The sequence below is a fragment of the Nyctereutes procyonoides genome, unplaced genomic scaffold (assembly GCF_905146905.1).
Source record: "Nyctereutes procyonoides isolate TBG_1078 unplaced genomic scaffold, NYPRO_anot_genome, whole genome shotgun sequence".
NCBI lineage: Eukaryota > Metazoa > Chordata > Mammalia > Carnivora > Canidae > Nyctereutes > Nyctereutes procyonoides.
This window is the reverse complement of record NW_026575141.1, coordinates 8,343,401-8,415,489: the sequence shown is the minus strand read 5'-3', so window position 1 is coordinate 8,415,489 and position 72,089 is coordinate 8,343,401.

The following is a 72,089-nucleotide window of genomic DNA, read 5'->3' as shown; positions in this document are numbered from 1 at the left end:
TTTACATAAAAATAAATGAAGTACACAGATACCCCCTTACCTCTACCCAGTTTTCTTTATTATTATCTTGCATTGACATGGTGCATTTGCTACCACATGGTGATCCAGTATTAGTATACTATTGTTAATGAAGTCCTAGTTTACATCAGGATTCACTTCTTTTATTTATGTGGTTGGCAAATATATAATGACATGATATTTATCCATTAGAGTACCGTGAAGAGTATTTTCACTGCCATAACAATTCCCTGTGTTGAACTTATCGATCTTTCCCTCCCAACCTAGAAACTCTGGTAGTAACTGATTTTTTACTGTCTCCATGGTTTCGCTTTTCCAGAATTGACAGCATTGTCCTAACATAGTTGGAATCATGTATTATGAAGCTTTTTAAGATTGGCTTCTTTCTCTTCTCAATATATATTTACATTTTCTCCATGTATTTTTGTAACTTGATAGCTCATTTCTCTTTATCACTGAACAATATTTCATTATCTGGATGTACTACCATTTATCCATTCATCTATTGAAGGACATTCTGGTTGCTTTCAATTTTTGGCAATTATGAATAAAGCTGCTGTTGACATTTGTGTACAGAGTGTTGTGTGAACATAAATTTTCAACTCATTCATTCAGGTAAATACCAACAAGTGCAATTGCTGGATCACATGGTAAGAGTATGTTTAGTTTTATAAACTGTCTTCCACAGTGGCTGTGATGTTTTGCATTCCCATCAACAATGAAAGAGCATTTCTGTTCCTCCAATCCTCACCAACATTTGGCTGTTGTCAATATTTTTATTTAGGCATTCTAGTAGGTATAATGTAGTATCTTGTTTTAATTTGCCATTCCTGAATGATCTATGATACTGAGCATCTCTTTATATATTTACTTGCCATCTGGTTCTCTTTGGTGAGATATTCAGATCTTTTGACAATTTTTAAAATTGGGCTTTTCTTTATTATTGAATTTTAGGAGTTCTTTGTATATTTTGGAAGGTGGTCTGTTTTTGCTTTTTATAAGATAATAGCTTTGCAAAACTTATTTCGCAATATGTGGTTTGTCTTTTCATTCTTTTAACTGTGTCATTTGCAGAGCAGTGTTTTTAAGAAGTCCAATTTATCAATCATTTCTTTCATGGATTGTGCCTTTGCTTAAAAATGTCACCACCAATCAAGGTTTTCTCCTATTTTATTTCCTAGGAATTTATAATTTTGCATTTTTAAAAAAAATTTTATTCATTTATTCATGAGAGACACAGAGCATGAGAGAGAGGCAGAGACACAGGCAGAGGGAGAAGCAGGCTCCATGCAGGGAGCCTGATGTGGGACTCGATCCTGGGTCTCCAGGATCACAACCCAGGCTGAAGGTGGTGCTAAACCGCTGAGCCACCCAGGCTGCCCTATAATTTTGCATTTTAAATTTTGGTTTATAATTCTTTTTGAGTTCACTTTTGTGAAGGGTATAAGGTCTGTGTCTAAACACTGTTTGTTTTGTCATGTGAATGTCTAGTTGTTCCTGTACCATTTGTTAAAAAAGACCTATCTTTGCTTCATTGAATTGCCTTTGCTCACTTGTCAAAGATCGATTGATTCTATTTACATGGGCCTATTTCTGGCTTCTCTATTCCATTCCATTGATCTTTGTCTATTCTTTCATCAATACCACATTGTGTCTGTTGTGGCTTGCTAGTAAGTCTTAAAGTCGTGTAGTATTAATCTGACTTTTTTTCTCCAATATTGTGTAGGGAACTCTGGATGTTTTGCCTTCCACATTTACTTAGAATCAGTTTGTCAATATCCACAAAATCACTAAATCTTTTAGCTTATTTTCTTTGATACCATTCTACCACCTTTTTACTACCTAGTGTATATAGAAAGTTAGGCTTGTCACTAGGGCTTTATTGACATCTGCAGTTTGGTTTCTTTGTTACTGCTGTGGATGAGAACTTTGTTCTTCATTTGGTCTCCACTGACATCATTGTGGTGTGTGGCCTGGCTTTCAACTTAACGTCCTTTGACCTCATTCTGGCAGGAGTGCTAAGGTATCTTATTACAGTCCATGAATTTGGAAGTATAAGCTCTCCATTCACCCTTTCCTGGCATGGAAGAGGGTGAATCCACAACTTTTTTCTGCAATTTTTTTGTGGGATAGTACAGCTATTGCCTGAACGTTTCTGCCATGCTAGGTTGACCTTCTCAACCAGGCTTTTCTTGGAGATTTTTCTCTCTTATGACTGTAGGTGTTTTCAGGTTTCTGGTTTATTTAGCTATAAGTCTAGGCTTCAAGAGGCAAAATAAATCAAGGGATCTCACCACCATGTTGTTCCTTGAGCCCTGAGGTCCTTAGGTTTCCACCTTTAAAGATTCTCTTCTGTTTGTTTTATATGTCCTATCCAGGGATTTTATTCATACTTAGTGGGACTTACAAGGCAATGTATATCTACTCCATCTACTCCTATAAATAGAATTCTCTCCCCCTATATGTTACAAATAGAATTGTCTCCCCCTATCATGATAATTGATTGGCTAGACAAAGATGAGCTAGGCAAGGGCGGAGACTTTGTATGTCAGGAAGTTTCAAATACATTTGAAAAATAAAAGAATCCACTGTAGAATTTAGAAAAGAGAACTGATGTGACCAAGTAGTATTTTGTAATTTTCTTTTTCTTGGCTGCCATATTTAGTCTGTAGGACTAATTATAAGGAGCCCTAATAGGAGACTAATTAAAGAGCTGTTAAAGTAACCAGTTCATGAAGCCTTAGATTAGGATAATGCAGGTGGTGAAGTGGGGAGGGGGCATGAACTCAAGTAATATTTTATCATTAATGGCATCAACAAACATATATCATACAGCAATTATGATCAAGGTAATGATAGAGATAATGAACTTGAAAAGAAGTCAGGGAGTCCTTATTTCAAAGAGTTTTAAACTAGTAGAGAAAATATGTATGTAAGAATAAATGGACAACTTGGTGATAGCATACTAGATTGAATTGTGAGCTGAAAGGGGGGGAAAAAAAAGGAAAAGTGGTGCCATGGGGGAGAAAAGAAGAATTATGGTAAAAGAGTAGATTTTGAGAGAGAAATCAAGTTTTGGACATGTTGAATTTGATGTCTTATGAGATATCCAAGTTGAGATACTCTGAAAGCAGCTACTTGAACAAAGATTAAAATTTAAGTTATGTGTAATTATTAGAATTACAGTATCATTCTAATAAAAGATTTTGTTTTCCTAAGAGGCAATTTTTGTAGAAGCTCTTGATCTAAGAATTTTAAAATAGAATAGATCAACAACACAATGATTGCTGGAACGTGAACAGAACTCATCGTGGGGTGGAAAGAACATGGATTTTGGAGTGAGAATCAACTTTTATTTAGACCCCAAGCAGGACTCTTACCAGCCTAAATTCATCTTAGAGACTAAATTTCACCTGTCAAATGGGAGTCTAATACTAAGTAATTAATGTTATATAGTTAACAATGTATTAAAAAGCCTGAAACACAGAACTTATAAATATTGATTCTCTTTCCATTTATTAACCTTAAATTTGTACTGAAAGTAAATGCCTTACTCAAAATTTGTGCTATGCTTTTATGTTCTCTTTGATGCAGCTCCAGTTTTTTTGGCTATTAGTTATAGTTTCAGACAAAGGCACAGGTTGAAAATTTATCGACCCTTCTTGGCCTATGAATGCTCACTATGTGAAAATCCCAAACTATCTAATTTAACAGTATCAATATTAAATTAACACTTCATTTTAAAACTTCATTGAAAGTGATCTACATGGTATGCAGATATTTTTGCCAGTTTTGTTCAAATATTATGATACAGCAAACTTTTTATCAAGGTTGATGTTGGCTGGTAACTCAAATTTTGTACAAAGGAGAAAGAGAAATGAACTGGTAGCCTGGATCTAGGATCAAGGGCCTAGGATCAAGGAGGGCTTTTATGAGAAGAAGGGTATTTTTATTGCCTTATTTATTCTAACTTGTCACCTCTCATCCTTTTTATTATTATTTTTAAAGATTTTATTCATTATCTATTCATGATAGACATAGAGAGAGAGAGAGAGAAAGGCAGAGACACAGGCAGAGGGAGAAGCAGGCTCCATGCCAGGAGCCCGACACGGGACTTGATTCCGAGACTCCAGGATCGGGCCCTGGGCCAAAGACAGGCGCCAAACCGCTGAGCCACCCAGGGATCCCCTCTCATCCTTTTTAGTCCAATAAATGAGGTTTTTATCCTGTGGTAGACACTCTTTGTATTCACCAAATGGTCATGTTCTCCTATATTTTTCAACTTCCTTGGCTGCAACTGGATTATGCTAATGCGTATCAAAGTTATGAAAAAAAAAAATCCAGGCCATGTCCTCAAAAATACTACCCCGTCATCTTTTACTCTCTTCCTCTGATGTGACAACCTTGCAAGCCATTTATTTAAAATGGCATATGTAGGATGAATGAGGGCTGCCAAACTGGGAAAGGGTTCAGTTGATGATCAACCTCTGGACACTGTATGTTTAACAAATAAGCCTTTACTGGGCTAAACCACTGACATTTGAGGGTTTATTTGTTACTGTACCATATCCTAACTGTCCTTCACTAATACATATCCTCATGAACCCGCTAATACAGCTCTTGCCACAATCAGCATTGCCTTTCATTATGCTTCTGTCTTCTCTCTTGACTTCCGAGGATTCAACCCAGTTACCTATGCCTTCCTAGAACGATTTTTTCTCTTGATGTTAATGACACCATACTTCTCTATTGTTTCTCCTCTCTCATTGGTATTCTTTCTCAGCTTCCTTTGCCATCTCCTCCTTTTGTGATGACCTGTTAATGATGGAGCATCCCTGGGCTTGGTCCTTTGTTATCTCTCCTTGCATCATTATCCAGTCCCATGGCTCTAAAAAGCAGCTATATATCTAGGACATTTACGTTTATATCTTTTGTATCCCTAATTTATACCTTTTTTTGAGCTCTAGACTTGTATAGTCAACTTCTTACTTGAGATCTCTACTTGGACGTCTAATAGATATCAAAAAATTAATAATGCAGAGAAAATCTCTGATTCCTATCTTCACAATCTGTTTCTTCTTAATTTTTCCCATGTCAAGCAATGGCTCCACTACCCACTCATTTACTCAAACCAGAAACTTAGAGGTCATTAAGTTTTTTCCTTCCCCACATTTCACAGTCCAACTGTGCAAGAATCTCGCATTTCTGATCACATCTGTTACTCTCACTCTATTATAGCCACCATCATTTCTCACCTGGGTTGGTATGGTTCCTTCAAACAGCTCTCCTTGTTCCTTTTACTGGCTTATAATCAATCCATTTTTTATTTTGTAGCCAGACTATTCTTGTTTAAAATATAAATCAAATCATGCCAATCACTTATGATTCTACAATTTTGTTCTACTGGATTTAAAATGTAATTTCCTTATGATTTTCATAAATCATGTTTGCTTCCTACTTACCTCTTCAACTTCATCTCCAATATAATCCCTTTACCCTCTGTAATCCAGCCACCCAGACTGTCTTTTTTTTCAAACACACTCAGCCACTGTTCCCTGTACCTAAATTTCTTTCACTCACCATCTCAGTGTGAGGCTCCTTGTGAGTACTCATGTTTCATGTTTCAGGTCAAGTTTCACCTTCTTAGAATCTACTTTCAAACTCTTTCTCTTATGTTTTATAGACTTTACAAGGCTTATAGCTATGTGAAATTATCTTGTTCACTTAGTTATCAATAAATTTATATTACCTATTGTGTCTCCCTTCCCCTCCAAGAATATATAAGATACATTGAGGGCAAGAAGTTTGCCTGTTTTTTTTTTGTTTGTTTGTTTGTTTTTTGTTTGTTTGTTTGTTTTTGTTTTTGTTTTTTTTACTTATGTACCTTTAGTTCCGGAATAGTGCTGAGCACATACCTGGTACTCAATAAATAAATGAATTGATAAATAAATGAATGAAAGCTTGAATGAACAAACAGATGTCATTATCCTTTGCAGAAAAGGATTATTTTAACTTATATGGTTCTGTAGGCTCTATTTGAAGGTTTCAAGTTTCTGAGGCTTCTTTAAAATAATTTTCTCACTTATACATGCAATATTAATTGTTGTGGCAGGAACATTTCATCAGGTTCTCAATAGCCTGCAAAAATATGAGCAAAAGAAGTATTTTCCTTCTTTGTGCCTTCTTTAATTTTAGGGCTGGGATATCACAGGTTTTTTGACGTTAGAAATGTCAGGGAGGGATCCCTGGGTGGCGCAGCGGTTTGGCGCCTGCCTTTGGCCCAGGGCGCGATCCTGGAGACTCGGGATCGAATCCCACGTCGGGCTCCCGGTGCATGGAGCCTGCTTCTCCCTCTGCCTGTGTCTCTGCCTCTCTCTCTCTCTCTCTCTCTCTGTGACTATCATAAATAAAGAAAATTTAAAAAAAAATGAAGCCTAGAAATCTCAGGGAATCTTATATCTTAGGTCCTTATATCTTAGGTCCTTACCAGCAGGGACCATTTGTCAATACAACGCAAAGAGAGATACTCTGTAACTAGGATAAGAGCCTTGGTTCTCCTCAGGGTACTAATTCCTGAATTGTACATTGAAAGCCTATTAAATCACTCCAAACAGAGGAACACTGTTTACCTAAAAATCTGTGGCCCCACAATTAAAACTTCTCTTTTGAAGGCTTCTCCCTCTATGTGATTTTTATCCAGTATTTACTAAAGCAGTGCTTGGAAAATGAAAACAAGAAATCTGAATGGTTTTTCCCTTTTTCATAAAAAAATAGATCTTTATCATTTTGCCATTTCTTTGCAGAGCCTTTTTTGCTTTGAGCATGAAATACTCAGAGATGAAAAAGTTTAATAGAAATTGGGAAAAGGAAGTAAAACATTTTCTGGGATGAGTGACTTTATTGCTTTTATATACAATCGTTTTTAGAATAATTTATATATTCTACTCCTTCTGGACAGAGTGCAATGCTATGACTCATACATATATATTTTTTAATCTTCTTCTTTCTAACAAATGGCTTTGTTTGTTTGATGACCTTTGCTGTGAGAACCTTTGATAATAAGGTTGAGAATTAAGACATCGCCAGATAGTGGCACACAGATGGGCTTCAACTGATACTTTAGAAAAATAATATCTTCATCCTCCAGCTATTTTCCCATTAATCTAGCCACCTTACTGTTTCACAAAAAAACCCTCTGCTTTTTAATGCTACTGCTACTTTTTGTTATGATTAAAAATTGTCTTATTATTTCTGTTCTTCGAGTAATTGTATAAATAAAAAGCATAAAGTGGAAGTAACTAAAATCTCATAAGAAGGGCAATATTTTGTCCAGATCAAATATGCTGACATTGTTGAGGGTCACTTTAAGTTTCTGCAGAGCTTCTTTACATTGTACTTCCACAGGTCTGAAAATGAATTAGCAGCCACATTGGGTCTTCTCAGGAAATTTAGTTTCTATGTTTGTGCTATCTCTGGGATTTGAGCAATAGGTTTCATTTTAGTTAGAAGGAAACTATGCTACCGGAAATAAGGTTCTCCTTACCATTTTTTTCCCAGAGCTATTTCAGGTGATCAAAAATAACTAACAAACTAGGAAAAAAAATAAAACTACCTCAATTGCTCAAGGCTCTAAAGAAATTAGGGGAAATCTTGGAAAATCAGTCAGTGGGATTGAAAACAAATGTTTGAACCCAGTCCACTCTCAATTTTGTGTATGTCAGGTTATATGTGTATTATTAAGCAGGCAATATGAATACCTTTATCATATCCGTAAATCTGGTCTCCCCAAATGGCAAGATAAACAGTGATCTCTGTGATTGTATTTAGAAGTTCTAGGTAAGACCCTCCTGTCCTTTACCCAAATCTCCTTTACCTATCTACACCCTGAGTTCTGATACCTTTAAAACATGTGACAAGGTTTTTAATTCTGCTTTTAGACTTCAGAATTAAAATGTAAAACATATGGTTTTGACTTAGGTTTACATTTACATTTTGATTTAGATTTGAGTAAGTACATAAAATAGTCTTTATTGATATCAAAAGAGATCTAGAGGGTAATGGATTTCACATATGTTTAGTGGCAACTGTATGATGGACATGTCAACATTCCTTATCTCCCTTAAGATATAAAATAACTCTGTGAATTAGTTAGTATTGACTTATTTTCTCTGAGGATATTAAGATGAGAAGTTGAGTAACTTTTCTAAGATCATAGAGAGACAGAATTGATCAAACAAGAAATCAGAGCTGGATCCATCTGACTATAATGGTCCTAGGTCCTAGGCCTATTGTCCTGTGGAGCATAGTTAGAAAATCAGGAATAGCTATTGAAAGGGAAAGAGGAAAAGTTGCTGAATTAAAGGTATAATTAGTGTGCTTCATAATTTTAAATTATTTAAATTTGGGCACTTGGGTGGCTCAGTTGGTTGAGCATCTGCCTTTGTCCCAGGATCCCAGGATCCCAGGATAGAGCGCTGCATTGGGCTCCTTGCTCAGCTCTCTCTCTCTCTCTCTCTCTCTCTCTCTCCTTCAAGTAAACAGAATCTTTAAAGAGAAGTTTATATTCACTGGAGCTACATTTATATATTATAGGCAAAAGTGGGAGTATTTTAGAGTCTCAGAAGCTGTGGATTCGTGTTCCATTAATGAATTACAGTTTGTAAACTTTATCTCTCATATTTTAGTGCAATTTGTTTCACAAAAGTTGGTTGTAAACACATTTTGACTTTTGTTTCTAGAAGGATCTAGTTCGTGGCGTTAAATATTGTAAGTGCCTGATTTTTTTGAGGGGTGATGGCACCAACTGCCACTTTCACACATATTTGCATATGTTATTTGAATAATTCAATGTGTTTATATACATATATATGTAAGTGTGTGTGTGTATTTCTACCCTATAAGTAATCAAAACAGAATGTTGTGATAGGTTTTTCCACAGCTATGTATATATGTGTATCTCTGATCACATACACCAAGTTATACCCTTTTGCTCTATGCTTCCATATTTTCTTCTGTGTTCCCTTTGTGACCTCATCACACATGTCTGTAGTACTTTAACACCTGTTCTCTGCAAAAATGTCATTTCCATGAAAGCAAGGCTATCTTGCTCACAGTCCTATCAGTCCCCAGCAAAATGACTAAGTATATAGTAAGAGCTTAAGAAGTATTTAATGAATTGAATTGAAATTGAAATTCAGTATGTTTTTTTTTTTTTGTAAAAGGCAACTGTCCTTGAAATAAGCAACACACTAAGCCATGTTACACCAAAATTATATATTTTCAGGCAATATCCTAGAAGACAATGTAGGAGAAGAAATCTATGTATAAATGGTATAAATATGCTTCAAAAGGTAATTTGCCAAAATTCTAGCTTTGCTTAGAACTAGCTCATATTTATAATGTTATCCATTTCTTAGAAAATACTTTTGTTAAGCATTCTATTAGATACTACAGATTGAAAGAGAAATAGAATAGATTAACTAAAGGAATTAATTCTTAGGAAGGTCAGAAGGCTTTTATGAAAATGCATGTTACGTAGGCCAGAGGTCTTCAAATTTTTGATGGTATACTCCCAATGAATATTTTGAAAAAAGTGTGGGTCCCTTTACACATTTTAAAATCACTATAAAAAATTTAATTATATGTTTAAAAAGAAGGAGAGTGTTATTTCTGGCTTATTTTAAATATCATAATTAAAAAAAAAGTACACAGATCTTTTACATTTTAGATTTAAGTTGAATTTAAATATCATAGCACTTTAATATCCACAACCAGCCATTTAATAATTACATTAGCAAACTTTTCTTTCATCCTTGTAAATTTGATATATCTTTTATCCTTTAATCTTGTTTATATTTCATTTTCCCTAGAGAATTTTATCCTAAAGTAATATATGTATAGACTTGTATCTTTTACTAATTAAGTACTAATATATTTCATGCTTCTCTGTAAGAAAAGTGTTTATAAATTAAACATATATTTTTATTTTCCATGACTCTAAGATTTAAAATAGTAAAATTTTTCTCCTGTAATGAGTATATTTATTTATTGATTGATTAGTATATTTATAATTACCATTAGTACACAGTTGATCAAAGCAACAAAAATATATAATACATTTAACTAAATTACTAAAGTAATTACTAAATGTACAAAGAAAAATTTTATTGTAAATGCTCCTATTAATAAAAAAGGACTATGTTTTTCACATAGTTCATATGTCCAAAAATGATTTTTTCTTATTGTTGTAATAATCTAATGTTCAAAGAATCAATTTTATTTCTATTTTTGTTGATGTTAACATTGAGAAATATTTTCTACATATTAGGAATTTTGTTACAGATATGTCACATATTTTCTTGAACTTCTAAATTTTAAGCGAAAGATTATTGTGCTTTATCAGCATTTTTGATGCTATATCAGCTGATGATTCAATTAGGTCTTACATATTTGATGAAAGCAATGGCTAGCCATTTGACTTTCAAATGACATCTTATAAATAGAATCATCCACTTCCTCAATTTCTGGAAAGTATATCAAATGACTTCACCAAAAATTATCAGCACCTTAATATGCATTTTACTTCTTAACCTAGGAGTACCTTGTTTAATCTATCATACTGAGGAAAGGTTTGGAAAATTCCAATATTGTTAATTTCAGCATAATTTTACTAATGTAATATTTTGGTAAAACTATCTTACAATTTTTGAAAAAGTTGTTTTCAAAACCTTGGAATTGCTGACTTAGTTCATTCAATTTATGGAAAACAACTGTAATAAATCCTATTGGTGAAAGACAGTTCTCATTGTCAAATTAACCAAATTAGAAATATTTCTATGTTATAGAAAAAGTCTGACTTCATTTTTCAATTCAAATAAATATGTTAATATGTTTCTTTGTGACAAACATCTTGCTTCTGAATTCTAACTCTGAGATAAACATATAGATAAGGCCCAAATTTTGTCTTGTGTAGATTGTACCCCAGATGATATAAGGCCTTGTTGCTCTTAATATGTTTTTTTTTTCTCTTAATATGTTTTACTAGCCGTCCTTTTGTTTTCATAGACTTAATTCTCCCTTAGGAGAAATGCATGTAAAAGATTAGAAAGGGGAACTTTAAATGATAACGTGATTTTAGTGCTTTTCCACGTAGATCAATTTTTTTTTTTAAAGAGACTATGAACTTGGAAACCGGAAGATTATTTATCCTAAAACTCGTTACCCTTTACTCCTTGGAGAGTTTTTATGTAATCTTGTTTGAGTACTCCTAGGTTAAATGATTTGCATAATTTGTAAGAAGAAGAAAATTAGTTGCAATTAGAACCCAGGTCTGATCTCGATTTCAAGAATTTAACTATTCTGCTGTATGTTATGTTTTATGATCTCACAGAAGGAAATGAATGGCATCTGTAAAATTTGTTATGTAAGATTAGGAGATAATTTTCTCTCTCTTCTCCCCTCACCCTCCACCCTCACCTTTTTATAAAGTGGAGGAAAGACCATTGTAAAAGAGGAGTTTAAAAAGTAGACAAGGCATGAAGACTAACCCCAAGGTCTTTTTCAAATATACTAGTTTTAGGAAATGGCATTTGACTTTGAATCAGTTAAAAAATGCCCATGCCTAGGTACAAGTCTTCATTTTTCCAGGACTGTACATGACATAGATTGAACATCATTGACCTAAGAGAAGAAATAATGCCTGAGACAAAGTAAGATGTCAGCCATAGTCTTTTTTTCTTGCTTTTAAGGCAAAACTGGTTCTGAGAGTAGGCTGTCATTACTTTGGAGAGACCAATTCTGAGGGATAACGGGTGAATTTTTGATAGAAGGAGCAGAGGCGGTAGTTGGGAGGGAGGTGACTCATGATTATTATATGATCATGCATTGATAATAGGGCACAGTCTGGAAAAGGAAGATTAAATGGAATCCACAGTGAGACCTTGGAAACCAGTACAACTGTACAGAACTAGAAACTTTTATGTCCTAACCCACTATATACTGTACATGTAACACCAGATCCCAAGTTTTCTAGGCATGCCAAACTCAGTGAAGTCTCTTAGTTACATTTTAATTGTGATATAGATGTGTTCACAAAAAAAGTGAAAAAAAATACAACTAAGGAAATATGTTAATGTAAAACATCACTGTATTAATTTTAAAATTTTATTTTGATCAACTTTCTGCTCTTAAAATGGGCTAATTCACCCCTTCCCCACCCCACACTCCTAGTTTATTTCCAGGGCTGATCAGTCTGCTATAGTTAAAAAGTGTTTCCCCTGTTTTGTGTGCAGGCTGTTATACTTAGTACTATTTGACTTCTAAATTCAAGCATTGAGGGATCCCTGGGTGGCACAGTGGTTTAGCGCCTGCCTTTGGCCCAGGGCGTGATCCTGGAGACTCGGGATCGAATCCCACGTCAGGCTCCCGGTGCATGAGCCTGCTTCTCCCTCTGCCTATGTCTCTGCCTCTCTCTCTCTCTGTGACTATCATAAATAAATAAAAATTTAAAAAAAAGTTAAAAAAAAACTTTAAATTCAAGCATTGAAAAAAATGAGTATCTTCATGTTTTTCATTTATTTTTAAAGATTTCATTTATTTATTCATGAGAGACAGAGAGACAGAGAGAGAGAGGCAGAGACACAGGCAGAGGGAGAAGCAGGCTCAATGCAGGGAGCTTGATATGGGACACGATCCCAGGATTGTGGGATCACGCCCTGAGCCAAAAGCAGATGCTCAACTGCTGAGCCATCCATGCATCCCAACTTTTTATTTTTTTAAAAAAGATTTTATTTATTTATTAGAGAGAGAGAGAACATGAACAGGGGGTAGGAGCAGAGGAAGAGGGAGAAGCAGACTCCCTGCTGAGCAGAGAGTCTGATGTGGGGCCTGATCCCAGGACTCTGGGATCATGACCTGAGCCAAAGGTAGACCCTTAACTGACTGAGCCACCCATGTGCCCCAAACCTTAACATTTTAAAACAAAATAAAAACCAAACCCCTAACTTCTCCAGAAGCAGCAGAGATGGTATTCATATGTCATTTATTGGTCATATCACATAACCTTCCTTCCAAATCTTTTTCCAAAGCTCTTTTCTGGGGCACTTGGGTGGCTCAGTGGTTGAGTGTCTGCCTTCGGCTCAGGTCATGATCCTGGAGTCCTGGAATTGAGTCCCACATCAGGCTCCCCACAGGGAGCCTACTTCTCTCTCTGCCAATGTTTCTGCCTCTCTCTCTGTCTCTCATGAATAAATAAATAAAATCTTAAAAAAAACAATAAAACAAAGCTGTTTTCTGAATCCCATGCAAATGGAAAAAGCAAAGTAACAAGTGTTACTTTCATTTATGGGCTTTGACATAGGTTTTGTTTTGATAAACATCTAAATGAAAAGAGGAGTGGTGATCTCATGAGAAGTCTATGCTTATGCGCTTTGAATATGACTTGGCTTAGTACTCTTGTCTTCTTACAGATTTCTGAGCAGAGTATTTACAAGAATGTCTTCTATTTCAGGGCTTACAAGTTGGGCAGCTGGAAAGGAAGCTAACAAAAGAATCCATCAGAACATGATTCTCAGTTTCACTTACTCAGAATTAAAAGTAAGTTGGGCAGTGGATTAGGAAAACAGCCTATAATCACATCAGTGACCCCCGTGAGGCCCTGTCATTAAAACTTTAGTGTTGAGCCTGCAAGCCTCTGTTTCTCTGATTACGCAATTTACTCTATTTCCACTCTTCTGTCTGCCAAAACATTTAGTTGCAAAATGCTTTCTAATTCTCTAGACTCATAAAATGGTGTTCTGAGGAAAAGGAAAGGAGAATGGATTATCTTATTTAGCTATCCATCATGATGAAATCAGAAAACAGGGGGGATTTATAGGTAATATTATAAAGAGACAAAATCATCAGATTTCATTTAGATGGCCAGAAGGCCACAGAACTCTGCTGAGTTCTAAAAGCTCAACATTCATGCCTTTGCTCTTCAGTGTGCGTGGATCACAGTGATTACTTCTATCAGCAACACGGTGGAGGAGACAAATTGTGGCTGCATTTTTGTTAAGTTGATTATTGCTGAAAATCACAACTTGACTGTGCAGGGACTCAGTTTCCACATCTGTGTGGTATGAATAATAATTCTTTCCATTGCCTTACAAGTTTATTTTGATGCAGCAATTGCTGGGGAAGTGTTTTTATATGAATAAAAGATTATTATCTAACTCATAAATTCTGACTTTGATTTTTAATTCAGATCTAGCTGTGTTATTAAATATGGTCATTATGTATTTATTGTACTTCTTATTTAAGGATGATACTGATTTAAAAAACTGCAAGGCAACATCTCATGGAGTCATTGAGGTATTTCTATTTATATATTTTGTGAAAATTCCAAGAGACTACATTCTACTTTCATTAGGGATGATTGGAGACACCAGAAAAGACTTTAAATTGTGCAACTCATTTTATTTCTAAACCAGTGTGGGAAGCCACAAATAGAAACATCAAAGTAGTATGGGCTATGGAATTTCTCAGATGTGTTTCCTTCTCATCTGCTTTAGATGAACTATAACTAGGGTTCTGACCCCAGCTTGCTCATAGTTTGATCCCTAAGTATAATAGATTTCCCAATCATTTATCTTAATAAGGCAAGTAGAACTCACTAACATCATACTTGTTAATCTGATTAGATGCCAAGCCTTACTTTTTCAGAGATGTCTCACTACCTGTGAAGAGTGAATAGAGTAAAGGAGATGAGGTCAGCTTTGTAGAACATATAGAACATAAATAACAAGCAGGGGAGAAACACAGTTGAGAGAGATGACAAATGTATCACTGTGTAAAACACGTTTTCCCTTCCTCAGACTAAGGGCATTCTAAATTGTTTTATATAAGCCTTAACCTTTCCCACAAAGGTGTCTGTAAAAATAGTGTTTTTGCAACCTCATTCGTGATGATTCTGTAAATCAAGAAAATATCTTCAACAGTGAAAATGTCACATCTGCTTATGAGCCATGTTTAATGGAGTTTGTTTTCCATGCTTTTTAAATCAAAGAATTTGCTTCTCTCTCACTTGACTTTGGAGACTGTGAATAAAACATTCCATTGTGAAATGTTAGGGAGGTTATTAGTAGCAACTGGATTATTTTTTAAAGTACCCTGAAATATTTAATGTTTTGTGGCTGGTTCTATCAGGTGAAGTTTCAACATTAAATAAAATGCATATACTGTATTTTAAAATGAATACTACATTATAATGGACATTTTAAGAGTGTAATTTGTTTTGGTTTTAACGGAGCCACAGGGATCCCTGGGTGGCGCAGTGGTTTAGTGCCTGCCTTTGGCCCAGGGCGCAATCCTGGAGACTTGGTATCGAATCCCACGTCAGGCTCCTGGTGCATGGAGCCTGCTTCTCCCTCTGCCTATGTCTCTGCCTCTCTCTCTCTCTCTCTCTCTCTCTCTCTCTCTCTCTGTGACTACCATAAAAAAAATTAATCAAGCCACAAATTGGCTTGCCTGCCAGTTACTTCAAAAAAAAGCAATGAGTGACAGTGGGGATCACAAGACAAGTGTGTATCCTTAATAGTTTGTCTGATGTGCTTTTGGATGTTGAATAAAAATAGCATATCCATCCAAGTACCATATTTTCTGTCTTTAAGGAGGAAAGTACATATGTATACTTTCTCTTTGTATATAGTATATATATTGTAGAAGAAATGTTTAAGATATAAGTATAGATACCAAAGTGATAACTTCCTTTATTAATCCTGCTTACCTTTCTCCAATACTAATAAGCCTCCCCCTTAACATACACTCAGATATTGTGAGAAGAAAATTATGAAAGAAAGAAAAAGAGTAGTATAAAATAGGCAATGTTGAAGTGGTGGCATTAAAATATATACAAATGCACAGACAAAAGGAAAAAAAAACAGCATTTTGGGTAAGATACATCACCATGGTATAGATTGGGACCCCCACCCTCACTGCCCATTACAAATAAAACAGAAAAAAGTTAACAATTTTAAAAGAATATATTATCTACCAAAAACCCATGTTCTCAATCCCAAGAATCTGAAATATCTGTCAGCCAACTCACTGAGAGCAATAGATCACATTTGGAATTAGCAGCTGTGTAGAGCTGTGTAGAAGGAAGAGAGGAAATAAAAGTAACTTCTGATGACCTCTATAGCAGGAATACCTATGCATCTAATCAATAACATGAAATGCAGCCCAGAATTGCAGTTAGCATGGAAAGCTCAGTGGGCCAAATTCAGGAAAGTAGCCTAAACTAATTGGGCAGGCTTCCCAGACTTCAGTTCAGGAATGGATATAGGACTACAGAAGTGTTCATTGTTATGGATCAGACTGGACAAGTAAAGTCTCACACTAGCCAGATGCTACTGTTTCCCAAAACCAAGACCTACAATATAGAAATGCTGCTGAAACTGGATTATGACCTAAGAAGGATAGGAACAAAAGAAAGAAAATGTTCAGAAAAGATGGGATAAGGAAGTAAAGGAGGTAGATCTCAAAAAAGCTCAAGACCATATTTTTGAATAATTTATTATACTAATAGAGTACAAAATAGTAAATATTGGAAAGCTGTTCTTGTCTACCTTCATCTACTATTAGTTAAGAAATCTATTTTGGTAAAATATAAGCAACATAAGAGGATTATAATAAAATACCCACCCCAAATTTAAAGATAATAATGACCAGAATAAGGTTCATACAAGTATTGAAATAATCTTGCAATAGCTAAAATAATTTAGGAAGACCATGAAAGCTGTAAAAGAGTAAATCAACCAGGTAGAGTTAAACACAAAAGGTAAGAGATGTTTGAAAAAATGAAGGCTTCTAAAGTAATTTGACATAACTCATGAAAGAATTAAAAAATATGAAATCATTTAGGAAATAAGTTTGAACTACAGTTCAAAAAGGAGCAAATACTTTGGATAATACCATAAGATAAATACAAAATGGAATATTCAAAAGTTTTAAAAGAATTGGAGAAAAGGTACTGACAAGTAAATGATAGATATAGAATATTGGTAAGAACATAAAAGAACCCAAGTACTGAACAAAACTAACTAAAACTTACAATTCAATGAAAGATATTAAGCCTATATATTGAAAAGATGCACAGTACTTAGAGAAAGCAATAACATATTTTGAGATATAATCTAAAAAATTGTATTGGCAGTCAAGCAAAATGTTCACATACTTTATAAGCAGAAGATAAGCACTTAAGAGATTTTTGAGTTGTGATGGAAGTAAATGGCAAACCGTTTTTAAAATAATCAAAGAAAGGAAAATGGTAGCTAAGAATTTTATATCTGGCTAAACTGACTTTCTATATAAAAACAACAAACTAATAAAATAATTCAGTAAATAAATGTTGATTCCATAAAATCTAGATGGTGAACTTCAGACCACCAAAGTGACTGGAAAGCATCTACATCAATTGTGGTAGTGAGAATTGAGTATATGTTAACTTGTGAAACTAAGTTATGGATCTAAGGAAGACAGTATAGAATATAAAGGGTACATGCAGTATAAAAAAAGTCAACTATTAAAATTGAGAATAGAAACAGAAAGTATATGGAAAGTAGAATATGCTCATTTATTACCTTATAGAAATTAACAGTGAAAGGATGTTGATACAGATTAAATGCCTGAAAAAAAGGTTACTAGTTAATTGTATTGCTTAGAGTAGGGAACCAATACAGAATATCTAAAATAGAAGGGACTAAAGATAATATATAAAGCCACCACTACATAACAATTGGAAGAAAAATAGATACATTTCTAAATAAGAAAAAACATCTCTTCCCTACTCCTCCTCCAAAAAAAAAAAAAAGCAAATAAATCACAAATACAACAAGACCAAATAAGACAAACATATCAACAAATATAAAAGGGTCAAAGAGATATACCAATGTAAACACTAAACATTAAAAAAATGATATTCTGATTTCAGAGAAAGAATGCTACAAAACAGGTGTACTACCAAACATAAAGGAGAATGTTGCATAATGATAAAGGATTTAACTTATCAAAGAGACATAGTAATCTAAAATTCTTGTGCAGTAACAATAGTTGCAGAATACATGGTGGAAGAACACCAAATATCACTTAGAAGTAGACAAATACATGATTTTCAGAACTGTCATAGAACATTTCAATATTCTAGTAATTGATAAAACAAGCAGGTAGAAGTTTAAAAGACTAGAGAAGGCTTCAACATACGAGTGACCAAATTGACCCAGTGTTCCAATAGTGGAGATAAAATGGGATACTAAAGTGGTCTATCCAAAAGACAAGAGAAAGGAATAAAGGACAGATGTGAGAAAACAGGACAATCTGGTTGAGTCAAAACTGACTATATCAATAATATATTAAATGAAAGTTGAAACAGATTTAAATGTTCAAGATTTGAAGACTGGGTATAAAGCAAACCTCAACTTTACAATGTCTATAGGAAGAACACTATACAGATATGATATGTTTTAAATTGTGAGAAATATATATATAATGCAAACTCTAACCATAAGAAAGTGGGAGTGGCTATATTAATATTGGATAAAATAGATTTCAAAACCAATAATATTATAGAAGATATAGTGGGCCATTACAAATCAATACTACTGTCAAGTCATTTTTTAGATCCTCAATATTCTCTGAACACACATATGTATATGTGCGTATATATATATACACACATATATACGCACATATACATGTATAAATGACTTACAATTCAATACAAAGATACTAAAAAATGTTCAAGAGTAGACAATGCACAAAAATAGATACAAAATGACCGCTAATCCTGTGAAAAGATGCTCAATTACTCATCAGAATAATGCAAATTAAAATCATGAATTAGCATTTCTCACTTTGGAAAATAGCTAAAATGTAAAGATTGATAGTGTTGTGTGCAGGCGAAAAACTTCACATTGTTGTTGGTAGTATAAAAAAGGCAAAACCACTTTGGAAAAAAAAGATTGTTTGCTCTTGGCAAGTAACAGATGCTCAGACCAGAATCATCAATTGCATTATTGAACTGGAGCCATCAAAGTGTCCATCAACAACTGATTGAATGTAAACTTACATTCATACAATGAAGTAATGAAGTAAACCTCTACAATGAAAACAAAGTCAACTATGGATGTACTCAAAAATTTGATGCACATCATGGTGAGTAGAAACATCCAGACATAAAGATTACTTTATGATTTCATTTAAATGAAATTCTTTTTAAAAAAAATATTAATCTCAGAGAGTGTGCATGAGCAGGCGGAGGGGCAGAGGGAGAAGGAGAAGCAGACTTCTTGGTGGGCATAGAGTCCTACATGGGGCTAGATTGTGACCTGAGCCAAAATCAGACATTTAACCAACTGAGCCTCCCAGGCACTCACAAATGAAATTCTTAAGGTAGCAAAATAAAACTCTAGTGTGTCATGTCACAAGAACTCAAGTGCCAGTATGATAGAGGCTTCCTATTAGGCAAAAATGGGCATTGAGAATAATAACTGCAGTGACCTGGAAACACATCAAGCATGTTAATAAGAGTTTATAACACCAAAATTTACCTAGTTAATGATTTGGAGAATGCTAAGGGATAAACTTGTGAATGTTTATGAACAAAAGAAAATCAAGCATTTGCTCTGCGTTTTCCATACCATTTGCACCAAATAGTTGATAAGAGAAGGCTCCTTTTTATAGAAATATTCTGGAAAAAAACTGAAAACAAAGTTATAGAATTAGAAAAACAATCAGCATGTTACAGCCCTTGCATAAATAACAGATATTGGCATGGAGCATCAATGACTGCCCATATTGCATACAAGCAAACAGAAGACAGCCAGACACTATGTGCCTTGTGGTGGATGTGCAGACTGCTCCATAGGAAGTATCCTTGACAAAAAATAATAAACCTAGGTCCATGTCACTTCTATATCTAACTATAATTTTTTGAAAATACAGATGACAGAGGAACATGTTAGATGGCACTACCGGAATGCTATCACCAAAATTCAGTTTCTTGAAAAAAAATTCCATTTCTTTTACATATAAATTGTAAGGATTAATTAGAGGCTGGAAGAATCTATAAATTAAAATAGACTTAACAGCCACCCCTATTAATTGCAATGTATGGACTTTATTTGGATTCTGATTTGAATAAATATTTGTTAAAATTTTGTGAGATCATCAGGACAATCAAGAAATATTAACACTATTTTTGTTCATATTAAAGAATCTGGTCAAATTTAATTACTCTAGAGGTATTGTGGTTATGTTTTTGAAAGAGTTCTTATATTTTACAGAGTAAATCCTGGAATAATTTTAGATACAATGTTTGGAATTTGCTCCAGAATAACCTGGTCAGTATGACATTGCATCTAGATGACACTAGATTGGCCATTAGCTGCTAATTATTGAAGCATAGTTAGTGGATAATTTGGGGTACTTTATACAACTTCTCGATGTGGTTCAAGTGTCCCACAGTAAATACATTAAAAAAAAGAAAAGGACAATCACTCTATTCCCAAAATAAGGTATGAATTTTAGTCAGTGAATCACTGAGCACCATCAAAGCAAAATGGTAGCTGGTAATGGATTACATTAATATATGTTGCTATCTAAGTGAACTGTCCAACAGGTATTTGACTTTATTCACTGCATTTTCTTGACTTTTAGCACAGGCACATTTTGCATTCTGTAGTTCTTATCCCTGGTTTATCATCCAAAGAGACCTGATCTTAATTTTTGAAATTGTCTTTGCCCTTGCTGCTATTTCAACGATCACAAAGGGCAACACATATGCAAAACTTAATTACTTCTTCACAGTAATCAATCTAGTAAATTCTGAAAATCCTTTTATTCTTGGAAAAATCTGCATTTTAGTAAGAAACTGTTCATTTTAACTTAATAGCTTCTCTTCTTTATTGAACCTTGAAATATAAAGCATTATCTGAGTTTAAATTTTTTTTTATTTATGATAGTCACACACACACAGAGAGAGAGAGAGAGAGAGAGAGAGAGAGAGGCAGAGACATAGGCAAATGGAGAAGCAGGCTCCATGCACCGGGAGCCCGATGTGGGATTCGATCCCGGGCCTCCAGGATCGCGCGCCAGGCCAAAGGCAGGCGCTAAACCGCTGCGCCACCCAGGGATCCCGTTACCTGCATTTACACAGGCAGTCCCACTGACTAAGCACTGCAAGACAATGGAAGCCAACTGAAGAAATAGTTTCAATAAGTTCCAAAAGTGTAGTTGTAAAAATTCAAGATGACAGAAATGCTGTATTTGGTCACTTATTTTGGGGCAAGGAAGAAGGTGGTTTTGAGGAGTGCCATGGGTTCTCATCACTGAGACCCAACAATTATCAGACATTTAATGAATGTAGAATGAAAGGATAAAAATACAAAATAATTAACAGTACCATAGGTTGAAAAGAGAGTGTATAGAAATATCCATTGGACTTTTTATTTAGATGAGCCTCAAATGGCTGAATAAGTAACTGAACTGAACCTACCAAGATCATAATGAACAGGATTATGAGAGTGGAGAACTGATCAGATTAGATTGAGGAATGATCAGGGAGTTAAGAAGAGACATTCAAAATAGTCTAAAATCAGGGTGCCTGGCTGGTTCAGTTGGTAAAGCATGTGACTTTTGATCTCAGGATTTTGAATTTAAGTGCCCTGTTAGATGTGGAGCCTACTTTAAAAAAAAAATAGGCTAAAATAATTTAATGGGTCAACTTCTCAACCAAGAAAATTATCTACAGATTATATTAAACTTTTTCTATAAATTTATTAACTTATGTATGAATATCCAGCTCCAAGCTCATTTTCATTGTGAAACTTTTTTTTATCGCCCTCAAGTAGAACAGATATCTTCCCTTTGATCTATCAAATTGGCCCTGTTCCTTTTTGCCTCATACATATGCTATTTACTATCTTACCAAGTAGGGATTAATACTTTTGTATATGTGATGTATTCATTTAGCACTTTACCAGATGTCTGAGGAAATAAATTATAGGAACTTTATGTCTACTAAGAGTTCTAATTTCAAGGTCTCTGGTAAGGAAATTTTTACAGATTCCCTTAAAGTAAGTGGAATATCTAATGCTTCTGATTATCTATTTCTCTTGTTCACAAGGAATCTTGATGACAGCTGGTGACTGTTGAGTAAGAGCCTTTGAAAAGAGGCTGCTAGTTGCATACTAACCATTTACTAACCCCTTCCTGAGTAATATCAGCTCTATATTGTTTGGAATGGTGAGGTACACAATACATAACAACAATTTTCAGTTTCTCTTCTATCAATAAGGTTTACATGAAACGTAAGTAAAAATCTGCTGGCTTCTAGTTAGAAGATGAATTGAGGGATTCAACATTCAGCACAGTGACTATAGTTAATAGTGTATTGTGTATTTGAAAGTTGCTGAGAGAGTAAGTTTTGAATGATCTCATCACAAGAAATTTGTAGCTATGTGAGGTGATGGGTATGTTAACTAGACGCTGTGGTAATCATTTCATGATATGTACATATATCAAATCATTAGGTTGTACACTTGAATCTAATAGATTGTTTATCAATTATATAATTTTATATGAATAACGCTGAAAAAAACTTTAATGGAGCATCTAAGAAATACCACCCTGTTCATCCCACTGCTTGGGCTATGGGTATGATGGGTGGGACTTTAAAACCATTTTTTAACTGTGAGGTAAATGTGTGGATAGAAGCCAACCACAAAGCCTGGAGAATTATTTTATGTAAGAGAAAAAGAAACACTATCATGTGTAAGCCACTGTGTTGAGAAGTCTCTCACTATCAGTTGAATGTCCTTTCTGGCTAATACACCTACCATATTTCAAAAATATTCTAAATCAATTGTACTTTCCTTAGAATGACTTATTTCAGTTATTTAAACCTTTATGACTAATTTCCTGGCAACCAGCATTTTGAAGACTGTTCTCAGAACACATTTGAATTTGTTTTGACTATCCAGTAACATTAAAAATATCAGAAGTCTCTAATATAGGGAAATTGAGTAAAACTATATGATGAGAGTTTCTTTAATTACTGTTGTATGGATAGTTATGTTATTTGTTACTCAGGAATACAAGATAAACTGTGCAACCTTTAAAGATTAAGAGAAAAACTTACACAACTTTTGATGTAATGGCATCAAAGTGTGCAATTTCAGTAAACATATATTGAGTCTTAGAGACTGAATGGAAGCAACGTGGGTTTGGCTCATGGTCACAAATCTCTTATTATTTCCTTTTAATTGAGGAGACCAGAATTGGAGGCAGATGTTCCTAAATATCTCTCTTCACTGAGCATTCAGAAAGACTTTTGCATGTGTAGATTTTGTTGTTGTGCTTTGAAGTTAATTACTTTTTTTCTGTACTGAAAAGTAATAAAACTACATTCTGAAAATACATAATTCAGATTTTTTGTTCATTAACTCAGACTAGCCAGCTCATGGATTAGTTGGCATTGAAGATGTTTTGTAAAATAAACTATTAGATTTTACACACAAAGCGTGACAGAAAATAAAATGTAGAGGCAGGAAAGAGAGAAAGCAAAAAATCTCTTTGCTTTTGAGATAATACATATACATTTAGGAAAGAGTCTGTTTTATCAGTCATAATGTCTATTCAAAATTAGATTTGCTCCTTTAGGTTCAAACTACTTTTACAGGGTCATTGAGGAGTCAATGAAATCTGCTAATGATTTTCATGTTTTTAACAAGGATGACATGGTTCTATTAGTGGTCATGCTTTCAGATTTGTAGATTAAACATATTTTAATATCCCACTTGATGTAGGTCACTTGGGCTTCATTCTTTCAATTTGCAAGACAGTTCTCAAATATTCCTTCTGAATCTGCCCCAGTAAGCAATTTTCAGAGAACATTTTTTGTTCTCTGGTGGGGAGCATTGATGATTTCAGCAGCCCACCGAGGTACCTTTTATTTTCCTGAAATTGTAAGCTTAAGATCTTTGGAAGGAAATAAAATGTATGAAATAAGATTTGAGTTGATAGCTGGGAAAATTGGGTATGGGGGTGGGTTTCAAATCTGCCTGAAATCCACAGGGAAGTGTCCTCCTAGAGAGCTAATCTAGATAGGCTATTTTTTTTCTTGCAGCTGGTTTTTTGTTTCCACTTTTCAAAGTGGGAAGTTTGTGTTTTTTAGTTGCGAAGAATTGGCCTACAAAACCAAAGACTTATAGGTTAAAGCACATAATTGTAGTGTTTAGGTTTATTCTTAATGGTTTGCATTTTGCAACATAGATGATATACTCCAAGCTTATTTACTCAAGTTTTCTCAGGTATTGTGACCTGACTTGAACATTGACCACAAGGAAAGGCATGAAGCTTAAGCTTCCTTTCCCTAGCTTTTGCGTAGCAATTTTTCAACAGCTGTTACTGGCAATGCAGCTTGTCAGATGTACATCTGAGTTTACAATTTGGGGACAAATCAGAAAGAGTTCTGGGGTATTTATCCTTAAGATGATGTGTTAGTTATGCTTCCATAGAGTCAAATGAAGCCTGAAAATAATCACTAAGCATAAAATAGTCCCTTAAATCTGATATATTCCATTAAATAAACCCAAGTTGCTTTTGTTCATCTTTGTTATCAAGTAGTGGGAGAGCAGCGAGAAACTCTAGATTTCGAATTTGTATCCTGGATTCAAGTTCCAGCTCTGCAACTCACCACTTCTATAACCATTGGAAAACTGCTTAAGTCCTGTGTTCAAATTTCTTCATGTAATAAGGGTGAATAATTATAATTACATATATTGGGTATTTTTTATGTGCCAGGCATTGTGTAGATTACATGGATTAGTCAATTCTCTTAGCTGCCCTTTGAAGTAGAAGTAGACACTGTACTAATTTCCATTGCAAGTGAAGAAGGCTGCAACCAGCAAGAGTTTAGGTAACTTCCCCCAAATCACAAAGATTGCAAGTGCTGGAGATGGAATTTATCCAATGTTTCCAGAACTCACACTTTTAACTTCTATCTCATGATATAGTTTGTAAAGATTTAAAGTCTATAGAAATGTAAACTGGTAGCACTTTTATTATAAAACCTTGAACCATGTAAGTGTAAATTGGTTAGTAATGGAGACTGCTTGTTATTGGCAGGAAGACCATCTACTGGGAGGCCTTTTGGCTGTTTAGCCAGTTTTTATTCTTCACTCAGGAAGCCTGAGGCAAAAAGATTGGATTAATGCCTGTTCTACCTACAGATGACTTCACCCTGAAATCTGCTCTTATTCTTGAGACTATCCAGTGGAATGTACAAAATACTTTGATCAGTATGTTTCATCAAAGCATGTGAAGCACTGTTTTTCTCAGCTTAATTCCTATCTTAAAGGGAAAGATAGAATAATTAGATAAATAGCATACTTTCTATATTCTTATTGTTCAAAAGACCATGAATATTTTGTTTGTATATTGCTATTAAGGATATTGAACTTTGTGTAACATTAACCCTAAAATTTAAAACTGCTGAGTTACATCTTGAGACTTGACTATATATGCATTACGGTGATCTAATATCTATATGCTAATTTTCTCATTAATTAGTATGCCCTTGGCATCTGGCACCATATGCTGCAATGTTCTAAAAAAGTTACCATAGCATAACTTTATTACTGCAAATCATAACATTGGTGATGCATGCTATAATAAGCACAATGATATTTGACAGAACCTTCATGCAATTATTATGGCATATTTAGTATGCATTTCATCAAAGCCTTTTGTATAGTGTTAGGTATGGTAATCAATAGAGATGTACCAAGAAAACCATTAAAACCACAACAAATATGATCAATAATTTCAGTGAATAAGTATTCTCTATGTGATTTTTTAAATGTTTGTACCTATATTTTCACATAGTCTCATTAAAATGATGCTCTCAGAAAGATAAGGTCACTCTCACAGAAATAAATGAAATATACATTTCTAAAAAAAACATTTAATTCAAATTTTATACTTATCCTTCAGTTACTTAAATGTATTGAACATATTTAGATATTAATTTCTTTTCCTCAAATACTCTTTAGGTTTTTTTTCTTTTTACGTATATGTGTTTCCATGTACCTTTAGGAAATTGCAATCTTGTATCCTTGGTTTTCAGACACGGATGTCTTCAGTTGAGATTAATTGGATATGGTTTCTAATTAGCAAGTTAAAAAGTTGCGAAGAGGCGAGAGTAAATGATGTCATTATATTACTAACCACCATCCCCCATCTTTTAGACTGGTAAGTCTTTTTGGTATCTTTTTTCAGTGACTTGAGCCTATTCCTCAAGAGGTAAAAAAACCTATTGAATTTCTATATGTTACAATTTATCTAATTTTTAAAATTTTCTGTTAGAATGAGAACATTGGCTTTTTTGTGTGTTTCTATATTCTAAGAAGAAATAGAACACCTATTCAATAACTTAAACATAGCATATTTAAAATAAAGTTAAAAATTATTTTAAAAGAATAGAGGTTTTTGTTTTGTTTTGTTTTTTGTTTTAGAAAAGTAAATGGTATTAGGAAATATGGAATTGATGTTGGTAATTTTAAAATTGAAAGAAATGAAATCCAATGAGTCAATGAAGTCAAGTTATACACCTCAGAATGACAAATTTGGGACCAGAATCTGGATCTGCTCCATTTAATAGTGCTCTTTGGACTATGCTGAAGTTTTATTATTCACTAAAGGGGGTTGGGGATCAGATAAAGATAATGGGAATGTTTTTTTGGTTTGTTTTTTTCCTCAGACACTAAGGGAACCAAGAGGTCTGAGGTGATATTTCTTCACTTACTGTGAGTCATTGGAACTCACTCCTTGAATATAATGAATGGGAATAAGTTTTCTCCGGCTCTTTTTCAGTAAATTCACCTGCCTTTCCTACTACACACTGGCTCATATATTCAGTGTAATATCAACCAAAATTCTATTAGGTATGTTTATGAAAATTTAGAAATTGACAACATTTATGAAAAACTTAAAATAATAGTTAGGCTCATCCTAAAATAGACCAAACTCAGATACCAATATTTATTCTCAAGCTAAACATAAAATTGGCACAATGATAGACAAATAAAATAGAATAGAGTCCAGGAATAGAATAGTCACATACAGTGACTCTTGATTTATGATAAAGATGTAATTGCAAAATAATAAGAGTAGTTTATATTAGGGAATAGTATTGGGCCAACTGTATATGCAAAAAAGGCAGAGGAGGGTTTGGAATCCTCAATCCTCTACTTGACATAATAGATGCAATTCAATTCCAGGTGGATTATAAGTCTAAATATTAATGGTAAACAATAAAACTTCTTGAACATAAAAATAGAGAATTTTAATGAATGTTTATAAAATAGTATATGAACATCATTAAAAATAAGCTTTTAGTAATATTATTTCATTAAAAATTAAAAATTCTACTTATTAAAAGACACTTTTAAGAGAGAGAAAAGTCAAGCCATTGAGTAGGAGAATATATTTGCAACAGATATAGCAGTTGGGAGTTTCATGTCAAATATATATAAAGATCTTCTATGAATAAATAAAACTGGGACAGATGGTCCAACATAAAATATATGAGATGACTGGGTTACCTCATCACAAATGAAGATATTAAAATGGCCAAGAAATATATTAAAAGATACTCAACCTTATTATTAAGCAGGGAAATGTGACTACAATATAATAGCCACACATTAACCATAATAGCTAAACTTAAAAATATTGGTAATACAAATATTTCAAAGGTTGTGACACAATCCCATTTCTGATAGGACTCTAAATTATTTAATAATTTTGGAAATTACTTAGTAATCTAAGAATTCTATTCCCAATAGAAATGTGTGCATAGGCACACCACAAAGCATGCATAAAAATATTGAGAGCTCCAAAATGGAAACCTCCCAAATGCCCATCAGTAGTAGAATGGATAAAGTCTGACATATTAATATTTTAGGGTATTATATAACAATAAATATGAAATAATCACTGGTAAGTAAATAGTATAGATGAATCCAACAAACATTTTCTGAGGGAAAGAAACAGCCAAAAAACACATTTTCTGTGCTTCAATTTATTTGAGGTTCAAAAATAGGAAAAATTAATCAAGACTATTAGAATTCAGAAAGGGAGAGAAGAAGGGTAGCAATTGTAAAGTGTCATAAGGGGAGCTTCTGGTGTAGTATTAATGGTATTTTTCTTGACTTTCATGGTAATTATATTTGTTTATTTTGTGATAACTCCTTGAACGCTGCACATATGATTTAGATATAATTCTACATTTTACTCCTTATTGTAAATAATTATTTTTACTTTTTTAAGTTTTTATTTAAACTCCAGTTAGTTAATATACAGGGTAACAGTTTCAGGTGTATTGAAATAGTGATTCAACATTTCATACAATACCTGGTGCTCATCACAGCAAGTGCTCTCCTTAATCTCCATAACTTCTTTTACTATCCCTCCACCCACGTCTCTGGTAACCATCAGCTTGTTCTCTATAGTTAAAAGTCTGTTTCTTGATTTGCCTTTTGTTTCCCTTTACTTGTCCGTTTTGTTTCTTAAATTGCACATATGGGTGAAATCATATGGTATTTGCCTTTCTCTGACTATTTTGCTTAGCATAACACTGTCTAGCTCCATCCATGTCATTGCTAACAACAAGATACATACAACATCTTCTTTACCATTCATCAGTCAATGGACATGTGGGCTGTTTCCATAATTTGGCTATTGTAGATAACACTGCAATATTATGTGGGGTGTGTGTGTCTTCAAAGTCATATTTTTGTATTCTTTGGGTAAGTACCTAGCAGTGCAATTGCTGAATCATAAGGTAGTTCTGCTTTTAACTTTCTGAGGAAACTCTATACTCTTTTCCAGAGTGGTTGTACCAGTTTGCATCCTCATCAACAGGGCAAGAGGGGTTGCCTTTCTCAATATATTCACCAATACCTGTTATTTCTCTTTGGTTGATTTTAGCCATTCTGATAGGTGTGCGGTGACATCTCATTGTAGTTTTGATGTGCATTTCCCTGATGATGAGTGATATTGAGCATCTTTTCATGTATCTGTTGGCCATTTGTATGTCTTCTTTGGAAAAATGTCTATTCAGGTCTTCTGCCCATTTTTTAAATTGGATTATTCAAAAGACTTATCAAGAGAAGAGGATTTGGGTACTATTTTCATTGACTACTCAAAGTCTTAAGCTTGCAGCCTTTTCTTGTTTTATATAATTTTCAACTCAGTCAAACTTTGATTTCTGTTTACATTTTTTATAGTCATACCTTATAAAATTAATCCTGTTGCTAATATCTACTACCGTCAGCCAATTCATGGTGTCTCTGATATTTATAGCACAGAGAAGGGAGTAGATTTTCAAGCATTCTTAGGAGGATTTTCGTTTACCTGTATTTAAGTTTCTTGAAGAAGAATATCATTTCTCTACTCAATCATCTACAGACTATAATTGAGGTCCTAAATGCAATTAACCAGCTTACTAGATTTTTTAGTCCCAGGAATCCAACATACTTGGGGATTTGAGAGTGAGTTGAGAGTCTTATTTCTAAAAGCTTTATTAATTATGAGACTCATTCTTGTGGGCTTGGCGGACTAGTGTTATTAGGAAAGTGGCTGAAGGAAATGGCTTTTATTTACTTTTAATCCATCTATCCCTGAAATGGAATTAAGATATTTTATATCTCCAGGCATCTGGAAATGATTTCTCTGAAGTAGCACCCAGGCAAAAAATAAAATAAATGTTCTTTAACTTTTCCCTCTCGAGTCCAAATGCATACAGTTTATTGAAGGAGCTCTAAGCTACTATTTAAGTCATCAATTAATATAGGGGGAAATTTTTAATACCTGAAGCAATTATTTCTAGGCAAAATAAGATATCATGGTATACATTCTTAATGATATCAGTAGAGATTTCTAATTTTACTTTGATGAGTTCAGGGTAAGTGATACTTTTTCAGTTTTTTTTTTAATACTTCACAATTGCTTCTAAGACTGAGTACAATTTTATATTTGCTGTATTTGTGTTAGAAGTAATTATTAACTTAATAATTATTAATTATTAACTTAATATGATATCCTACTTTATATTTCATCCTTCAATTCATTCCACCTGCTAATCCATACTTCATATTTTTCTTTATTTTCAATGTTCTTTATCACAAAAAGTGATGTTTTTGAACAGACAGATATAATGGCACTGAATCAACCTGACATATAATAATCTATGTTTTGGTGCTCTATTGGAAACACATTTTTGTAGAAGTAGGGGGCATACTATTCTTAATTAAAAAGTGAAAACTGTCTCAATATATACTTGTAAATATCTATTCAAGGTCATGGATTTAGCAAATTTTTGAATACTGCATTTGGAGTTTTTATTAAATAACAAGTTGGTATTGGTATGTGATACACATAGAAATAAAATATACATAAATTATTATGGAAATAATATTTAATGAGGTCTTAGGAATATTTGAAGTTATATCACATTCCTGAAATAATTTTTTATTCATTCATCTGACATATCACCAACTGTAAAGCACATAAGGAACAATGACTAAAGAAGAATAAGATGTATATTATATACAAATTTAAGCAGGCTCTTTCCACTGTTATAGTAATAATATAGCCTTAGTCCAGTGTTTGAATTTTTTAGCAAGAATCTGGATAGGTTCTGTATCTTTAACCTATTACTCATATTACTTGAAGAGATTTTAATCATTGCATAAATAAAAGCATAACTTAAGGTAAAAAGGCAAACTCATGACTCTAGATAAATATAAAATAAACATGTCAAAGATTTTATTTAACTCATTAATTAGTGAGGGGACTGGCAAGATGTTATGACTTGTTCAAAGAGCACTTCAGATGTTAGAGTATTTGAAAATAAAAGAAGAGAATTTGTAGGCACTTTATCAAAGAAAATTTAGGATAAAATTGCTGAGTTGGGTAAAATACTCTCTGATGTCTAATAAGTCACAAATCTTTGGAGTTATATGCTCTAACAAATATAAATTATTTTCGTTCTCATTTGATAGAAAATCTACCAATTAACAAGTAACTTTACTACATCTGTGATCTTTAATTAATAATAAACAATGCAATGAACTAAGCACATTCTAGGAGAATCCTTGGGTGGCTTTTGCTCCTCTATAATATTGAAAGAATGTGTGTTTTAGCTTATTTGCTTTATATACATGTTTTGGACAATTTTTCTGATACAAAATAGATATGCAACTTGTCTTGATATAAAATGCAATTTAAAATTGACAAATAGTTTTCTCTACTTAAAACCATATTTCCAGAAGGGGTAAAATTATCCCCTAATTCAAGTGCTAGGCCACAGGTTATTAAATACCAAGGAAGAAATGTGCTTACAAGAGGTGCAAAGAACTATGGGTGTTTATACTTCAAGTAATGCAATGAAATTGACTGTAACTAATAGAGTGTGAAATAGTCTCTCAAGGAACATAATGAAGTCCTAAAGAAAATAGCTTAAAACAGGAATGGACGGAGGTCTTGAAAATACAAGCAAGGAAAATCACTGCTGCATTGGAAGGTGATTTTTAAGTTGTTACAAAATGTTGGTGTCTTTAATTTTGTTATTTTTATCCATGATTGGCCATGTGTCATTTTAGCGTTGATTTACTTAATTTATACATACTCCAGAAAACAAAATAGAATCAGAGAATCCAGTGCTTTTAAATACCAATAAGGCACAGCAAATATTTGCTCCTTAGACAGTTAGTGCTGTCTGGAGACTCACATTGTGGGGAAAGTTGCTAAACTGGTTTCCCTAACAGATCTCAACACTGATTTTGTGCATCATTGATATTCTAGTCAAATTTTTTGTTAAACATATTAGATGGCATGATAGTTTTGTGGTCTGGACAATTACTCCTGAGAGTCTTCACTAAGAGCCTAAACTACCTCAGTAACCAACAAAGTTAGATATAACTTTACAAACTTAATATTATATTAATGAAATTAGATAAACAATAATACATCCAATAAATATAGGAATTATATATTCCCAGGGATTTAAATAAAAATGGCAACTTTTACATTTAGAGGTAGACTTCTATATGTTTTTTATCAGCACTTCATCAATATTTTCTAAAAGGATGATTTCTGTTATGAATCAGTGTTTTGTTTTGTTTTTATTTTTCAACATATTTTACTTAAATTCAATTATATAACATATTAGTTCCAAATGTAGAGTTCAGTTATTCTTCTGTTGCATATAACACTGTGCTCATTACATCACGTGCCCTCCTTAATGCCCATCTCTCAGTTATCTCATCTCCCCACCCCCACCCCTCCAGCAACCCTCAATTGGTGTCCTATAGTTAAGAGTCTCTTGTGGTTTGTCTCCCTCTCTGATTTCATCTTATTTTTCCCCCTCCCTTTCCCTATGATCCTGCTTTGTTTCTTAAATTCCACATATGAGTGAAACCATATGATAATTGTCTTTCTCTGATTGACTTATTCCGCTTAACATAGTACTCTCCAGTTCCATCCACCTGTTGTGAATGGTAAGATTTCATACTTTTTAATTGCTGAGTAATATTCCATTTTATATATTACATATACCATATAATTTATGATTATGTTATATATCTTCCTTATCTATTCATCTGTTGATGGACATCAGTATTTTTTTTAAATATATATGATCACTAGACCATTTCTTCATCCTAAAATTTAAGGATTCTTTCATTTATACTAGTTTAGCTCCTAAACATGGGTTTGATGGATATTAGCTATAATTTCTCTTACTTAGAACTATTAAAATGTAAAGAGTTTAATACAAACATCAGTAGTATCAATATTTTATAGTCAGTGAATTTCCTGAGATTGTCTACATTTAATTCTATTTGACCACTGACACTGCAATTGTATAGTAATTTTAAGAAAGTCGGTTTTTATTATTTGTTTTGGTTTCCATGTTTGATTTAGGATGCTATTAAATAAAAGTGTCACTCAACTTTAAATGATATTTAAACTCATTTTTAAGGGAATTAAAAAAAAAGATTTTATTTATGTATTTATGAGAGACACACAAAGAGAGAGAGGCAGAGACACAGGCAGAGGGAGAAGCAGGTTCCACGCAGGGTGCCTGACGTGGGACTTGATCCCGGTTTCCAGGATTACGCCCTGGGCTGAAGGCGGCACTATACTGCTTAGCCACCGGGGTTGCCCTGGAATTTTTTATTGTATAAAGAAACTATTTTTGCTAGCACCTCTATTCCACATATTTCACTAATATTAACTAATCAAGGCATGTGAAAATATTGTTTAGAATTTTTTATACTATAGGAAGAAGGATCCACCATAAAATACTTTTTGTTCCTAAAAACAATTGTCATTTTGTATTCAACAGAGATAAGTAGATGCAGATCCTTACATTTTATTTGCATACACAAACATTTACATTCTATGTGTTTATTTTTATTTGTTAAAATATGAAATGCAATGTTTTAAATTATGAAAAACAGGTGTTTTATTCGCATTTAATATTTTTTATATTTTCAATATGCTTATAAGTTACTCTAGTTAATCACAAAAATATAGCTAAGCAATTTCCAAAATTTCTAATTATCACTAGATGAAATATGACTAATTTGAGATGACTCACCAAAGAGATGAATAAATTTAGCCTGTCATGATGTTCTATAACTATTTAAAATATTCTAAACTTGGCTGTATATATTCTTTGACCAATTTTCAGGAAAATTTTATGATGAATGTTTGTGCACGTGTGTGCATGTGTCTGTGTATGGATACTGGTTTTTTTTTTATCCAGAGAGCTGTTTGTTAAATATTTATTTTTACTGGCATAGGACCTTATTCTTGTCCATGAGAGGAAAAGCGGATTCTTATTGATCCTTCTCTCCCCAGCTTTTGCTTGAGCAAGGAGCACTTACCTTTGGCTTTTTTCCTAAGACCACTCTTGTTCTCTGGTTACTCCAATAGGTTCCTCATTCATCTCTCTTCTGCTTACCTCGGTTTCCATGCTCCACACGAGTGAACTTTATAAAACAAAGCCTGCCATGTTACTTCTCTAATTAGTTCTTTAAGGGTAGGGCTCTTGGGTGGCTCAATAAGTGAAGCCTTCAACTCTCGATTTTAGCTCAGATCAAGATTTCTAGGTCATAAGATCCAGCCCCATGTGAAATTGGGCTCCATGCTTGGTGGGGAGTCTGCTGGAGATTTCTCTCCCTCTGCCTCTCCCCCTGCTCTCTCTCTCTCTCTGTCTCTCTGTCTCTCTCTCTCAAATAAATAAATATTTTTAAAAAATCTTTAAGAGCTTCTTACTCTGCCAAGAATAGGACCATAAATATTGACCATGGCCTTCCAAACTCTGCACATTTTCCCCACTCTCTGCTTTCTCTTACTTTCTGCCTCTTGTTCACTATGCTCCAGACACACTGGCTGCCTGGTGTTTGTGGAATACACGTGTCATTTCCCATCTCAGGGTCTTTTTTGCTCCTTCTGCCCTGGATTCTATTTCTGGCTTTCCAGAGTGAACCAATATCCTTCAAAGAGGGTTCAAAGAGGTTCTCCTTTATCATCCTAACCAAGGCTCTACCACTTACTCTCTATCACCTCATTTTATCTTCTTTGTTTCTTTTGTAGAATTTTCACAGCTCGTGATTACATCACTTACATCTATATCTGTTTACTTATTATCTATATCCCACAGTAGGATATGAGTTTCATGAGTACAGATATGCTGTGTCTTTTTTATATTCCTATAATCTCATTCCACTAATTCTGGAAGGGTGGATGCTATTTGTTGTTAAGAAAGGAAGGGTAAGAAAGGAAGGAAAAAAAAGCAGGGAGGAAGGAAGAAAGGGAGGGAGGAAGGAAGAGAAGGCAGACGAAAGTTACTGCTGTTACTATTAGCTTTACTCTTAATTTACAGACCAAGTTCAAAAAATCAGATCATTTCTTTTATTGGGTCAGGCTGAGCATTGTAAAAATATGTTTTATTTAGTGGTACATTTGGAGTCAAAATCTTCCTCCATTCTAAATGTTAATATTCTGAACATTAATAAGTAAATTTGCCTTTATTTAGAGGCAAAGAAGTATCTGTAGAGGGAAAAAAAGTCTCAGAATGGAGATTGAAATCTGCTTCATTTTTAAAGTGTGAATCTACAAATTTAAATAATCACAAATACAGCTTTAATAAATACCTTTTACAGACTTAGAATATGTGTGGCTGTTAAATATTAGAAGGTTAATAGAAGTGGAAGTTAACATTCTCAGAAAGAGTTAGGGTGTGCCTTGAGGAGAAAGTAGGGAGGACCTACTTGGATTCCTTGGCAGTGGTAACTAGATTCCTTGGCAGTGGTAACTAGATGAGTAATGAACCCTAGAAACCAAGTAATCATCATTCTCCATAAAAGAGATTTAATCATAAATTGTTTTTTCACTCTCTACTCTGCTAATATATTTTAAAAATATATATAGTGTTGACAACCTTTTGGCAAGAGAAATAAATGTTCACTCTCTGCCCAGTAGCACTTTTCCAATCAGGACCTTTTGCTCTACATACGGATTCATGCCCAGGGTTGAATGCAGGTATTTATATCATCATCCACTTATTTGTTATCTGGGTCCTCCTATGGATGGGTGGGAAAGTCCCTCCAATTTTGTTGTAACTATTAATTCCAGGAAGGAGGAACTAGTATCTTGGTCACATCATTTTTTCATATAGAGTGCCTTGCATATGTGAGGGGGATCATGGCTGGGCTACTCTTTCCTTAGATGTCTATGAATAATTTAAAAATAAAAAAACCTCTTAGAAAGCCTGCAGTTATGCTCATGCATAGAGAATCAAACACACTTAGTATTTCAAATCTTCCTCCAGTCATAATGGAGCTTATGTCCCTATATAAACTCATCCTAAATTGAAAGTTTCACAAGTTAAGAATGCACTTATACCAAACATCACAGCTTAGTCTGGTCTACCTCAAACAAATGTAGAACATTTACATTAGCCTACAGTTGGGCAAAATCACCTAACACAAAGTCTAATTTATAATAAAATCTTGAATATCTCATATAATTTAATACTGTATTGAAAGTGAAAACAGAATGGTTGAATGTGTAAAGAATGGTTGTTAAGTGTAGCATTTGTTTACTTTCATGATGGTGTGGCTGACTGGAAACTATGGTTTGCTGTCACTGTCTAGCATCATGGGTGAGTACTGTACTACCCCAGAAAAAGATAAAAATTCAAAGTACAGTTTCTACTGAATTTGTATTGCTTTTGTACCATAAAGTTGAAAAATTCCAAGTCAAACCATCTTAAGTTGGGGACTTTCTGTACTTGGATAGCAAGTAATTTCTGAATATTTTATCCAAATACCATAAGAATGCTGGATTTGGGGGAATCTAGTTTAGCTGATCAAAATTGTAATTATCATCTCTTCCTGGGCTTGTAGAGAGGTCACTATTTAAAGTAAGTCAGTAAAAACCAAAAGTACATTTCATTTTTATTATATTAATTATTGAAATGCTTAATACCTCTTTCTCCAATACAATAAGCTTCTTAGAAAAATATTCAACATATGGAAAACACAGAAGAGCAGTAAATCTCTACTTTTTAAGAACTTTTATGCTTTTTAAACTTTTGTCTAGAATGAAGCTTTTTAGTGTTATCTGAAGAACTTCAATACAGTATTAAATTATATGAGATATTCAAGATTTTATTATAAAATAGACTTTGTGTTAGGTGATTTAGGTTTATACACACCTTATAAACTTTGAAGCAAAGCCATTCATGGGAAGAATAGTCGAAGCAATGTGATTACATATTTGGAATACTTTCAATATATCTAAATTCTAGAGTCCTGTTCTAATTGCAAGAAATAGTAAATTATTTGCTATAATTTGGCAGCTAGCTGCCTAAGAGTTTATCACTAAGAAGGTAGCAGGATGTTACAATGTATTAATCAGTAGCATATTTCAGTTTGTTGATATCCAAGGAGTTCATTGATACTATTTTTAAATTTGATTTATAGTTAGTCATAATTAGGTGAAGTTATCAGAGCACTATTCAGGAATCAAAAGATCCAACTCTGACATAAAATGTGCAACCTTAAACAAAGCAAATCACCTTTCTGTGCCTTAGTTTTTTAATATGCAAAATTAAAGAGTTGGATTTAATGAGCACTTGAGATTTAGTTTCAGCCTTAAAAATATATTTCATTTGTCTCTTACTATTCTCATGCAAACACAAGCAATAGTCTTTACCTCATGAAATAAATGCTGAATTATTTAGGATAAATTATTATGATATTAGCAACCAACTCTAGAACAATTCAGAAGTGTGTATGTGTGTGTGTGTGTCTATCTATCCATCCATCGATTCATCCATCCATCTAGAGACAAACAGAAACTAGCAAAAGCAAATGAGTCAACATATTAACAATCCATGAACATAAGTGGAGGGTGTACAATGTATTACATTCTCAGAACTTTTTTAAAAGTTTGAAAATTTCAAGACAAAAAGTATGAGACAGAATAAATAATCTTGTTACAAACACAAGAAGCAATAGCAAAATGGCATAAAAATGAAAATGTTTTGTTTGGAGATTAGTGCCAGAAACCCCACAATGCATGATTCTGCTAAACCCTGGAAGGATGTGCATCTTTCTGCCTATGATATCAAATCCATATGGTGAGTCTTACTACCCTATGGCTATTTAGATGTGTGGTAGGGAAGAAATAGAGCCAAGCATGAGGACAGGGCCTGCTGGTGGCATGTCCTGCCTTGTGCACTGGCTATATGTCGGCCAAAGAATAGAGGGGCCCAAGGCATGTGCACTTTGCTTTCAAATAAAACACAGTTTCATTTGTAAACACAGCCCAATTAATGTTCTATAATCACATTAACGTTATCACCTCTTGAGGAGGTGTGAGGAAGTAGTTAGGAATAAGAGAGCAAAGAACAGCTTCTCAGTGAATAGACTCAGGATGAATAATCTATTATGTTAGTGCAAATAGCAAGTATAATAATCTGATGGATTACGCAGTGTATGTGAATATAACTGGAACAATTGCTTAACTTAAAAACTTTGGGAAATGTCTGCTTTCTACTCCAGCCTATTAGTTTCTCCTTTTGTATAAAGTCAACTTTAAGTTTATATTTTTGACTCAAGCTATGTAATAAGTTCAATTTCCATACAAGATGTCTTTTGTTTTTATAATCCTCTCTAGCTTCTTAACATATCGAATTAAATTTGTTTCTAATATACATTTCTCAGAGGTTCTGAAGATTTCTGTTTTTCTGCCTTTGTGAAAATTTGAGGAAAGACTTATTTTTTTCCCTCTGGTTTAATTCTATTTGAAAAAAGTCATTAGAAACAACTTTAATGGCACATTTTTAAATGAAGTCTCTTTGAGAGTATGTTGTTACTGAGACAGTTACAGATTATAAATGCTTGATTGCAAAAGTTTTATATTTCTAAAACTAAATAATTTACGGATCAAATATATAGTTTAAACTACCTAAAACAAAATTTCAGAGCCTGTTTCTTATACCTTATTATAATGAAATCATTAGTATTTTAACTTCTCAAAGGAATCCTTCCAGAAGTATTTAGGTTGACCCTATGGAAAGATATCCAAGGTTCACGGTACAGCAAAGGGTGTTATCCTGGGGATCCCTGGGTGGCCCAGCAGTTTAACGCCTGCCTTTGGCCCAGAGCGTGATCCTGGAGTCCCAGGATCGAGTCTCACATCGGGCTCCCTGCATGGAGCCCACTTCTCCCTCTGCCTGTGTCTCTGCCTCTCTCTCTCCTCTCTCTCTCTATGTCTATCATGAATAAATAAAAATAAAAAATCTTAAAAAAAAGTGTGTTATGCTCTGGCTATAGTTAGCTGAGAGGTACTTAGCATGTTGATGTTTCTGCAGTGAGGTTTTGTTTTGGTTTGTTTTTTTTTTAATCTAAATACTCTGCCCTTAATTTAATATTTCAAGAACTGAAAGAGAGGAAATAAATTATAACCAATTATAAACAAATTTTGATACTGGTTCAAAAATCTGATTTTCTCATGTGTAGTATGTTTAGAGGATTATTGTTAGCCAAAGTCTAAAAAGAATACTACAGTAAAAATGATGACTGGAACTCCAAGAGAGATTCTGCATCAGGAAAGAAGAATATGAATAAATATGAATAAACATAACCATCTGAAAGTATATGTTAAAAACAAACTATGTTGAGGGGCATAATTACAAAATCAAACTAAGCTGTTATGAGTGTAGCTTGGGAATGATCACCATGGATGCAACATTTCACAAGTATGGGAGGACTGCTGAGGTTGCCAATAGGCTCTTCCAAGGTGGTGAGATAAAGAAGGGCTGGCACTGGTTCGATAGTCTTAAACTAAGGACCAATCTGAGATGGTCTCTGAAATCTCTCAACCATGGGAGGTCATAATGACCAAGGTAAATAATGGTCCAGGTGGACAATATCTTTTTAACACATCATCTTGTTTATACATTCAACCAGTAACATTTGGAAGCAAGTTTTTATTAGCTCAGTTTTACGTATAAGGACATTCATACCCAAAGATGTGAGACATTTGTCCAAATTTATACATTAAGAAGGTATCAGGCCTGAAGTTCAGACCTAGAGCTCCTAAGTCCAATTTTGGGCTCTTCCTACTATAGTGGGAGGGAGAATGAGCATATTCCATGGTTTTTCATAGTGTTCATTTAATTAACTAGAACACTAAATTATCCAGAATGCTTCGTTCCTTAATAATGTTTTTTGGTAATGATAATTTTTTCTTTATGACTCTTCAACTTTTATTTGAAGGACACCATTTTAAGATATTATCTTTGAATATACTAAATATTTAACAGTGGTATGTATCTGCTCTCCCAAGGCCAGCCACCAGAGACACTGTCTACTACCTGTGGAGGGAAAAAAACCTCCAGAGCTGGTGACAAACTAATTCAGTTGTATTTAGGAAACCGTTCTATAACCTCTCTTTATCTCTTTCCCTCTCATTCCTACTCATTGTACTTTAATTCTGGTTTAGTTTTTAGTTTAAACCAATGTGTGAAAACTTCTTATACATCAATGCAAATTCTTTTGGATGCACATCTTACTATAGGCACTGCTGGAGCGTGCAGTTCCTTAAGATGTCCTTTAGCCTCACACAGGTGAAATTTGACAGTGTTTCCCCTTGGGCAAGAGCTTACTCTAGCTTCCTGCTCCAAGGCTTTTTTGAGGACCCAGCTTAGAACTCTTGGAAGGATTTTAGGGACACTCATGGATGGACAGCTAGGGGTGGGGTGTCAGTGTCTCTGGGCTACACTTGATCAGGAGGGGCAAAAGTTAGTGGAAAAATAATCTCTCCTATTCCCCTCTGGGCTGCAAGTTTTGACATGCATTTTGTAAACCTTCTCAGAATGTCCTGCAAGATCAAATACTGGCATCCCAGCCTGATCAGTAATGAAATAACATCTTTTGATTTGGTGTCCTTGTTTTCCTGTTAAACTCTCCTCACCTCCAACTTCCTGGGATCATATTATCATATTAGTTGCTTTGCAAGTCTTTGTCTGCAGCTCTGCCTTTCAGGAAACTCAGGCTAATGATGCAAGCATATAGAAAAGTAGCCCAGTTTTCTCCAAATCTAGGGCACTATTTCAATTGTGCTGAATAGGAACCCAAAGAATCTGGATACTGGGACTGGTAATGAACCTTAAATGAGCCCTGGCAGTCATTAGACATGGAATCCCAAGAAAAACTGGCTGAAGTTCCTGCCCAATTGGATCACAAGTTGGCAAGTTTCTTGGCCCAGCATTAAGTATCTAGAGGGGAATAGAATGTGGATCAGAACTCTGTATTCCCTTTCGGCCCCCAGGCACCTGCTCCCTCCTTTGCCCCAAGCCTCCTAAGATTGAATTGTTTGACTCTGAATTTAATGGAAAACTCTGCTCTTGGAACTGCATATCAGAGCCAAAAGCAAAGCTAGTAATGAGCCCCTGGTGGTATGTCCATTTGCTATTCTGCTTCACAAGTTAACAATGGCCAAAGAATTTTATCTTGTGTTTTCATAAGATACATTTTTTAAATACACATTTACTTTACAACTAAACTCCATTATTCTTCTAATTTTTCCTATGGTGTATTTAGATGTAAAATTACTTATTGTTTCTATAAAGAATCTTAGCACAGTTCCAAGCTTCTACTGTAATGACCAAAATAATGTTCAATTTCATTAAAAGTAGCAATTACAATACATACACTAAGGGATTATGCTCAATTCATTTTACGGATTTGCTTTAATTTTTACTGAAAAGTATAATTCCCTTTATCAGAGATGATAATGATTGTTTCCAGTGTTCGGATTGCTAGTAAAATATCAAGTAGCAAATACTTAAAATAGTACTTTTTTTAAAGTTTCATTTTTTAAAACCTAGATATTTACTGGTAATGAGTGTAAAATCTGGGCCATTAAGAAAAAAGATTTTATGCACTTAGCTGCAAATAGAGAAGCGCATTATCAAACTAGTGTCGTTTTAATGGACCAGGTGATATATCTTTAAAAATATTTTAACATTAAAGTCTTTCCTTCCCTTCAGAGAGACCTATGTAAGATAGTTACGGTTTACTGTAGAGTAAAAATTGCTGATGAATCTATTTTTCATTTTTTTCTGAGTACTAAAGCACCCAGAAGGTAAATTCTTTGATATACATGCCATATCTAGTTGCAAACTGTGTTTTATATATGCTGGCTTTCAAAACAAAGAATAAAAATCTGCTAATTAATTTATTGGTAGCTTAATTGCATTTTCAATGTCATAGGTCTTAAAATGTATTTCTTTGATAATGTATGCATACTTAAATTGCATATGGATTTGTTTATTGTCAGTAAGGAAAAACAGCAAATTGAAATATTTTAATATCTAAGATTATATTGTAAGTTTTTTTGCATGGTACATTTTTGTGGTCTGTCTGTAGGCTAAGTCAACCCTTTATGATCTTATCACTTATTGATCTATAGTCATACTTAACCTAAATATTTTTTATTTTCAGAACAGAAATATTCTTTGAATTTTCTTCATAGATTGTCTTATAGTGCTTCTTCCATGTTCATGTCAGCTAGCCTTTGATCACTTTCTGTTAAGATCCATTTACATAAAATAGAGTTTAACCTAACAGGCTGTATAATGTTAAACAATAAAACATTTAAACTCTTATGGAAATTACTGTCAACTTCTTTCTCTCATTTTTATTGAACACAACACAGCTAGTTCTAGATTCCATACTTATTACCCTAATATTTTCAATGACAGTTAAGCATAGTACTTATGACACTAATGTCACACATTCAGGTGCTAGAGTGGTCTCTTCACACAGAGAAAGGCACTAAGTCTCAGCTACCAACTGTACCTGCAGGTGTGGAAAACATACTATCACTTATAAAGGATATTGCTGAGTAGGCAAAAATTGTGTTATATAATCTAATTAATAGAGAAATCATAAAAGTAATACTATCAGAGGTAGTATGCTCATCAACTATTTAATTAGTCCATTTAAATTTTTCAGCCCTTGAAATTAGGTGAAACACTGTTAGTAGTGATAGTCAGTGGGCTATGAACAGAAGTGAAGCAAGTCATACATAATCACATAGCACAACTTGGATGGTGGAAACTGCTAACCTGAGTAGACTTCAGAGAGACAGTTTTCCTGTATAGTTGCTTGGAGGCACATGACATCTTGTGTAAGAAGGAAATAAACATTTGTTATAAGCCCCTAGGTTTGGGGTTGTTCGTTCAGAATAATCAAGCCTGTCCTGACAGATGCTGATATTGCAACCAAAGTTGGTGATATTTCTTAACAAAAACCTAAAATATGGGGTAGCATGAAACTGATGTCAAAGCCTAAAAAAAGATGGTGATCTTTACAATAGTAAAATAGTTGGCAAAAAGCACACCTTCAGGGTTTGAAGAAGCAGATCATATACCTAAAAACAAAGCAAATGAAACACCACCACCACCACCACCACCACCAACAACAACAACAACAACAATGTGTGGTTTTAGAGAAAGAGAGGTTGAAAAATTAGAACTTTGAATAGTTGTACGTGATTGTATTTGACAAGATATTACAAGGAGGTGATGAGTTCATGTAATGACTGATCTTTAAGCAAAAATGGAGAATAGATATAATGCTCAAAATCAGGGTCTCTCAGGATTAAGAAAGTCTACTGTTTCTGGGTTCCCACCATTAAAAAAAATAAGATGAAGAAACTTGCAAGGAGTAAATTACAGTAAAATCTTTAAATTAATTTGTTTTGGGAGGGATGGATGCCTGGGTGGCTCAGCGATTGAGCATCTGTCTTTGGCTCAGGGCATGATCCTAAGCAGGATTGAGTCCCACATGGGGCTCCCTGCATGGAGTCTGCTTCTCCCTCTGCCTGTGTCTCTGCCTATCTCTCTCTCTCTCTCTCTCTCTCTCTCTCTCCCCCCCCTCTGTCTCTCATGAATAAATAAAATCATTAAAAAATAATTGTTTCAGGGAAAGAAATCAAGCCAAGGGTATGGAGCCAGCAAATACTTTCAACTGAATGAAATGATTTAGGGCAAAAATCTGATTGAGGTCCAGATAAGTACTGGCCTCAAAATAGCCTTATTTAAATTCACAGAAATATATTTTGGGCAAGAAAACAAAAATTGTAGTGAATCAAAAACTTATATTAGAAAGACGAAGATTAGTTTTGGGGGAGATATCACATCTTAGTACAAAAATATTGAAGCTAAGACTCAAAATCACTCTTGGTTTCTTAACATTTTAAATTAAGGAAATGGATTGATCTACCAACCTCTTCAGCCACTAAAGGGGCATAGTCTCCCAATGACCACTTTAAACATGGATAAGGATGATAAAGATAGACACAAAGTGCACAGAGAACACAGGATCATAGTCACTCCTTCTATAGATCATGGTCAAAGACTAATTCTGGAGCATTTTCTACTCTCATGACTTGGGGTCCCTTACAGTGCCATCCCAATGGGGTTGCAGAATGGATATGTGACAGACAATCCTGTATATATGGAAAATGTAAAGGAGCGAATGGAATGGTTGGTGAGCATTACTGCTTTTCATGATATTACATTCTCAATTTATCCATAAATCAAATAGACTCTATTACTGTTTGTCTCCCATTCTTCCTTCTTCTAGAAGGTAGTGATTTGCAGTTATTCTGTACAAGCTTTATTATTATACTGGAATATGTAAGAGAATTAACTTGTATTTTTAGTTCTGAGAGCTCCAAACCAAACAAAGCCATACCTTGACCTGATATATTCATTAGTGAGTATCATTCAGAGATAAGTCTTTGAACTAGATGCATCGGTAGGATAGAACTTGGGGCTATCTCTCTTGAGGAGGGGTTGCTTGTGAAAAGGATATTTGAAGGACAAAAGGGCAGACTAAGGCAGAAATAGAATAGCCACTAAATAAACCATTTCTTTCTCTCATACCCACCCCCCTTGCTGTGAGGCAGAGCCATTGAAATAATGTCAATACAATGAGCTGAGAAAAGTGACCTGTATCACTGAGAAACTGATCTCATAGACAGGTATGATCCTTTATTTTCTCTTTCCCTGACCATAGAGCCCTAAATTCAGAATCTCCATCAGACAACATTACTAAGAGCCCATGTGGGAGGTGATTACTCTCCAGATGCACAGAGGAATTTAGGGGACAAGAAATAGGAGGGAACTATTTGTTACTGAAGCATTTTCAGTCCTTTCTTGATTGAACCATGGATTTTTGATCAGTCACCCCAAACTAATATAAGAATGGCTAGAAGAAGGCAGCCCAGGTGGCTCAGTGGTTTAGCACAGCCTTCAGCCCAGGGCCTGATCCTGGAGACCCAGGATCGAGTCCCATGTCGGGCTCCCTGCATGGAGCCTGCTTCTCCCTCTGCCTGTGTCTCTGCCTCTCTCTCTCTCTGAAAACACATATAAGGTGTTTGGAAGTACATTTAAAAGGTATGGAGTGACTTTTAGAGATACATTCATCCATACATTTAGTTTATTCTAAATAACCTAGTTCACATAAGCATTTTAAATGTTCATAGTATGAAAAAGAATTGTTTTTCAATGAACAAAAACTTCCTTCAATGGTAAAAACTAGAAGCATTTGTATAACATTTAGAGCATCACAGGCATTTTCAAAACACACTTATATATAAGTATTTAGTCTTCAAAACAGTATGAGTAGTTACTGATGTATCATCATTTTGCAGGTGAGAAATTAAATATACAGAGTCTTGCCCAAATTTACACAGCTAGGCTTGAAACATGAACCCAGTCAGTTGTAGCCCATAATCCATTTTAACCACTTTTTACCACTGCCTCAAATCAATATAGAACCTCAGCTAATTGGAACAGATTCATAAAGCTTTTAAACTATTGATATGTAGGTTAGTGTCTCTTTAAAACCAATTACTTAAAAATATAATTTAACAGAATGGTGATTCGTTTATGTTACAAAACATGTTTTTAAAGAGAAAGATTCTCTTGCATCAATTAAATGTGATTTTATTTATAGAAAATTCATACTTGAGATCAGAAAGCTAGGTCTACCTGCAGACCTGTGTGGAACATAGAAATAGGGAGGCCTGGGTGGCTCAGTGGTTAAGCGCCTGCCTTTGGCTCAGGGTGTGATCCGGGGTTCCTACATGGAGCCTGCTACTCCTTCTGCCAGTGTCTCTGCCTCTCTCTATGTGTCTCTCATGAATAAATAAATAAATAAATAAATAAATAAATAAATAAATAAAATCTTTTAAAAAAGAACTAGAGATAACATTTATTATAGGGGATCAATGGGCTATGATTAATAGAGGCAAGAATGAAAAGTAATATCATTGGATATCTCATCTTCCTTTTAATTATGCCAAGAATAGAAGTACAGTTTGGTGTATTTATGTGCAAAGATGTTAATTTGTAATGATTGGATATTTTTTCATTTTCATTTATAAATTATTCACTTGTTTTTTGTGGTCAACATTTGTGTTTAAAATTATGTTTCAGGACGAGGAGGTGGCTCAGCGGTTGAGCGTCTGTCTATGGCTCAGGGTGTGATCCCTGGGTCCAGGATCGAGTCCTGCTTTAGGCTCCCTATGAGGTTGGGATCCCTGGGTGGCGCAGCGGTTTGGCGCCTGCCTTTGGCCCAGGGCGCGATCCTGGAGACCCGGGATCGAATCCCACGTCAGGCTCCCGGTGCATGGAGCCTGCTTCTCCCTCTGCCTGTGTCTCTGCCTCTCTCTCTCTCTCTCTGTATGACTATCGTAAATAAATAAATAAAAAATTAAAAAATTGTGTTTCGAAAACATTAATCTATCATATTAACTCATGTAGTTATTTATATTTATGTAATTCTCTGAGAGTTTTTTATGTTTTTGTCACATGCACCTGTGAAAAATTAAAGAAAATATAGCTTGAAAAAACATTCTAGGAATGATCTAACATATAGAATTCTTAGAGATAATAGTTTACTGAGTAAACTTTGTTTTCCAACATAAATGTCAGTAAACAAAATGTTGATCATCATCCAAATAAGGTACTGTCAAAGCAAAAATTATGCCACAGTTAAACAGACAAGGAAGACTTCATTCAAGTTTATTGCAAATAGGTTAGGGAAACCAGTGCTCAGTCTAAGCTTGACTAGTTTTTAGGAGATAATGTAAGACGAGGGATCAGAGGCCAACTGTGTTTGCTAACTGGCTTCTGAATTAGGGCATCATTTGTATTTCCAAGGACAGGGTCTATGCAGATCACTGATTTAATGATTGTTACCTTTTCACAGATTTTTGTGGAGAGGAAAGATTCTTGGTGAGAGGAGGGGAAATGAGAAAATATAGATAAGGTGTGAATGGGAAGAGATGAATATTTAAGGCATATATGGTTATATATTGTTATACTTTATTTCATGAGAAAATGCAAAGTCTAAACCAGCATATATTCCTCAATATTCCTATTGTGTACCCCAAAAGAAAGAATGTCTGTATTGTACTCTAGCATATTATAAGTATAATTTTCTTTAGGGAAGACAGAGAATGTAGAAGTTGAATGTAGATTGTTGCCACTTGTGTGAACTTTTTATGATTTGGATATATTTAAACTCTCTTCTTTCTACTCACTGAATAGAAATGGCTGATATGCCTGCCTAAAGCCTTCAAAATACTTGAACTATTATATGAATTACAATGAAAATTTTATTTAAAAAATTCTACCTTGCTAGAAAGCCTTTCTATTTTGTTAAAATGATCTCAATGGATTCTTTGGGCAATAGTTTTTATAGATTAGATTTAATAGCCTATCCACAATTTTATAGATTAGGTTAAACAGAATATAAGTGCCAAAAGAACTTCTTGGCTTCTTTGCCTGCCTTAGGAATCTTTTTTACCATATATAGAGAAAGATTGGGTGCTTTCTCTCTAAGAACAGGACCAAGACAGGCATGTCCACTTTCACTGCTTCTAGTCAACATTGTACTGAAGGTTCTAACTAGAACAATTAGGGGAAAAAAGAAAAAGAAACAAAAATCATCAAGATTTAAAAGGAAAAAGAAATTATCTCTATTCACTGACAGCATGATTTATACCCTTTGCAAATACTGTCAGAGTATTAAGTGAGTTAAACAAATTTGCAAAATATAAGATCAATATAAAAAATCAGTTGTATTTCTATACAATGGCAATGAACAATAAGAATATGTAATTAAGTAAATAGTTCTATTTACAAAAACATCAAGAATGATACCAAAACCAGATGAAGACTCTACTAAAAAAGAGTACCATAGGCCAATATTCCTGATGAACATGGATACCAAAATTCTCAATAAAATATTAGCAAATAGAATCCAACAATACAAATATAAGCAGCTAGCTTGTGTTAATCATTCATCACACGTTTTGTATTTAGTACTTTGGAGTGACTCAACCAATTAAGTTAAACATTTTTAAGACTTATAGTATGTGCTTTACTAGCAACATAGTGGTAAGAAAGAAAATTGAACCAGTTAAGACTAAGATGTTCAGTAATATTAAAAACTCTTTTTAGTTTTTTGTCATGTAAAACATTGGTGTTATAACATATGTAAAATTTGCATTCTATTATTTCTTTCTACAGTTGAGTTGTGCATTTAGTTGAATGTTCATTTTTTTTTGTGAACTGGCATCTCCAAACATATTTTTTAATTTTACTGTATATACTATTCCTTATGCCCAGAGATGAAAAAAGCAGGGAACCTCTGCAGAAATCAGTTGGAAATGTAAAATTACATGAACAAAGATAGAATATTTTAGCAAATGAAAATAAAAAATAGCTGTGTCTTATCCATATGCCATTATTTCACTCCCTTTTGGATGCTAACAAGTCTTAATAATTAACTCACAAACAATAAGGAAATGGAGGAGCTCAATCCATCTAACAAACATTTATTTAGATTAGTCTCTGTGGAAAGTGCTGAGCCAGTAAATGTAAGAGGAGAAAAAGGAAAAGGCACCATTGTTATTTCCAAGGAAGTGCTATTTAATCTGGGAGACAGAACACACACAAATAAATAAGATGAAAATCTGACTGTATTTGACAAGTGCCAAGTAAACAATGACACTCTGACAGTTAAGAAAAGAGATAGATTAGTAGAGGTAGTTGAGATCTTGTAAAGATCCAAGTTAACCCCGTCACACACGGAAATTAATTTATAAAGTCAAATACAAATAAAATGCCTTTTTTTAAATTTGGCAAAAAAATTCTTAAAATTTCTTTTTTTCTAAAAAGATTTTATTTATTTATTCATGAGAGACACAGAGAGAGAGGCAAAGACATAGGCAGAGGGAGGAGAAGCTGGCTCCATGCAAGGAGCCCGATGCAGGACTCGATTCTGGGAATCCAGGATCACACCCTGAGCCAAAGGCAGATGCTCAACTGCTGAGCCACCCAGGCATCCACCCAAAATTCTTAAAATTTCTATGGAAGAAAAAAAAAAGATTGGAAATAACCACAAACATTCAGAGAAAGGAAAAATAATGAGAAAGTCTTGTCTATCAGATGTTAAAGTATATATTAACACCATAACAACCAAGTCAGTGTAATCCTGCTCCCAAAATGAGAATAGCCCATAGGATATTATTTGAATGAAAACATACATTATAAAGCTGTGTGTGTGTGTGTGTGTGTGTGCGTGTGTGTGAAGCATACAGGCAGATTTTAAAGGTTGATAACTAATGTGTTATTTCTGAGTAGTCAAGCTTCAAATGTTTTTTTTCCCCTTCTTTATACTTTCCTGTAATTTGTGAAGTATTACAATAAGCATATATTATAAAATATACCTTTGTTTTCATTATAGAGAAACAATTTAAAATATTAAAGGAAAATACAAGTAAATATATGTATAATTTTACAGTAGGAAAAGTCTTTCCTGGCATGACTCTACTATTCAAACAAGTTAAAATATAACAGATCTGACTATAGCATTACATTTTTTTATTACATCTCAAATTAAAAGGTAAAAGACAAATTAGAAAACATTTTGAACATCTATAACAAAAGGTTAATATTAACATCCAAAGTGTATTTTTATATATTTTAAAGTCAGAAACACCAATGAAAACAGGTAGAAAAAATGTATAGGAATTTCAAAGAAAGAAGAAATAGAAATGGCCGATAAAGATACAAGAGGTGTGTTTAATTTCATCAGATTTTAAAAATGCAAACTATAGCAACAATGAAACACTGTCTTTTTAACTATGGCATCCATTTTAATTAAAAAGAATGAAGGTAGATAATAAGAAAGGAAATGGATAGTCCAGTGCTTATATGAGGTGAATTTTAAAAAATTCTGTATCCTTGTTTGACAATACCAAAATTTTTAATCAAGTCATCCCACTTCTAACATTATATCCAAAATGTATTATCAGTAATCAAAGATATAGATACAAAAATGCACACCATAGTATTGTATTAGAACAAACTAATGCACAACTACATGGATTATATAATATTATACTCATCCATGTATTATGCAGCAAATAAAAATGATGCTGTAAATCAGCGATATTTATTTTAGCTTCTTTAGAAGTCCCTGGATGGACTTCAAAGGATTAGCGAGTCCCATGAGAGTGTATTTCAAGTTTGTGTGTATGTAGATGTATGTGTGCATTCTGGGAGGTATAAGGGTCATTGGGTTGGTAGCCTTTTAAAAATTTTTTTCAAATGATTCTGTTCCCCTAGTTTAAGGAGCACTGGATAGAGTGTTCATAGTGTATTGTCAATTAAAAGCAGCAGTTTATCATTATGTTACAGTTTTATATGTGACATGTTTATGCATATATACTAATTTATTCATTAAGTGTTGGTTGGTGGCTTATGATTTTTCATTTTGCTTATCTATATTGCCTAATTTATCCATAAAATAATAATATTACTTGCTTCACAAATGTGAGTAGTTTCATAAAAATATGGTGCTACAAACTTTCACAAAAGAGCTTTGGTCAGAAAGATGACTAAGTGAACAGTTTTAGCATGGAGATATGTTCCATCTCTCAAATATTTGCTTGCCTATTGCACTGATAAATAAAAAGTTTAAAAATTTGCATACGGCACTTCATACAGACTTAACTAGAATTTGATGATATTAGAGATGCTTGTAAGGTTAATGAGTTATTTCATAATTCCCTTATTAAAATACATATTACTAGGAAGGAAAGCAAGGATTTTCACTATAACATTTGCATGAATAAGAATCCCTCTGCTAAGGGTCTAAGTTGAACTTGAACACATCACTCCAAACAGGACCACCACCCCATTGAAGGTTCTTTAAGTCACATGATCCAAAGTTTTAGAAGACTCATTACATTTAAAAAACTATATTTTCTGAGTATATTGATATTAATGTTTTTTAAAGATTTTATTTATTTATTTTAGAGAGAGTGCGCATGAGCAAGGAGAGGGGCAGAGGGGGAGGAAGAAGGATGAGCAGATTCTACTCTGAGTGCAGAGCCCATGGTAGGCTCCATGTCACAACCCTGAGATCGCAACCTGAGCCAAAACCAAGACTTTGGATGCTTAATGGACAGACTAAGCCACCCAGGTGTCCCAACATTAATACTTTTTAAAATCAAAACAATATATATCTTTGATTTTAAATAACAAACCTCAAATTGTTCCATGAAGAAAAGCTGTGTCATTTTATATGTTAAACCCTTATGTTGATTTCCACACGATTTATACACTCTGAACTTATATTAAGATTTATTGCCCTTATGCACTGTTTTTCCAAATGATTTTTAAAAAACATTTGTTTGTTTGTTTGTTTGTTTATTTATTTATTTATTTATTTATTTATTTATTTATTTATTTATAAGAGGGAGCATGAGCAGGGGAATGGGCACAGAGAGAGGGAGAAGCAGGTTCCCCACTGAGGAGGAAGCCCAATGTGGGGTTCAAACCCAGGATCATGGGATCAGGACCTGAGCCAAAGCCAGACATGTAACCAACTGAGCCACCAAGGTGATTCTTCAAGTGCCTTTAAAAAAAAAATGTTATGTTATCTTCTGAAATGGACATTAATTTTGCTTAATTAAAAATTAAACCCTGAGTTAAACCCTCAGTGATCCACAGGAAGAAAAATCTATTGTTTTGATATTCTGGTTGCTAGAAGACATCTTCACCTTTTTATTTAGTTAGCAAAACTAGACTTTATTTAAAGTAGAATCTTGATTTTCTTTTCACTTTTTCTTTTTTTCATTTGTTATTTTGTGCTGTTTTAAAACAGAGGTTTATCTGGTACTGATCTTTCTCATCTTCATGATCTAGAAGGAAGGCCAAACTTAAGAAAGGTCTACACTGAATTCTGCAATAAAACAAAAATATTTTCAGAAATTATGTATTTTCTCAAAATTTTAAAATGTAGCTAATATTCCTATGGATAAACTTTTTAGGGTGTTACCAGATTATCTTTGCTTTAAGATAAATCTACATCCTACATCTGTAAAAAAAATAGCATGGTATATTAAAAATAACAAATAACAATAAGCCAGAACTCATTGCTAACAATATAGTAGAATCAAGCAACCTGGGTACTCGTAATAATTCTCAAATTAATCTTCCCTTGGACCTCAATATTCATAGCTGGGGCTCTCAATATCAGAGGGTAGATAAATCAAATTCTACTATTTACCTTCCACTTTTTAATTTTTTTGGCATAGTCCCCTTTCCAGATCTGATGAAAACTGTAGGTCATTAAATACATGAGGAATTTCACATGAAAATAACCAGGACCAGCCTAATGATGCAACCTGTGGATTCCTACAGGGCTATGCATTTGCTCTACTGTTCTCTTTTACAGTCTTGAAATTCCTAATTTTCAAAGAATTAGCTACACATTTTCATTGTGTCCCAGATCCCAAAAATTCTGTTACACATACACCCTGAATCTCTTGAATCTGATTATGAAGTTTTGGTCTAGATGGTCTCTATAAAAGAAAAAAAAAACCCTCTTTAATGGTTGGCTCTATTTCTAATATACTGTAAATCTTTATTAATGTCCATGGTTGTTCTTGAACTGTGGAAAGAAGAGAATGGAATCTTCTTTAACCTTATCTCTTAAAAATTGTGACTGTGGGATCCCTGGGTGGCGCAGCGGTTTGGCGCCTGCCTTTGGCCCGGGGCGCGATCCTGGGGACCCCAGATCGAGTCCCACGTCGGGCTCCCGTTGCATGGGGCCTGCTTCTCCCTCTGCCTGTGTCTCTGCCTCTCTCTCTCTCTCTCTCTCTCTCTCTCTGTGTGTGTGACTATCATAAAATAAATAAAAATTAAAAAAAAATTGTGACTGTATGTCAGAAGGCATTTGGTCTGTGGCTCAGAGAGATTATGAAGGTGGCTGACTTCAGTTTAGATACTCCTATTCAGTAATAACAATAATCTTTTAATTACTTTTATTGGTTTTGAATTAGACTCTTCCATGAGAATGCTACACCTTGTGATGATTTATTTATATAGCCTGTTATTAAAATTATATTGAGAAGACTGACTTTTTTTTAAAGAGCAAATTTAGATGAAAAGTTATACCAAAAATGATGTCATCCTATTATCATCAAGAATCCAAGAATAAGTAAGCATTCTTTTTAAAGTACTCTTGGGATGCCTTGGTGGCTTAGTTGAATAAGCCTCAGACTCTTGATTTCAACTCAGGTCATGATCTCAGGGTCATGAGATTGAGCCCCAGTTGGGCCCTGTGTTGGGCAGGGGGCCTGCTTAAAATTCTCTCTTTCCCTCTTTCTCTGCCCCTCCCCACCATTCCCTGCTCAGGCACTCTCTCTCTCTCTAAAAAAAAGAGTGCTCTTTTGCTTTTTTATGATTAAATGAGCAAATTCCTTTCTTAATATTTTTCCTACTTTTTTCCCCACCATATGTCTCAACCACAGAAAACTTGAAAAAGTAAAGAAATGTGATATGAAAGCAACTCTTTATTCGGAAATTTACTCCATGATTGCAAATGGGATGTCAAAGCAAACTCTTTAAATTCTGTAAGAACAGATGTTAAAAAGTGCATAATTAATGTATCTATGGTTTGAAGTTTTTTTTAACTTTAATTTTTTTGAGTCTTCCTAAACCCCAGCTGACTTAGTAATAAAATATAGAATTGCATATAAGAACACTAATACCAGTAGTCCATTTAGTTAATAAAATGTTTTGGACATAGCTGGGAAAAAGAGCACATTCTTGACCAGTTTAGGAAGAGATTATAGGGATACGTTTCTGTCCCTTACTCTATGCTGTATTATGTGGGGCATTTGAATAAGACTTAAGGAAAGATTTATATTCACAGTTTGATATCTAAACTGGAGTGGTGTATTAGTGGGGCTTGGCACTGTTGATATGGAAGGTCGTCTGACTACTGATGTTTTAAGAATAACGGAAAATTTTGAGTTTTTGTTTATCTTTTAGAGATCAGGTTCCTTGAGATTTTAATGTTCGGAGTCCTGTTTATGATAATAACATGGGAATTTTTAAATAGAAGAGTTATATAAATTCCATAGTCTTAATTTTTTCTTTGTTTTACATTTTTAAAACTTAAATTTATATTCTGCAAACTTTTGTATTTCTTCTTCCCCAGTGAACCCTCATTCTTGAATAAATGGCTTTCCTAATTTAAAAAGTTGTTTCTAAAGACAATTAGGCAAACTTATCAAACCACATTTCTTATTTAGTTAACTTATGTTAAGTCTAAGGATATTCTAGCTCATTGTCCAATTCATGAAGAAAACATCGAAGACAAAAGCTATTTTACTAAAATGACAGTTCAAGCAAACTTACTAAACAAAATGATCATGTTAGTAGCCTGCATGAAGGCAGTTTTAACCTCAATGCATTGGGCCTGCTTAAGATGTCAGTTTACCATCAAATTTTATTTGATTTTTTGATCTTCACACTAGGATTGAGATAAGCTTGAGTACACCCTTGAGTTATATTCATATTTCACATATGAATAGATACTGTATCAATAGATAACTTTTTATGATTGACCATTTGACATCATTCTGATAAAAATTCAGATTTTACTATTAAAGCAGTTCTATGAACTCCCCTCCCCTGAGGCAGAATTAACAGACTTGCAATATTGTAATTCAGAAACAGTAATGCTCACCACTTAGAGGGTTAGATTGTCTTATAATAGAAACCCATTATGGAAAACACTTCTAACTACCTTCAATTGTCTCTTTTTTGTTTAAGCAGAAGGATATAATTAAATGCAATATTTGAAAGTGTAAATATGCTGTGATTAGAGTATTCATTTTTGTCTACTTTCAAAAGGTAAAAAGATGATAGAAAATATTCTCACTTCTGAAACATTAGCTTTCTCTAATGTATACATTTAGAGACACTGCAACTCTAGTACCTAATTCAGTTCTCCAAAATATATAAAGAGCTGGAAAACAGAGCCCTTAGATACAGTTGTGTAAAATGCATCCTACGCAATTCTAGTGATCATCATTCATATAGCCTATGCTATAAATATGCCACAGTAAATAATCTGAAAAACGTGCATAGGAAAATTGATTAGATGTATCTTTTCTTGTCCTAGGTACAAATATCTTCACTTAAAATTTTTCATAAATAATTTAGTGTTTATTACAGTGTTACAATGGGGGCCTTTCCCTATGGAATTGGCTTAAAAATAAAATGAACTTTAGTTTCAAATATTAAACCTATTCAGATAAAGTTAAGACAGTGCCACTCTATACTTGTACTGGTATAGACAATATAACAGAGCTCAATCTCAATTGCATATGACTTGATATTACAGTTAGGGTCAGGCACTATGGTAGAGAAAAGGACTCAGATTAGGGTGATCCAACAGATAGATGCCAGACTTGGATTCAAATGTGGGCAGATTCAGGGACATATTCTATTGACCCAGCCAGGGAACACAGCAAAGGATTACTAACCAAGAAGGTGATAATTGTAGGAGGAAAGCCTGAGGTACAGGTTTGAAGTAAATTGTTTAGTAGATAGTTTCAAAATAAAATTGATTTGGAAGCTTCAGGATTCAACATTTATCCTGTGTTCACACACTCCACTGCTACTTTTCTTAAATTATTTAATTGGAATCATTACAAAAATTATCAGAGAATTTAAGTGACTTGCCAAAGTTAGTTTAAATAGCAGATGAATCTGACCATACATTATGTGATTTTTCTCACTTTATTTATTTTTTTTTTAAACTTTTATTTATTTATGATAGCCACAGAGAGAGAGAGAGGCCGAGACACAGGCAGAGGGAGAAGCAGGCTCCATGCACCGGGAGCCCAACGTGGGATTCGATCCCGGGTCTCCAGGATCGCGCCCTGGGCCAAAGGCAGGCGCTAAACCGCTGCGCCACCCAGGGATCCCCTTCTCACTTTAATATACTGCTTAATAAGACTGAGTCTTCATGCTCTTAAAAAGCCCAGGATATAGTTCAAGGATGATTAACAAATGTTCATGATTGGTCTGTAATCACTCATGAACCCCTAAAGTCTGTTTTGAACTGATGGAACTAATTTTTCAAAATCGATTTCTTTTTTCTTTATGGAATCCATACTGTCCACTTGTAAAATAAAATTCTGGCAAGGTTTAGATATTATCAGTATATATACATTTTTTACCCAAAAAGGAGTAATGCCAGAAATTATTGTTTTTCAAAGAAACTTTGGAGATTGTTAACATACAGCATAGTTAGTCTGTTAAAGTCTGTGGCATAATCAAAACACTGTAAATTCAGAGGGCTGACAGTGTCCACCTCTCTGAATTTTAGGAAATTTCTAAAATTTCCTAATTTCATTCTGTTTAAAAGAAAGCAATCATTTGCATCAGATTTTGGAGTGATAAGTTATGAAAAATTATTCTAGCTTACTGAAGATTGAATTATCATACAATTATACAAGCTTGCTAATAATTCCAAGTAGAATAGAATGAAAGAAGTAGAGATGTAACTTCAAACAAAAGATGCTGGGAAGAATAAGCATAGAAACAGCATATCTGTTATTTTTATGGTATATGATTATTGTTAATATTGATACAATAGATTTAGGAATCTTATTTTACGGATATTAAAGACATCAAGCCATTTTCTTCACAACTCAGGACCAGAGCAGCATTATATTATTTTACATATTTTTAAGGATTTTATTCATTTATTTGAGAGAGACAGAGGGAGAGAGAGCAAGTGAGCATGAGCAGGGGAAGGGGCGAAGGGAGAAGAAACAGAGTCCCCAATGAGTGCAGAGCCTGACATGGGGTTTGATTCCAGAACCACAAGATCACAAGCTGAAGGCAGATGCCTAACCGACTGAGCCACCTAGGTGCCCCTATTGTTGCATTTTAAGATATTTCATTTATGCATTCAACAAAAGGATCAGAATCTTTAATGGTTTTCTAAGTGTTTTTCCTAAGCTAACAGACCTTATTCATTCCTTAGTTATTCCATTTATTCAACAAAATATTTATTATGTACAAGTCATTGGGCAGTAGGATATGAAAGTCTCAACACAACCTGGTAGACCAATAAAAATCAAGACAATTTTGAAGAACAAAACTGGAAAACTCTCACTTTCCAATTTCAATACTTACTATGAAATAATGGTAATAGAGAGAGTTTGTTCCTGTGATAAGGATAGCCATATATCAATGGAAAAGAAGCATGATTCCAAAAATAAACCCCTATGTCTTAGGGTTACCTTATTTTTACCAAGGATGGCAAGACTGTTCATCAAGAAATAAATAGTATCTTCTACAAATGGTGGTGAAACAGTGGATATTCACATGCAAAATGAATATACCTTATACAAAGATTAACTCAAAATGGATCAACGACCTAAATTTAAAAGTGAAAACAATAGAATTTTTTAGAAGAAAGTATAGAAGTAAATCTTCATGACACTAGATAAGGCAATGGTTTCCAACATATATTACCAAAAGCATAGATGACAAAACAAAAATAAGTTAGACTTTATCAAAATTGAAATATTTGTGCTTCAAAGGATACCACCAAAACAGTGAAAAACAATCCACAGTGGGGAAAATATTCACAATTCATATATCGGAAAGGATCCGTATCCAGAAAATATAAACAATGTTTATAACTCAGCAAGAAGACAAATATTTAAAAACTGGGCAAGAGATTTGGATAAATATTTCTCCAAAGAAGTATCCAAATGGCCAATAGACACATGAAAGGATGCTCATCATTTATCATTAGGGAGCAGCAAGATACCATGTAACTATTAGGATGGCTGTAACCAAAAAGACACACAATAACTAGTATTCACAAGGGTATGGAGAAATTGGAATCCTCATTCTTTGCTGGTAGAAAAGTAAAATGGTACAGCTACTCTGGAAGAGTTGAACAGTTTTTCAAAATATTGAATATGGAGTTACAATATGACCCAGAAATTCCACTTGTAGGTGTACACAAGAGAAAGGAAAGCATATGTTCACATAAAAATTTGTACACAAATGTTTTTGGCTTATTCATAGGAGTTAAAAGTAGAAATAATACCAGTACATATCCATTCACCATTGATAGGCATATACACATATAAGTGTGTATGTATGTATGTATACACACATATGTTGGGCAGGCCTACATATATAGAATACATATGTATCTATATTCACCTACAGATATGGTTTTAAATGGTGAATTCTATGGTGTGTGGATTTTATCTCAATAAATATGTTATATATGTATATGCACACACACACATATATACATCTCAATTAAGATATATGCGTGGGGGATCCCTGGGTGGCGCAGCGGTTTGGCGCCTGCCTTTGGCCCAGGGCGCGATCCTGGAGACCCAGGATCGGGTCCCACATCGGGCTCCCGGTGCATGGAGCCTGCTTCTCCCTCTGCCTGTGTCTCTGCCTCTCTCTCTCTCTCTCTGTGACTATCATAAATAAAAAAAAAAGATATATGCGTGTGTGTGTGCATGTGTGTATGTATATATGGTTGCCCTGGCAGATGTTAGAGGCTAAAGAAGATGAAGGAAGTAAGCATTCTTGAATTCATATATTATGTTCAATCAGATGACCTAAAGGCCTACAAGATTATGTTCTGTAACACCTACCAGAAGCCAAACCATCCACCAGGGTAATCACAAATATGGCGCAGAGAGTTACATGCCTAATAAATTCAGTGGTGGCTGTCTTTTAAAGGCAGCTGGTAAGGATGGCCAAAAATGATAACTACAAACTTGGTCTTATTTATGTCTGAGGATAATGGGGTCTGAAGTCACAGAGGCCAAGTAGTGGCTGCATCTTGCCTCCCATAGAACACACAAAAAAGAAGCACAGCATGTGGTAGGCCACCTTGGTTCAGAAGACAATACATTCCATGCTGAGAAATACTGTTCTAGCCCATTTGTTGAGTGGCATAGGGGGCTGACAGTTTTGAGTGGTGACCAGAGCCAGAGAGTTTGCTGCATTAGGTCCAGGTCATGGTGCAATCTGCCCTACCACTTGGGTCCTACCACCTGGCAGACATATGCTGTTGGAGTGTTAGTGGTTGGAAGAGATGAAATTAAAGTATATGGCAGTCAAATGACAACACAGGACTTTGGATTCTGCAGCAAAGCCACGCCATCTGCAGTAGATAATTATGAACTCTTTCTGAAATAGCTTTTGGTTAATGGGTCCTGGTAGAAACAGAAAAATTGGTCATGGGACAGCAACTCTTTATGCCTATTATGAAATGAGTCCTGTCAGAACTTTCAAGTCAAAATATTGTATAGGCCTTGCAACTGTCCATTGTGACATGGAAATGGCATATCCGGGGACAAGACGGGACAGGACCACAAGGTGTGAGTAAGCCTCCCAGCAGAGAGCTCAGACCCTATGTCTCTAAATTCAGTCATTTTCTCCATCTGCATCTGTTTCCATACATACTTTTATAGGTCAAACTGAAAGAAGAAAAAATCCTGAGCCTGGTTTATAGCTGGTTTGGCTTAGTGCATAGGTGCAAGCCAAAAATTCATGGCAGTTGCATTTCTAACACTTTCAGAATTCACCCTGAAAGACACCGGAGAAGGAAATATGTATTTCTTGCTATTGGCCAATGGGCTGGATATTTAGGGACCTGGAAAAGAAAGGACTGTGAGATTAGATACAAGGAATTCTGGGGCAGATTCATCTGTTGTAGATGAACACATAAAGGTAGGAGTTTGTATTCCATGTTAAGCCCATCAAAAAGCATTCAGTGTGGGAGAGGCACTGAACAACCAAGTAGACAAGATGACTCAGACTTCATCATCAGCCATTTCAGACATAGCACAATGGGCATATGACTGGAGCAGCTAGTATGGCAGAGATGGAGATCATATATGAACCTGACAGCATGGTGTCCCATGCATTAAAACCAGTCTACCTATTTCTGCTTCTAAATATACAATCCATAGTAATGCACTCAATGCTAATGCCCCAGTATTATACTATTCCCTAGGGTCACTAACCCAATCACTTTGGGGTAACTTGACTTTATAATCTCCCTTCCATCCTTGAAAGGCCAGTGGTTCATCCTTTCAAGGATAGATACCTAGTCTGAGTATGGGTTTATATTTCCTGCCACAGCAGTACCATTATCTATGTGCTTATGGAATATCTGATATACGGGCATGGAATCCTATAATCCTATAAAAGTATAGTATCTAAATAGGGGACACATTTTATAGCAAAGGAGTTGTAGAAATGAGCCTTACTACTGTATCTGCCAACCAAATTGAATTTCTCGATTCAGACTTTGAACATTAAATACTCAGAAAAATTATTTCTGGTAGGATTTTTTCCCTTCATTTAATATACATAAGTCCAGAAAGTTTCTAGGGTTAACTGGTTGAATTGGGTTTTAATCAGATTATTTCATACCAAGGTTCATGATTTTTATACAATACTACATATGAAGTTTTCTCAGAATTATTGCCAAACACACTCATGTTAATAAATTCAAATAGGAATACATTAAAAAAAGATTTATTTATTTGAGAGAGAGAGAGAGTGAGCAAATATGAGTGGGGGGGTGGCAGAGAGAGAGAGAGAAACTCCAGCAGACTCTATGCTAACCACGGAGCTCTATTCAGGGCTTGATCTCATGATCTCTAGAAACTGAAACCAAGATTCATATGCCCAACTGACTGCACCCTGAAAACATATTCTTAAGCAAGTTAAAATATCCAGGGACTGTGGGTTAAAAAAATCCATGAATGACAAAGTTGAAACATAAATTGTCATTTGTCATTTTTAGCAGGCACATTTGTAGTCCTACTTCCTCTGTTCTTTGAAATATATTTGTTGGTCTAATTTTCAAGTAGACCAACAATTTATAAATTATCCTCTGAAATAATTACTGGATAGTTTCCCAAGTCTTGGTGATGTTGGTGAAGAATAGTTTTATTGCATTGCCTTTTAATAGTGAGAATCAAATGAATGCATGGAAAGGTAGTGAATAATCCTCGCACATAGCACTCAAATGCTATCTCTTCAAGTATAAATAGGATATTACCTTAGATATTTGGAGGTTGCAACCTGCCAACAGGTTATCAGAAACATATTGTTTGGCATGACAAGCTCAATTTGATTGGCTATAAGCAGGCTGACTATTCCCTCAATTTCTATAGTTCCTGCTAACTGCTAACGTATAAAGTGGGACATGTTTCCTTTGTTCATTGATGTTCTGTAGCCTATCCATGGATTCATTTGACTCTGCTTAATTCAGTAGTCTCTGGCATTTCAAAGTGGTGTAATTTTAGCTTATCTGATTTCCCTACTCTTCAATAGAAATGAAGATATTCTATTAGACTAATGTACAATGTTCTCTCTCTTAATTTGTAGTCTTTTCAATTAAAACACTTTTGAGGGATCCCTGGGTGGCTCAGCGGTTTCGCGCCTGCCTTTGGCCCAGGGGCGTGATCCTGGAGTCCTGGGATCAAGTCCCACGTCGGGCTCCCGGCATGGAGCCTGCTACTCCCTTTGCCTGTGTCTCTGCCTCTCTCTCTCTCTCTCTCTCCCTCTCACTCTATGTCTATCATAAATAAATAAAAATAAATCTTTAAAAAAGAACACTTTTGAACTTGGTAAGACAATTATGTTAAATGTTTAATAACCTCCTGGTATCGATATAAAGACTTTGGTACATTCACTTAATGATATACTTTTTTTTTCTTTTCTTTATTTTTAATTATTTATGTATAAATAATGTACATTGTCATATTAGTTTCATGTGTCCAATATTGTGATTCAACAATTCTATACATTATTTAGCACACATCATGATAAACTGTACTCTTAATTCCCTTCACTTTTTTCATACATCCCTCCACCACCTCCTCTCTGGAAACCACCAGTTTGTTTACTACAGGTAAGAGTCTGTTGTGTTTTTTTGTTGTTGCTCATTTGTTTTGTTAAATTCCACATATGAGTAAAATCATACGGTATTTGTCTTTCTCTGATTTAACATTATACCCTGTAGATCCATCTATGTTGTTGAAAATGGCAAGATTTCATTCTTTTATGGCTGAATAATATTCCATTGTGTGTGTGTGTGTGTGTGTGTGTGTACGTGCGTGCGCGTGTCTTTATCCATTCATCAGTCAGTGGACTGATGTGAATGTGGCTTCCATATCTTGGCTATTGTAAATAATGCTACTATAAACATAGGGGTGCATATATCCCTTTTAATTAGTGTTTTTCTAATCTTTTTTGGAGTAAAAACTAGTAGTGTGATTCCTGGATCATAGGGTAATACTATTTTTAACTTTTTGAAGAACTTTTATACCATTATTTACATTTCTCCACATCCTTGCCAACACTTGGTTTTTATTTTAGCCATCCTGACAAGTATGAGGTGATACCTCATTATGGTTTTCCTTTACATTTCCCTGATGATGAGTGATGTTGAGCATCTTTTCATGTGTCTGTTGGCCATCTGTGTGTCTTCTTTGGAGAAATGCCTGTTCATGTCTTCTGCCCATTTTTAATGAGATTGTTTTTGTTAGTGTTAAGTTCTTTATATATTTTGATATCAAACCCTTATCAGATATATCATTTCCAAACATTTTATCCCATTCAGTAGGTCATCATTTAGTTTTGTTGAGGGCTTTCTTCATTGTGTGGAAGCTTTTTATTTTGATGTAGTTCCAATGGTTTATTTTTGCTTTTATTTCCCCTGCCTCAGGAGACATATCTAGAAAAATGTTGCTACGGCTAATGTCAGAGAAATTACTGCCTGTGCTCTCTTCTAGAGTTTTTATGGTTTTAGGTCTCACATTTAGGTCTTTAATCCATTTTGAGTTTACTTCGTGTATGGTGTAAGAAAGTAGTCCAGTTTCATTCTTTTGCCTATAGCTGTCTAGCATCATTTGTTGAAGGGATTATCTTTTTACTCTTGCATATTCTTGCCTCCTTTGTTGAACTGACCATATAATTGTGGGTTTATTTCTTGATTCTCTATTCTAACCCATTGACTTATATGCCTATTTTTGTGCCAGTACCATATTGTTTTGATTACTACAGCTTTGTGGTATATCTTGAAATCTAGAATTGTGATACCTCCAGTTTCTCTTTTCAGGATTGCTTTGATTATTTGGAGTCTTTTGTGGTATCATATAAACTTTAAGATTATTCTAGATCTGTGACAAATGTTGATATTTTGATAGGGATTGCATTAAATCTGTAGATTACTTTAGACATTTTTAACAATAATAGTTTTTCTAATCAAGTATGGAATATCTTTCTATCAGTTGTGTCATCTTTAGTTGATTTCATCAATATCTCATACTTTTCAGAATACAGATTTCATCCCCTTAGTTAAGTTTTTTTCCCTAGGTCTTTTATTACTTTTCATGCAATTGTAAATGATATTTTTCTCTTAATTTCTCTTTCTGCTGCTTCATAATATTGGTGTATAGAAATCTAACAATCTCTAGATTGTTTTTGCATCCTGAGACTTTACTGAAGTCATCTATCAGTTGTAGGAGCTTTTTGGTGGAGTCTTTAGGGTTTTCTATATACAGTATCATGTCATCTGCAAATAGTGAACGTTTTATTTCTTCCTTACCAAGTTGGATGTCCCTCATTTCTTTTTCTGGTCTGACTGCTGTGGCTAGGATTTCTAGGACTATATTGAATAAAAATAATGGGATTGGATAACCGTGTTTTGTTCTTGATCTTAGAGGAAAAGCTCTCAGTTTTTCCCCATTGAGTATGTGGGCTTTTCATCCATGGCTTTTATTATTTTGAGGTATATTCCCTCTGAAAGTACTTTTGAGTGTTTTTATCATGATTGGATGTTGTACTTTGTCAAATACTTTTTCTCTATCTATGGAAATAATTATATGACTTTTATCTTTCCGCTAATTGTTGTGTTGTCTCATACTGACTGATTTGCAAATATTGAACCATCTTTGTATCCTAGGAGTAAATCCCACCTGATTGTGCTGAATGGTTTTTAACGTATGGCTGGATTCAGTGTGCTAGTTAACACTTCTTGTGAGGCTGGTTTAGTGGTGATGAATTCCTTTAACTTTTGTTTGTCTGGGAAATTTTTCCAGCCTTTTATTTTGAATGCTAGTCTCTTACTGGATAGAGTACTTTTGGTTGTAGGTTTTTTCCTTTCCCTTGAATATATCATACTCTTCCCTCTATCTGCAGTTTGCTGAAAACTCACCTGATGCTCTTTTGGGAAAATAGTATGTAACTGTTTTCTCTTCTGCTCTTAAAATTCTTGCTTTATCATTACTTTTGGGATTTTAATTACTATGTATCTTGGTATGGACCTAATTGGGATTGATTTTGTTGGGGGCTCTCTATGCCTCCTGGATCTGCATTATTGTTCCTTCACCAGATTTGGGAAGTTTAGCTGTTATTTCTCCAAATTAATTTTCTGCCCTCTTCTTTTCTCTTCTTCTGGGATCTCTATAATGAGAGTGTTGTTATGCTTGATAGTGTTGTTGAGTTCCCTAAGTCTATCCTCATTTTTTCTTTTTCTTTCTCTTATTAAGTTAGATTTCTTTCCGTTATTCTATCTTCCATGTTGCTGATCCATTCTTCTGCTTCTTCTAGTCTATTTATTTCCCCTAGTGTATTTTTAATTTTAGTTTTGAGTTCTTCATTTCTGATTAGATCTTTTTTATATTTTCTATCTCTTTGCTGAAGGTCTCATTGAGATTCTCCACCCTTTTAGGTTCAGTGAATATCTTTATGAGCATTACTTTAAGTTTTCTATCAGGCATATTGCTTATCTCCATTTCATTTTGCTCTTTTGTTGTAATTTTGTCCTGTTCTTTCATTTGGGACATATTCTCTCTGTCTCCTCATTTGTATAACTTTTTATGTCTACTGCTATGTGTTAAGAAAGTCAGATTTGTCTCTGCTCTTGAAAGTGGTGGACTTAGGATGAAGAGGTCCTGTGGTGCTCTGTGTCTCCTGTTCACCAGAAACTGGTACTTCAGGGGTATCTTTTATGAGTGTTGCATGTACCTTATTTTGTGGCTGAGCTGCCTTTGCTGTCACTTCAGTTGTCTGCATTGGCTCTGTTTGTCTGTTTGTGTCAGGGTTTGGTCCCTGTGTTGTTAATGGACCAGTTGGGTGCTACCTTGGACTTGAGCTGTTCAGATCAGGTGTTGGCTAGGGACACAGTGCCACCAAACTGCAGGGCACTCCCCCTGTATTGTCTGTTGAGAGACTTGTATTGGGGTGGTGGGGCCTGCAGTCAGACCAGATATCTGCCCTCAACCCACTGCAGTCATTGTAGTGGAGCTGGTGTGTGTGGTTATCTTTCCATCTCCTCAATGCAGGAATCACTTTGGAGTGGACCTGGCCACTGTTGGGGCTGCTTTCACAAAGCCATGCTTCTGGTGCCCCTTTGGATGGACTCCTGCTGAGGGTAGATTGAATGTGGCAATTGGATGGGGCAAGTTCACAAGAGAACACAGGAGCTAGAATTTGGTTTTAGCAAGATTGGGGTTGGTGTGCTTTGGGAGGGGCCCTATAGCTGCTTTGGAGAACTTCTGATGAGAGGTTAGAAGGGGTGGGTCTGCAGAGGAGCATAAAAGTGAGATATGCTGTGAGCAAGCTAGGTGTTCACACTGGTTCCCACAGGTGTCCATGTATTTAGTCATGGGATTGGGGGAAATGTGCCTGCCAGCTCTTTAGTTCTTAGAGAAGTCCCCTAAAGATCCATGCCCCTCCAGTGCATGCTCTAAGATTAATAAGTAAATCTGCCTGTGCATCCCAGGTATTTTTCAAACTGCTGCTTCTATATTGTATCTTAGCTGGGTTGTTTGTTGTTCTGTCTCTTAAGGGTAGGGACTCAGTTTCCTATCACCTTCCTACTTTCCCAGAGTGGAGCCTGCTGATTTGTAAAGTTTCTGGTGTTCACTCCACTGGTTGTAAAAACTCATGAGGTTAAGCCCCTGTGGTTTTCAAAGCCAAATGTAATGGGGATTCATCTTTTCAGTGCAGATCCCTGTTTCTGAGGTGTCTGGTATAGGGTCTACTCCTTTCCCTTTTCCCGGCTTTGGGTGGCCCTCCCTCCTGTGGTTAGTCTTGTGAGTCTGTTTGGTTCCCGACCTCATCTCTGCTCTTCCTACTGTTTATAATATGGCTTCTTCTCTATGATTAACTGTGGAGAGTCTTTTCTGCTATTCTTTGGGTAGTCTTATGAGTTATTCACCGTGATGTAGATGTTATGTCAGTGCACTCTTGGGATGAGGCAAGCTTAGAATTCTCTTACTCCACCCTTTGTCCTGGAAGTCTGATATGTTTTTGAATTGCGTGTATTTGAAAATTCATGGAAAATAATGTTAAGCAGGAAAATAGGCAGAATATAAAGTTGTAGATATAATTGATTTCTTTTTAGAAAATATAAACAAAAGTATTAGTAGGAAATATATTAAAATGTCAACAGTGGTTAATTTATTATTGCTGTATTTCTACACTTTCCTGATTATCTTTGGAGATCATGTAGAGTTAATAAAGAAAGACAATTTTACATAAGCAAATACAGGAGTGTTGCAGAAAAAATATAGAATGGAGGTGATATCAACAGAAGAATTCTTTTGTCAAAAATGTAAGTTAGACTTCTGGTTACTTAAACAAAGCAGAGATAAGATATAATATGTATCTTATTTCTATGGCTATTCCATTTGCAAATAATAAAGATTGTTTATGCCTATAATGGGGAATAGATGAACTATTGAGCTATGAGAATTTTTCAGTTATATAGAGCCAGGGTTTGGAGAAAATTTACTCTTCACTGGCACTATTACTTCTGAATCTGCACCTTGCCTCATTGGGGGTTAAATTATAGGCAACAAATAGTTTTTTCTGTAATCTAGTAGGAGAGGCAAAATAATTTTCTCTCTACTCTTCTGTGTTTGGCTGAGACGCCCTCCTGTCATAAAAAGATTAACAAGAGAAAAACAAACCAAAGTTTGGTAACATGTATACCTCCTATACACATGGAAGATACCTAGGAAAACTGAGTGACTCCCTAAAACGGCCCAAGCCATTTTCAGCTAAAGATAAAAGATATTGTGTGGAGGGTCCAGTTATACTAGGTTGTCAGGAAAAGCACTGTAAACAAGGATATGTGTCATTTAAGTTGCTACTTTCTCCATTGATAAGACATTCTAGAGATATAAAGTCATCCTCCTCTTCTTGGTAGAGAAAAGGAGACATACTTACAAAAGGAGATTTGCCTTGTTAATGTAAATGTTCCTTACAAAATGATAACTTCTACTCACTTTTTAGAGCTTCTCCTATGTCTATTTCTTAAATATATTCAGCTGAAAATAATCCTCATGCCAAAGAGGCATATTTTGGGGTGTATTCTGCTCTCCTACCATCTCATTCTAAAATCATTGGCATACGGAACATTCTGCAATGTTTTAATACTCCTAATTTGTGAAAGGACATATAATTAGAGCAATAAACAATGACTTATTATGTCAAAAAGAAATTAGAATACTATAACATCTCATAAATGATACAATTATCCACATTTCCATTAAGTATACATAGAGTATATTATAAAGCAAGTAGAACCCCCTTTTGTCCTCAGAGTTATTGAAATTTTTACATTTCTTCCTACCCTAATATGCAGATTGAAGACAATTATTAATCTGAACTAAAATAGATTATCTTTTACTTATTGTATTAATTGTAATGAAATAGATAAATATCCTTTGATGACACAATGTGGAAAGGAAGTGACATACTTAATCCAACAGAAATAAAATGTACCCCCAAATTTCTAATTGAATTCTTTTGCTTTCTTGGCTATTAGTGAAAATAATTAGTGAGCAGGGAAAAATACCATCCTTCTCCTTGGGCTGGCTTTTACATCCTCATAAAAGACTCCCCAGGGTGATCATCCTCACAGTTTGAAAAACTCTGTCCCAGTTAGATAGAAAATCAGATAATTGCAAGAACAATTTGCTATCTCCAGGTGATTGAGAAAACAGAAGTAGACTGCAAGCTATATTATTATGTTAAGTGACAAAATATAATTACTGCATAGGAGGTCTTTGTTTTTTGAAGCTGCAATCTTTAAAAATACAAGGGAAAAGTGAATCACTCTCTGTTTGCTTTCAATCTCTGCTCCTATATTTGGGATCAGACTAAAGTTGAGAAATAATGTTCATTCGTGTGATCTAAAACAGGAGTCACCCTATAACACACACACACACATCAACACGTCTCAGAAAATCTGTTGGAAATTTGTATTCTACACTAGCAGGAGCACTTCATATGTTGCCAGTAATTTTGGTGAAAAAAAAAACTAATCATTTTGGGGAAAAAGAATTTTCTCTGTCCTTCATGGTCCTTCTGGCTGAACTAAGAATCAAATTGACATGAGACAGATTAACGGGAGAAAATAAAATTTAGTTTCATCCACACAGACATGAAATCCCAAAGGCAGGCAACATGAGGCTTGTCTAACATCCTGAACTAGAGAAGGGTAGGAGGTCTGCTGACTCAAAGGGGAAGAAGACTATTAGCAGGAAGGTGAGAGGAAGTGTTTGGAAAGTAAAGGTTGCCCTGTTATGCAAATAAGTTTCTTAGGTAAAGAGGAATCTCTTTTGATTGCTCTCTTCCTGGTACAAGTGTGCAGTTGAAGAGAAAATATATTAAATTTCCTGAATCTGGGGATCCCTGGGTGGCGCAGCGGTTTGGCGCCTGCCTTTGGCCCAGGGCGCGATCCTGGAGACCCAGGATCGAATCCCACGTCGGGCTCCCGGTGCATGGAGCCTGCTTCTCCCTCTGCCTGTGTCTCTGCCTCTCTCTCTCTCTGTGTGACTATCATAAGTAAAAATTAAAAAAAAATCCCTGAATCTGCTGGGTTTTGATTGCTTTTATCTCAAAATAGTGTTCCTGTCAAAGTGGCCCATCTTGGGATGGCCTACCCATAGCCCCTATAGTTATAAGATAAAGTGATCACATGAAGTTTTAAAAAAATATCTTTGATTCCGAATTTCACATTCAGCTTGGGAACAGGCTGTTTTAGAACTGGTTCTTCTGGTTAAGCCTGTCCTATCACCACTTACTTCACTATTTCTGCCTTGTAGCTTTGGGCTAGGTATTGTTATATATAAAAGAGGTTTGTGTTATGTATGACATTAAATAATGACTTCCCAGAGGAATCTGATGGACACAGCATTTTACTGGATATTTTCTAGTTTTTTTATTACTATATTTCAATTTTGATTTGGAGCCCCCACCACTGAAGGGCATTTTGCTGAGGTCCAAAATGGCATATGTGACTTGAAGACTGTTGAAGTACATTGTTTAGGGTTTCGTATGGTAAGATTTTATTCTTATTTAATTTTTTTTGTCCCCCTTATCTACTTGCAAAATCACAGCTTACTAACAAATGCAATTCCATTATTTTAAACTTTTAGTTATCTTAACTAGAAAATAGAATGCATTGTTGTAGGGATGCCTGGTGGCTCAATTGGTTAAGCATCTGTCTTTGGCTCAGGTCATGATCCTTGGGTCCTGGGATTGAACCCCATGTCAGGCTCCCTGCTTCATGGAGAGGCTGCTTCTCCCTCTCCCCTGCTTGTGGTCTCTCTCTCTCTAATAAATAAATAAAATCTTTAAAAAAATGCATTGCTGTAGAGGTAACTTACAATACTTATGGTAAAGTAATACTTTCAATTGAATAAATGAAGATTCCTCATTTCTATGCCTATCTTCAGTGTGATTAATTATGTGCAAATTTAAGAAATAAGCATTCCAATGAAATAAAGACCCTCATCTTTAAATCAAGCCAACTGACAAAATATAGTGATAGGTAGAATGGAACAGCAAAAGAATACACAATTGTAGAATTAACTACTTCAAAGTAGTTATAAAGTATAACTTTATATATTCAAAGTATAATGCTACCAGGTTGAATTCAATAAGGAAAAAATATTTCTCATGTCATTATTTACTTATTTATTACAATTTATTTATTTATTTATTTATTTATTTATTATTTTTTTATTGAGAGAGAGAGAGAGTGAGTGTAGGTGTAAGAGGGGCAGAGGGACAGAGAATCTTAAGCAGGCTCTATGCCCATTACGGAGCATGAGGCAGCACTGGATCTCACCTCCCCAAGATCATGACCTGAACCAAAATCAAGAGTCAGATGCTTAACTGACACTGAGCTACTCGGATACCCTATATTGTTTTTTTTAATTTTTAATTTAACTTTTATTTTTTCTCATTTATACATACATGTGCATAATTTAAAGAATTAAAATGTCCTGTAAGTCTTAAAACCACAAAATTGCATCCATTCTGTGCCTCTCCTCACTCCAGATTTCTGCTCTGCAGAGCCTGACATTTTTGACTCTTTAGCTACATATTTTTGTATTTACTTCTAGATACAATACTTCTAGAATTTCCAAATGAAATTCTTATATTGTTATTTCTTGATTTTTCAAATGTATACAATACACAATTTTAGTGGAAGATGAGGACTTTTCTTTCATGTATCCCCATCTCCCCACACTCTCCTTCTTCTATCTCCCAGCATAATTATATTACAATTATTTGTCAAACCAATGTTTCCTGCTTATATTCTTGTGACTTTGTAGATATTGTTCACATAAATCCTGTAATATACTCCAATTACCTTTTATTTATTTTATAATTCTTTGCTTTTCTTAGTGTTAATGACTTTTCCATTTGTCTATTTGATTTTTAGAAGTTTTAGAGCCTCTTCTCAAATATTTGATGATATTTGCTACCTATTCATAATTAAGGGTAGGGCACTAAAATGGTAACTGGAAACCTTGTACAGAATTCAATGTTTGCTGAACTTCACCATAAGTTGATCAGATATATACCCATATGTTTAGTTAGGAACTTGTATTGGATAAAACATGGCTAGCTTCTGTAACAAGTAGACTTTAAATGTGTTAAGCCTTGGGGCACCTGGGTAGCTCAGTTGGTTAAGCATCTGACTTTCTCAGGTCATGATCTCAGGGCCCTGGGATCGAGCCATGGTATTGAGGCCTAGGATCCTATACTCAGCAGAGAATCTGTCTCTTCCTCTGCCTCTTCCCCTGCTCATGCCCTCTCACTTTTTCAAATAAACAAATAAAGTATTTTTTAAAAATGTGTTAAAGCCAATCACAAAATTTTTATTCACCCTTCTGATTAATGGGTGATTTTTCTCTCTATAAAGATTCAGAAACAAGGACTCTCTTTATCTTGTGACCCTACTCATCCTATAGTCTTGAAATACCCAAATGGCAGAAAGGGAATGGGAATCTTAGAGAGAGCATATTGGTTTTTAAATCCTTGGTTTGGAAGTGTTACACATCATATCTACTCAAACTAGAGTAACCAGAGTGGGCTATATAGGGGCCCAGAGCAGGCTACCCCAAGAGGGACCACTTTGGCATGAAGATTGTTTGAGCTGAAGGCAATCAAGACCCTGCAGTCTCAAGAGAAACTTTTGCCTCTTGCTTAACTACAAGAAGGAATCTAAATTGGGGGTCTTTCCCAGAATAAGGGTTATTGGCAGAGATTCATTTTATCTGAGTGACCCTTCTGTTTGGTAGGGCAAGAATCTAATTACCAAACATCTGCTCTTATTGCCCTGTGAATTGCATTCCTTTCCTCTTAAGTCCCAGATCCCTACTCCTTTCTCCTTTGTTCAAGATGGCATATATACACCTCATTTTGTCTATCTTGAAATTTTGTGCCTGGGTAGATGCTCCACATACATATTAAATGCAACTTTTTCCTGTTAATCTGTCTTACATCCATTTGATTCTTAGTTTCCCTGGAAGGACCTTTGAAGGGGACAGTATATTCTTGCTCTCCAGCAGCTGGAAAATGTAGTCTCAGGCTAGGCAACTGCTTGCCTATGACAACTCTGGTCTAAGGAGGAGTATTAATTTTGATGGCCACTAGCTATCTCTCCCACAGGAAA